Source organism: Xenopus laevis, chromosome 5L (assembly GCF_017654675.1).
Source record: "Xenopus laevis strain J_2021 chromosome 5L, Xenopus_laevis_v10.1, whole genome shotgun sequence".
Taxonomy (NCBI): domain Eukaryota; kingdom Metazoa; phylum Chordata; class Amphibia; order Anura; family Pipidae; genus Xenopus; species Xenopus laevis.
In genome coordinates, this window is record NC_054379.1 from 26,276,250 (window position 1) to 26,348,338 (window position 72,089).

The window sequence follows — 72,089 nt, forward strand, 5'->3', positions numbered from 1 at the left end:
TTATTTTCCTAATAAACTACTCGAGGGTATAGGTTATTTTGAACAGGCAGCTGAATGTACATTATCTACACATTTGTATTTCTCTGTCGTAATGAGAAGCTTCTCTTAACTCACAAAGCCCAATTATCATTCACAGACAAAAATATGAGGGGCCTAGCGCAAGCTCTTGTTGCCCCTATCAAGAAAAGCAGTGCATTGTTATTAGATTTAACTCTGTCTCTCTAAATAATTGCAGCTCTGGACATCCATGAAAAACCCAAAGACATAACCAAGGCCCCACAGTCCATTGCACATTGGGGCAAATTCACTAAGATTTGTAGTTGCGCCATCGTTCGCTTCACCGCACTTCGCCAGGCGTACTTTCGCTAGCACTACACAAAATTCACTATAATCCGAAGTTGCGCTCAGGGGAAGCGTAAGGCTGCGAAGTTGCGCTAGCGTTAATTCGCCAAACAAAGCGAAGTTACGCTAGCGATGGAGGTATATGAAGCATCACTACACAAGCCTGGGAAACCTTCAAAACAGCAAATAAAATTTTTATTTTGCCCTACACATGTGTCCACTGTATAGTTAAGGTGCCATGAGTTAGGAAATGTAGGGGGGAAGGAGGGTAGCCCCAAAAAAAATTTTGATCTTTTTCAGCCTATTACCCATAATATTACCCATAAAAATAGAAAAAATGCCAGTGTTTTTTGGGACTTTGAAAAATGTTTAACTTTTTTGGAAGCAATCCCTATTGCACTTCGCCTGGTCTGAGGTGGCGAAGGAAGGTAGCGTTCAGAAAAATGCACGCATCAGTGAATTTGCGTAGTTACGTCCATTGCGCAAATTCGCCAGGCATAAGGGTGCGAAGTAACACTAGCGAATTTACGCCAGCGTCCGTTAGAGAAAAGGCGAATTAACAAAAATGCGCTACGCTAGTGAATTAACGATATCGTCCTTTAGTGAATTTGCCCCATTGACTTTATGTCCCCAATATAAACCGAGCACAGTGGAGTCTGTCTTATATACTATCTCAGTTACTATTGTCTATTGTTGTCGACATTTTCCAATATTTAAGATGATCGGGGGTCCATTCCGATCAGTGGGTGACCCATTTCCATGTCCCAGCTCAACACCTACTGCTGATATATAAACAAGTAAATTATTTTGCATGTAAGTGTTACTGTCAATAGTTTAAATAATCCAATAAACTGTAGTTTGTGTTAAATAAATGTTTGCATTTCTAATGATCTCTTTGCAAGACCTTCAACCGAACTTTTCTTTTTGCAAACGCTTGCTGTGAGTCACTGGCAGATTTTATCTGGTATAACAATGCAACGCAACTGCATGGTTTAATATAATTATTAACATTATTTAACGCGCATTACAATATGGGTTCATGCAGTGGCATCCCTTTACCATAACCCCCTCCCAATGGCACCCACAGGTGAATGGATCAGCGAGCATGGTAGAAGGCAGGAGGGAGGGTGCCAGGGGAAATGTGGGTGCTTTCTGTCCATCCTCTTCCCCCAGCTGCCCCTGTGGTTAAAGGATCTGTTAAATAGGTAGTGACACAACTGGGTGTATGTTTGTAGAAATGACAGTGATGAAGGCAGTAGAACCCAAACTGGACATGTGAGTGGAGTCTGCTTTCTACGGTGTACTTTCTACATGGAAATCTGGAGCAGCACCTGGACAAGTGATGCATTGACATGGATGCAGGTGCAATCCAACCTGTGTGCATATTTGTTTATTTGAGTGCATGTGTATCTACTCGCCTTCTTGAGACGACATGGGAACAAATGCTTTCAAACATCTAAAGGAGTGTCGTTGTAAAATGTAGCTAAGAAATGCCAGCACAAACACTGGGACTGTGGTTAGCCCTGCCCTACTCTTTTTTGGAAGAGTTGTGAAAAGATTGGCTGGCAAATGCGTGTCTCGCTTGAAACGAGTCGTCCGTTGGAAGACTAAAGCAAACACGTATTATGGGAGTGTTTACTGATATCCCAGGTGTTCTAAAAGCCATGTAGAATGTGTTGGAGGCATAATCCCAGACTTCCTCGTTTAACATTTCGCCTTCCAGCTGCCATGCTTGGCCCACGTTTGTTTTTTTGTCAGACCTATTCAGCTATAAAGGAAATTCTGCCCACACAATGAACAGAACAGGATGAATCATCACTATTATGTGACTTGTTAAGATGTTACAAATCTTGGACGGCAACATATTCCCATTCATTTGCAAATGGAAAAGAATTTAGAGGGACGCTAATAGCACGGCCCTTACCAGAGGCTCCTGTGTTAAATGGATATCCAATGTCACCCGGGTAAGGAAATCTGGGCCACGGAGCAAAGAAGCACGTCTTCATTTCTATATTCGCTCCTTGTGACCTCAGTTAAGTCAGATCATCTCCCTATGACTTGGGTGGGGCGCACCAAAATTAGAATGTAAGCTCAGCGGCACCAGTAGACGCCAATCTTTCACCTATTGGAAGAAAATTAAGTAGACCTATCACACAAAAAGTAAGGGGGATATTATATGAATTAAAAATGAAAGCAAAAACAAGAAGTAGAAGACCCCAATCTGCAGATAAGTGCAAACCATTTAAAATGGTACTTGGGTCCAAACATGCAACTTGGGTCAGTGTCAGTTTGCCTGGCCAGCCTTTATGAACAACTCAAATGTAAAACAGAAGAAACCTGGAATTTCCAGCAGTTTGGACATAGTTGTAGTCGCAGGCTTCCACGAGCAGATTGTGTCCAAAGCCACTACTGACTTCCATCAAGCAAATTGGAAGCCTTGTGCTGCGGTAAAGCAAAGTGAAAGCATTGGCTAATTTGCGTACGGCGGGAAGTTACAGTTGAATGGACGTATATGTTGCATCAAATACATTACACTACACAAGCCCAGGGAAACCTTAAAGGGATACTGTCATTGGAAAACATGTTTTTTTCAAAACACATCAGTTAATAGTGCTGCTCCAGCAGAATTCTGCACTGAAATCCATTTCTCAAAAGAGCAAACAAATTTTTTCATATTCAATTTTGAAATTTGACACGGGGCTAGACATTTTGTCAATTTCCCAGCTGCCCCTGGTCATGTGACTTGTGCCTGCACTTTAGAAGAGAAATGCTTTCTGGCAGGCTGCTGTTTTTCAATGTAACTGAATGTGTCTCAGTGGGACATGGGTTTTTACTATTGAGTGTTGTTCTTAGATCTACCAGGCAGCTGTTATCTTGTGTTAGGGAGCTGTTATCTGGTTACCTTCCCATTGTTCTTTTGTTTGGCTGCTGGGGGGGGGAAAGGGAGGGGGGTGATATCACTCCAACTTGCAGTACAGCAGTAAAGAGTGATTGAAGTCATGTCAGATTTCAAAATTGAATATAAAAAAATCTGTTTGCTCTTTTGAGAAATGGATTTCAGTGCAGAATTCTGCTGGAGCAGCACTATTAACTGATTCATTTTGAAAAAATTTTTTTCCCCCCATGACAGTATCCCTTTAATAAAATAAAATAAAGTTGTTATATTGCCCTACACATGAGCCCAGTATATAATTTATGTGCCATATGTTAGGAAATGTAGGGGGGAAGCCGGTTACCACAAAAATATTTTACGCTCTTTTGCAGCCTATCACCCTGAAAAAGGAAAAGACGGCAGCATTTTTTGGGACTATTTTTTGAGGAAGTCCTATCTACTCTATTGCACTTGGCCTGGTCTGAGGTGGTGAAGGCAAGTTTGGCGCAAGTAAAATCTGCATCTTAGTGAATTTGAGTAGTTACGCCCATTTGCCAGAGCGCAAATACGCCGGGCGTTAGGGAGCGAAGTACCGATAGAGTCTATCTCCTTCGCTAGCGAACTTATGCCGGTGACTGTTAGTAAATCTGCGAAGTTCCGAAATAACATCACACTGGCGAATTTTCACCATCGTTAAACTCTTCGCCCTTTAGTAAATTTGCCTCATAAAGAGCTCGGGGTGCACCTGTACCTGGATCTGCACGCATCTGGGTTCAGCAGAAGCCTAAAAGGGGGGATTGGGGGGGATGTAGCCTAGAGGCCCCACATCTCATTAATCCATCACTGATTGTAATTACTAATGAGCAGGGCCCTCTATATATACATACACTATTTTCTTGAAGAGCAGCATTGAATATGTTAGGGCCATAATAATAATAAGGTATGGGGACTATGCTTGACAAAGGGGCGTGTCCCCGAAAACGTTGCACAACTGCATTAATAAAATTCTAGGGCTTGCCCTGCTCACACAATTCTTGTGTGCTGGTGATTTTATTCATACCTGTTATCCAGAATGCTCGGGACCTGGGGTTTTCCAGATAACGGGTATTATCGTATTTTGTATCTCCATACTAGAAAATTATTTAAACAATAGATAAACCCAATAGGCTGGTTTTGCCTCCAATAAGGATTAATTACATCTTCGTTTGGATCAAGAACAAGCTACTGTTTTATTATTACAGAGAAAAAGAAAATAATTTTTAAAAATTTGGATTATTTGGATAAAATGGAGTCTATGGGAGATGGCCTTCCGGTAATTCAGAGCTTTCCGGATAAAGGGTTTCTGGACAACTGATCCTGGACTAATAATAATTAAAATGATATGCTTTGTATAGCATCAGCACTGTATAGCGTATGTTTAATCATTCACATGAATCCATGTCCCAGCGGTGCTTCCAATGTAATTTTCCTTCCACAGGAATGCATACACACTCCAGTCGCTTTCATCAGGAGCCAATTAATTAACGGCGTATTTTTGGACGGAAAGATCGGAAAGTGGAGCAAAGGGGATGGGGACCCCATGCACACACACAAGGAGAACATTCAGACGCCGTCCAGATAGTGGTCACATTCAAACCCAAGACCAAGTGCTGTAAAGCACTACTGCAACCACTGCCTTAAAATAACTCAGCAGCACTCTGAATAGCAATGCAAAAATAGGCAAATATGTTCTGAAGTGCCCAAAAATAACATTTCAGGCATTTTTTGTCCTTTAGGAAGCTCTACATACAATTTCAAGCCTTACATACCCAGAGGAAGGGGAAGAGTCAAAGCACAATACCCGTTATTACCCATAGTGCACAGTGAAGCCAAAGAAAACCCCGGTATGTACTTAAGTTATTACCCCTGGAGTTGCCCCCCTTCCATTGCACTTGGAGTGCTTCCGAGGGAAGATTAAGCAGCACAAGAAGCACCTACCATGCTGCTTTTTTGGGAAACGGTTGGGTACACAAGGCAGTTTTTAAGGGGGGTCATAACTTAAGTACACGGGTCTCATTTAGTGATGGGCGGATAAATTCGTCAGGTGCGGATTCGCTGTGAATTTCCGCATTTCGCCTCGGACTAATACATTCGCAAAACTGCAGGGAAAATTTGCCTGCGTCAAAAATTTTTGGAATAGCACCGGAAAAAAGATCACACCAAAACCGCTGTGCGTCAATATTATTCGGACGCCCATTGACTTTAACGCCGGTATCAAAATTGAGGCAAGCGTCAGAATTGACATGTGCATCAAAATTGAAGTGGGCATCAAAATTCGCGCTGTGCGAATTTTTCGGCGAAACTGGACAAATTCGCCCATCACTAGTCTCATTCTCTTTTAAAGATGTCATACAATGGCCAATACATGAGGGGAGATACATAGCAGGGGCGCCTTTCTATTTTTTTGTCCCTTCTACATATCATAAATGTTTATTTACCCATTCTTTAGATATTATTACTTATTAATTATTATTATTTATTTATTATTCATATTTTCCTCTGACCTTTCTTAAAATACATGGGAAAAAAAACATCACTAGTCAATAGTCGGCTGATAGAGTAGCTATTTTAGACTCTGCTTGCAGCCCACTATTAAATCAATTGCTTTTTTTTCCTGTGTTTTCATGATTTCAGGGCAGCAGTGTGGCCGCTTTGGTGGCCTCTGTTTGCTGCATTTGCTCACTGTGAAATTTTACACAAGGGTTAGAAAAAGAAAGGTTTTATTAGTTGTTTGATGGATCCACTTTCAACATGGAAGGTAAAAATTGGCTGAGTGAAATTTAACAAGATTTGCTTTTCAGCTGAGCCAGTCCTTCCTCTGTTATATGGAATTCATTGAGATGTCTTGTAAGTGTCTTCAGCTCAGAGGCACCTTCTGCCCGTGGCCTCCCCAACATCAGAAGGAAGAATATTTTGTATGTTCAGTGTATACATCAGGGACGGCCAAGCTATAAAATATCAATATCAAAAAGGAGCATATTTACTAAAGTGTGAATTTTCTTCTCATTTAACCAAAATTTGCATCAATACCCCAAGCATATTTTCATTTTCATCGCATATTGTTAAATATTTTGCATAGTTAAGCCAGAGTATAGTCCCCATACATGGGAAAAAAGTGGGCAAATGAATGCCATAAAGCAGTAACATTTGTGCTGTATTAGCATGGAGGAATGGGTAATGAGATGCCAATGTATCTATTGTATCTTTATAATGATTGTTCACCTGTCAGGACCTTTTGGCAGAAAATACATTGCCAATCTTGTTCATTTTGTATATTTTTGAAATTTGGCAGTGGTGTAATTTCTCCTGGTGTAAAAACGTGGATGCCATCGTGCCAAAACTTGTCATACTAACATTGTAGGAAATTGCAGATATTGTGGCATTTTATTGTTTTTGTAAAAAATACATCAAATTAGATAATTTTGTGCTTTAGTTAATAGGCCCCTACAAACTAAACATTAGGGTTTTTATCAGGGTTGTGTTTATAGTGGGAAGTGGCTGGGGTGGGTTGGGGCTTGATCTATATATACAAACATTTTTTAAAATAATTTATCCCTGTCTCAGGAGCCTCCACCCCCCTTCCTCGAATCCCCTTTCAGCCCCCTGCCCCAGTTGCAACCCTCCTCCAGCCCACCGTACGTACCTTTTCTTTCTCCTGCCACATCGGTGGCCAAGTAGGGATGTAGGGAAAGTGATCCCAACTAAGATATAATTAATCCTTATTGGAAGCAAACCCTTAACTTATGTTACGGTGATCCACATTTTAGAAAAATGCCTTATCTGGAAACCCCCAGGCAGTGTCGGACTGGGATGCCAGGGGCCCACCAGAAAACCTAAGACCATGGGCCCACTTTACAAACTATTATTCCGCCCAACCTCTTTTTTTTCCTAGGTTTTTATATCTACTAACTATATTCTTCCATTATTATGTAGTATATTAGTATTTTTCCCATAAAGAAATAGGGAATGACCTTGAAATAGGCTAAATATTTAGAAGCAAGAGGCCCACTGAAACCTGGGCCCGCCGGGAGTTTTCCTGGTATCCCTGTGGGCCAGTCCGACACTGCCCCCAGGTCCCGAGCATTTGGGAAATTTGCAGTTTTCACTGATTTTACTACTCAGACGCTTCATGAATAGGACTCTAGAGCGTTCCCCGTCCCTTGGCAGGCGTTTAGGGGCAGCTGTTTGTGTTTCTTGCTTTTGTTTTTGTGTTTGTCTTTGTTGTTTTGAAGGCGTTTTGCAGCTCCTTCCTTCCTGCAATCAGTGTCAGAGTTGATAAATGCTCCTGGCTGAGAACAGACAGCGCTCACTAAAAGAGGGCCATTGGTTTGACCTCCCAGATCCCCCCCCCCCATTGCAACTGCCACCTCTCATAACAGATTGCTCTAACTCAGGTGGTTTATAAAAAGTATTTGTAGATGTGACTGATCGGTTTTAATGGATTTATCATTTGACTTATGGGGAGCAAGTAGTAGGGAACCTTGCCAATACCCTATCATCTGCTGTAGTCCTGACCCATGAATGTTTGCATATCTCTGTCTATATGATATGTTGGCCAGACTATTCATTGCAGCGGGCAAGTCTGCACGATATCTCCTCCATGCCTGATTTCTCATATAACTAAAACCTTATAGAATGCTCAGCTGAGACATGCCGCATGCATTTGTGTGATGTTTGGAGTATTGATTTCATAGACGGGCAGAAAATAGGCGCTAAGTTAATGTAATATGCAAACCTTGAAATCCAAACTGCCTGTCTTTTTTCTCCCCGCCGATCACGAAACAGACAGCTCTGATATCCCTCCTGACTCCATCTGCAGGCTTTTATTTCCATACAATGTCTCCCACAGGCTATCCAGAAAACCCGTTATCCATAATGCTCTGAATTATGGAAAGACCATCTCCCACAGACTTCATTTTCCTCAAATAATTAAAAAAAATTTCCTTTTTCTCTGTAATAATAAAACAGCAACTTGCGCCTCATCCCAGCAAAGATATAATCAATCCTTATTGGAAGCAAAACCAGCCTATTGGTATTATTTAATGTTTTTATTCTAGTAGACAAAGTATGGAGATCCAAACTACAGAAAGACCCTTCTGGAAACCCTAGTTCCCAAGAATTCCAGAGAACAGGTCCCACTTGTGACATCACTGTTGACCAACGATATTGTTTGCAGGACAATAAATATAATATAATATAATAAATAATAAATATAATATAAACACTAAAATAAGATTGTAAGGGTTATTTCTGAATGACGTTACATGTTCCAAAATGGACGTAAGATAAAGCACATTTTGATGTTGGATGCAAGTAATGAATTCTGTCAATTCACAACAATGACTAAATCCATACTGCAACTATAGATGCAGCCAAAAATGAGCCTTATGGTTGTTAATGAGTCCACCATAACTCTGCTGATTAATGGTCCACAACTCCGGGGATCCTGGAGCTACAGGCACCCGGGACCTGGTTCCTACAAGGGGTTCTATCAATATTCGCACTAGACTAGCACCCAGTGAATCAAATGAAAAAACTGTTTGAACACAAAACACCCACTCAAAATGCACCCAATTTGCATCAAAACAAAGTGGGACTGCTTTGTCCCTAAATACCTCTTATGTCTACTCATGTCAAGACCAAAAAATTGTGGCATGCCCCCCCCAAATAATTACAAATAACCTTCTGTATCACCCCATCATAGCCCTTTTAACATGATAGAATATTCTTACAAGAAGTGATCGGGAAGAAGTGGCATCATATCACTGGAAATAAGCGAAGAGAAGAATCTAGGTTTTCTTTTTAGCACCAGATTTTAAATTTGAGTCTGAGAGTTCCAATAAGACTTGCAGGGTATAGTATACCTTTAAGTAACAGACCATTAAGATGTCAGAATCTCCAAGACATGACAGTTTATGCAAATGGCCCCATTATACGACAGAACCCCAGACGATTTGAGCTAAGTATCATTTGAAATGTACACACAGTAATGCAACGATAGTATCCCTTTCCCACTACGTAGGAACATATGTGCCATTTCTGTCTTCCCCTGTAAGGAACGAGACTTTGTCAATATGCAAAATATAATTTTTTCTCCAAATATGCCCTGGGCCTTCCTTTCTCACGTCTGAGATGTTCTTGCTATTACTCGGCTTGCCTATAAGGGAAGCTGCTTGGGTTTTGCATTCGTTTGGGCCCAGGCACCATCTGTAAATCCTTTTTACAATCCCAGTGAGCAGGGGCCACATTCCCATTCTTATTCATATTTCCGTTTCTTTAAAGAACGCCCACAGAACCCTTAGTGAGATGATCCTTACAAGCCATGTGGCAGAAATTAGCAAAACCACAATGAACCTCCTGTATGCATGCTGTCCGGGGTGCATCCCTCTGACCCTTCACACCGCAGTTTCCTACTGTTTATTATTCTTATACGTTACATTTCAAATATGCTGTGACCTCCAGTCACTAGTCTGCCTATAGGAGCTGTATGTGTGTTTGGGCTGTCAGCTTCTATTTAGCTCTCATTTACATGGAATATCAACCTTCTTCCAAGAGCAGATGTAAGGCAAAACCTAAGCAATTCTGTTTACACCAGCCGTCCTTTGCCTCTTGCTAACACCGCCCATAGAAAAATCATGTGTGTATATGTCAACCGGCAAACAAATAAAAACATGAAAGGCTGAGCTATATACAAAGCCGATGATGGGACCCACTCCAAAGGCATAATGGATAGATGGTGAATGATGGCATAAACAGATTTTCTGCCCTAATCTGCTGTTACATTGACAAATTGGAGCACATCGCCACTTGTTATCTCCATTAGGGCAGCATTGTCGCTGAAATGGCAACATAATCTGGAACCCACTGTATGTTACATAAGAGCCAGAAATATACAGCACAATATAACCTTATAATACACAAAAGCCATGAATATCCTGTAAATTATATCCTTATAAATGGTGAGTTCTGATGTCAACAGTTATAAACGGTGAGTTCTGATGTCATTTCTGTCACATGACTCACTGAAACTTGTGTATTATAATAAATAAAGTACCTTCGGCCTCGTGTTTATATATGGTCATGAAACTCCTCTGTAACTTATAATATAATAATATCCTTATATTTTACAAGAGGGGGTATTTTATTCACTATATAATCTACAGTCTGGTCATTTCCCTATGGGACCAGACTGTAAATTATATCCTTATAAACAGTGCGATCTGACGTCAGAATGCAACGATTATAACAGGGGTCCCCGGCCGCCGAATTTGACGCAGCGCGTCCGAATTTGACACCGTCGCGTTCAAATTGAACACCGACGAGCCCGAATTGGACGCCGGCGCACCCGATTTGGACACCGACGACCAGAATTTGACGCTGACCCCCCTCCCAACATTTCACACATAATGTAGATTATAATGCATAATGTACCCCTACTGAAATTTATAAAGATATTAGAAGTCACCTCGGAGTTATGTGACCTGTATAAAATCACTCGGCCTTCGGCCTTGTGCGTTTATATGGTCATATAACTCCTCGGTGACATAATATCTATATAAATTACATTAGGGGTACATTATCCACTATATATTTGTCACTTGGTGATGTCAGAGAGTGACAATTATAAAGAAATATTTCACTGAGGCTTCTCTTTCCTTTTACACGCAGATTCCTACTTTGGATACATGAGCTAATGTCAGTTTCATGGATAGTCTAATCACCCAATAGCAGGGTGGTCAGTTTAAGCCCCGTTTACCAATCAGAAGCGTATTTTGTAGACCAGAGGCCAGACCTGCCCCACTGGCTTCTTTTTAAATATAAATAGACACAAACTACTTTAGGGCAGAGACAGACGCTCAGATTCGGGGAGATTTAATCGCCCGGGCGAATTTTCACTAGCCACTTCGCCCTTTAGCGAATCTGCCCCATAGTCTCCATTGTAAGCAAATAATTCTACTTTTTAAAAAATGATTTCCTTTTTCTCTGTTATAATAATACAGTACAGGTATGGGATCCATAATCCGCAAACCCGTTATCCGGATGGCTCCAAATTACAGAAAGGCTCCCATAGACTCCATTTTATCCAAACAATCCAAATTTTTTAAAAATGATTTCCTTTTTCTCTGTAATAATAAAACAGTAGCTTGTACTTGATCCCAACTAAGATATAATTAATCCTTATTGGAAGCAAAACCAGCCTATTGGGTTTATTTAATGTTTACATGATTTTTTTAGATCAAAATTACTGAAAGATCCGTTAACCAGAAAACCTCAGGTCCAGAGTATTTTGAATAACAGGTCCCGTATGTGCATATACTCAATAAACTCTTTTATGAGATTGGGCGAGATACAATTCGATGGAAAAAAGCTGATATATGATTTTCTCTAATTGAATAAAATCCGGCCCAATATGAGACTCTCCCTAAATACTGGAAATGGTGTTTATTCAGTTTTATCCTATTGTTTTGCAATAAAGCTTGGGCCAAATATTTAAAATGATCGCTGGTAACTCCTCTGCATGCACAGGCCATTATTGTTTTCTAAATGAAATCTCTATTTATTGGCTCTGTTGGATATTTTTTTTGTTACATTTATGTCATTCATCGGATTTTATCCTTTTTTCCATTGTTGTTTAGTTAATGCTTTGTTTGCGCTTACTAGAATTCATGTTTTATTTCCTTTCCATCTTGCACACAGTTTTGGACAAAGCATGTGTTTTTTTTTTTTACACTTTTGTGTGGATGTTTTCATAGAACTTCGTCCACAGAAAACTTGAGTGACTTCCACCATCCTTATAACTGACAGAAGGGGGTTTACTTTATCCAGTATAAATATACTGGACACAGCTTTTATAATGAAAAGGTTGACTTCTTTCTTTTTTATAAGCAGCTTTTCCACCTTAATACCTTGACTTGAGGAAAATAGAGCCTTGATTTATAGTAAAGTTAAATTCTCCCCATTATTCCCCGATATATTGTAAATTTCAGTTTCCCTTTATTCAACCCTCCTCCACCTGAAGCAAAGCCCTGCTCTCAAGAGCTGCGGCCCTGTTTTTGTGTGTTTAAGTGCCAGCTTTCTGTGCCAAGGATTTGGGGTTCAACTGCACCCTAAACATATATGGAGGGACAAGCAATTGTACATGTATTCTAAAGCTTAATTAAAGGGGTGGTTCATCAAGCAGGTGCAATCATGGGGCTGCTGCCGCGATTCAAACTTCAGCGTTGGATCGGGTCAAAGAGGGCCCTGCCTTTAAGTTAAGCTTTAGTATGTGTTAGAATGGCCAATTTTAACAAAACAAAAAAATAAATAAAATGCATACAAACAATGCAAATACAGGTATGGGACCTGGGGTTTTCTGGATAAAGGATCTTTCCATAATTCATACCTTAAGTCTACTAGAAAATCATGTAAACATTAAATAAACCCAATAGGCTGGTTTTGCTTCCAATAAGGATTAATTATATCTTAGTCTGGATTGAGTACAAGATACTGTTTTATTATTATAGAGAAAAAGGAAATAATGTTTAATCATTTTGGATTATTTGTATAAAATGGAGTTTATGGGGACAAGGCCTTTCCGTAATTCTGAGCTTTCTGGATAATAGGTTTCCTGATAATGGATCCCATACCTGTATATGATTATATGTAGATTTTGTACTGCAGGGTCTGAAAGCTCAAATTATACTACATACATATTAGCCACTAAATGAATCTGCCCAATAGCTGCTGAGGATCTAAATCCTCTAACCCTCTGTTTATGTTGTTCAGAGCGCGGGCTCCTGTGGCTGGGGGACCCAGCAGGTTGTACTGATGTTTAATGATCCATACAGTGATGCAAACAGGAGCAAGAGTCAGCATTTTGACCCCCTAATGTGACTTTTAAAGCCTTAACAAGCTGATAACACTACATGTGCTCCCTATACAGCAGCAGACTTGCTCAAGGGTGAAAGTTCCCCTTTAAAGGTTGCACCGAAAGGTTAACAGGATTATAAAACGTGTAATCGGAATGCTCCTTCCTCAGTGAACTCTTTTTCTCCTCTATTCCAGTTGCTCAAGTGAAGCCGTTGTGTCTTACCCGTTCTATGAATAGGGAGCAGCAGGCTGTTGGTTTACAACGAGAGATTACTGGCCAATGGGTGATTTTATACTGTAGCTGTAAACAAAAAGTCATTTCTAAGTTTGGTCTAGGATCTGTTATCCAGAAAGCTCTGAATTACAGAAAGGCCATCTCCCAGAGACTGTTATAATCAAAAAAATGTAAATGATTTGCTTTTTCTTTGTAATAATAAAACAGTAGCTTGTACTAGATCCCAACTAAGATATAATTAATCCTTATTGGAAGCAAAACCAGCCTATTGGGTTTATTTATTATTTACATGATTTTCTAATAGACTTAAAGGGATAATGTCATGGTTAATAGTGCTGCTCCAGCAGAATTCTGCACTGAAATCCAAAAGAGCAAACACATTTTTTTTTATATTCAATTTTGAAATCTGACCTGGGGCTAGACATATTGTCAGTTTCCCAGCTGCCCTCAGTCATGTGACTTGTGCTCTGATAAACTTTAGTCACTCTTTACTGCTGTACTGCAAGTTGGAGTTATATCACCCCCCTCCCTTTCCCCCCCAGCAGCCAAACAAAATAACAACGGGAAGGTTACCAGATAACAGCTCCCTAACACAAGATAACAGCTGCCTGGTAGATCTAAGAACAACACTCAATAGTAAAAGCCAAGTCCCACTGAGACTGATTCAGTTACATTAAGTATGAGAAATTACAGCCTGCCAGAAAGTAGTCCCATCCTAAAGTGCAGGCACAAGTCACATAACTAGGGCAGCTGGGAAACTGACAGTATGTCTTGCCCCATGTCAGATTTCAAAATTGAATATAGAAAAATCTGTTTGCTCTTTTGAGAATTGGATTTCAGTGCAGAAGTCTGCTGGAGCAGCACTATTAACTGATGCGTTTGGAAAAAAACATGTTTTCCGATAAAGTACAAATTACGGAAAGATCCATTATCCTGCAAACCCCAGGTCCCTAGCATTCTGGATAACAGGTCCCATACCTGTACAAATAAGATCAGTTTCATGGCTTGTGTGTTTCTGAATGTGTCCAGAACCAATTGTGCACATAACCCAGAAAGACTCAATGGGTGTCGGTATAACAATGGCAGCACAATGGTTTGGTTACTGCTCTGTGGAAAGAGTTATGATATGCTGCTGTTTACAGAATTGACATGCAATCATGGAATATATAGTGAATAAAGTACCCCCTCTTGTAAAATATAAGGATATTATAAGTTACCGAGGAGTTTCATGACCATATAAAAACACGAGGCCGAAGGCCGAGTGTTTTTATAAAGGTCATGGAACTCCGAGGTAACTTCTAATATCCTCATATTTTGCAACTGGGGGTACTTTATTTATTATAATACACACGTTTCAGTGAGTCATGTGACAGAAATGACATCAGAGCTCACCGTTTATAACTGATGACATCAGAACTCACCGTTTATAAGAATATAATTTACAAGATATTCATGGCTTTTGTGTATTATAAAGGGTTCCGCACTCAGAAACGGTGTCACAATACCTGCATCATCAATAACTCCCTGCAGAGTTCTTAACCAATAAGAAGAAACACTTTAGGGGGCAGATTTATCAAGGGTCGAATTTCGAAGTTAAAAATACTTCAAAATCCAACCATCGAATTGAAATACTTCGACTTCCAATATCGAAGTCGAAGTTTATTTCATCGAATTAGGGTATCCTGCGGTCGAAGTAAAATCAGGATTTCAGCGATCAATCTAATTATTTTACTTTGACTTCCAAAAACATAGAGAAATGCTCTAGAAGGTCCCCATAGGCTAACATAGCACTTCGGCAGGTTTAATTTGGCGAAGTATTGAAATCAAAGTTTTTTAAAGAGACAGTACTTAGATTATTGAATGGTCAAATATTTGAACTTTTTTACTTCGAATCGAAAAGTATCCAAAAAATTACTTTGAATTTTGAATTTTTTTACTTCGAAAATTCCCTCGAAATTCACTTCGACCCTTGATAAATCTGCCCCTAGGTCTTCATTTAGATAATTCAGGCTTATTGGATTGTCGGTGGGGCCCGATTGGGGCCCAGAATTGTTTTTCATGTTTGTATTGCATTCAGTAACTCAACTAGGTCCCCCATAGGCTAAAACAGCAGTTCGGCAGGTTTTAGATGGCGAATGGTCAAAGTTGAAGTTTTAAAGAGACAGTACATGATCGATTTCTATATTTGAATACTCAAATTTTATTAATTTTTTTTTGCAAACTATTGATACTGCGGTTCGGGGGGCAGGTCAACTGTCTCTATACACTCTCTGCTCTAAAACAGCCAAAATCCTGTTATAAGTGGCCCTCAGTGGCCTTTTAGCACCCCTGTTAAACTGCCATGTGCTACCAACTATGGCAGCAGCGCCCCTGGTTTCAGTTTGGACAAAAGAATCATGTTGCCAGAGCACAGTTTTGGGGAAAACATAGAAAGATGCTACGCAGGTAAAATTCAAAGAAATCCTGATGCAATGTAAGAAGCCGACGTCAAGACTTTATAATACTATATTAAAGAGGGGGTTCATCTTTAATCTAACTTTTATTATGTTATAGAATTGCCAACTTTTCAATTGGTTTTCATTATTTATTTTTTATAGTTTTATTTGCCTTTTTCTTCTGACACTTTCCATCTTTCAAATGGGCGTCACTGACCCCATCTAAAAAGCAAATGCTCTGTAAGGCTACACATGTATTGTTACTGCTAATTTGTATTTCTGATCTTTCTAGTAAGGTCATCTCCTATTCATATCCCAGTCTCTTATTCAAATTAATGCATGGTTGCTAGGGGAATTTGGACCCTAGTTACCAGACTGCTTAAAATGCAATTTGAAGAGCAGCTGAATAAAAAGCTAAATAACTTAAAAACCACAAATAATAACAAATGAAAACCAATTGCAAATTGTCTCAGAATATCACTCTCTACATCATACTAAAATTTAACTCAAAGGTGAACCCCTTTCAGGCTCCAAAATTCAACCTTTATGTTATCATTTAAAAAGTGGATGATCAGTGATGTGTGAAAATGCATGTTTCGTCAAGAAAATATGCAAAACTGCAAAATAATTAGCAAAATGGAGACATTTCGCTGAATGCAATGGACGTAACATTTTTTCCTGTGTTTTGTCTCAAGCCAAATGCAGTGTAATCAACAGACATTTTCTTCACATGGTTTTTGAGTACTTTTCCCCACCAAAACTTTTAAAACACTTGGGGGCTGATTCACTTAGGGTCGAATATCGAGGGTTAATTAACCCTCAATATTCGACTGGGAATTGAAATCCTTCGACTTCGAATATCGAAGTCGAAGGATTTAGCGAAGATAGTACGATCGAACGATCGAAGGATTATTCCTTCGATCGAACGATCAAAAAAAATTAGGCAAGCCTATGGGGACCTTCCCCAAGGGCTACTTCGGTAGCTTTTAGATGGCGAACTAGGGGGGGTCGAAGTTTTTTTTTAAAGAGACAGTACTTCGACTATCGAATGGTCGAATAGTCAAATGATTTTTACTACGAATCCTTCGATTCGAAGTCGTAGTCGTAGGTCGTAGTAGCCCATTCGATGGTCGAAGTAGCCCAAAAAAACTTCGAAATTCTACGTTTTTTTACTTCGAATCCTTCACTCGAATTTAGTGAATCGGCCCCTTGGTGAAATTCTCGTGTTGATTTGCATCAAGTTTTCATCGGTTGCAAAAAAGGCTGCACAAATATGCTCAACTCTATGGATGATTTCTCTTCCATGGATGTTCGAGGAGACCTTGTATACCCAACATATGAGACAAATGCCCAAGGTGTCCTGGTTTCGAGGTTATACTTTACATTTAGTAAGGAAATGTCCATAAGTTCACGTTTATTAGAAGTTGAGTATAAATATAGAGTCTAATTATATACTCCCTGTATGAATGTACTTAAGGCCCCCATGCATGGGCCGATAAAAGCTGCCGACAGACCAAGTCGGCAGTTTATTGGCTCATGTGTGGGGCCATCCGACGGGCTTCCCCGATCCATATCTGGCCGAAAGTCTGCCAGATCTTGATCGGGCAGGTTAAAAAATCCCGTCGGATCGCGACCGCATCTGTGCGTTTATGCAGTCCCGCGATCCGACAGCCAGTATCGGATGCATTATATCAGCCCGATATCGCCCACTTCAACATGGACATATTGGGGAGAGATCCGCTCGTTTCGCCAAAAGAGCGGATCTCTACGTCTATGGCCACCTTAACACTACTATTTTTGGGAGATTTTTATTACATTGTCAGTTGATCGCTGGATTCAGTTGGTAGGTAGCAGCTCCCTTTGACTTATTTACAAAGAATGGGTCTAAGTTTTACTTTAGTTAGACGAGATGGAGAAGCACCTAATTTATCACTAGACTATTTGGGGAATATTTACTAAAATGAGAACTGTCTCCTCGCCAAAGTTCAGCTGAATACATCTGGCGTATTTTCAAGGTGACCTTGTGTATTCACTTAAAGGGAAACATGTTTTTTTCAAAACGAATCAGTTAATAGTGCTACTCCAGCAGAATTCTGCACTGAAATACATTTCTCAAAAGAGCAAATGGATTTTTTTATATTCAATTTTGAAATCTGACATGGGGCTAGACATTTTGTCAATTTCCCAGCTACCCCTGGTCATGTGACTTGTGCCTGCACTTTAGGAGAGAAATGCTTTCTGGCAGGCTGCTGTTTTTCCTTCTCAATGTAACTGAATGTGTCTCAGTGGGACATGGGTTTTTACTATTGAGTGTTGTTCTTAGATGTTCCAGGCAGCTGTTATCTTTTGTTAGGGAAATGTTATCTGGTTACCTTCCCATTGTTCTTTTGTTTGGCTGCTGGGGGGAAAAAGGGAGGGGGTGATATCAGTCCAACTTGCAGTACAGCAGTAAAGAGTGATTGGAGTTTATCAGAGCACAAGTCACATAACTTGGGGCAGCTGGGAAATTGACAATATGTCTAGCCCCATGTCAGATTTCAAAATTGAATATAAAAAAATCTGTTTGCTCTTTTGAGAAATGGATTTCAATGCAGAATTCTGCTGGAACAGCACTATTAACTGATTAATTTTGAAAAAAATGTTTTTTCCCATGACAGTATCCCTTTAAAATTGTAATTACGCCATTGTGAGTGTAATGTACGGAAATTTTGTTGAAGAAAACACTCTCACCAGCATCATTTTCCCGTACAATTGTGATGGAAAAAAACATACTGGCAAATTAACAATAATAAAAATATGTTAGATATGAAGAGATCCGGGCCAGAAGGTACAGACAAGGCAAGGGTGCCTGCGATTAGATTAGAGCTGAACTGGAGAAGAACATATTTTAGTGTAAGAGGTAAGAAGTGAACCAGCATTCAGCAGAAGCTGCCATCAGGGCTAAGGGGGATTCGATCAGGGGGCAGCATGGGCCGTAGGTGGGTTATCCTGGCCCATTCCAACCCTGGCTTCATTGTATTAATCCAAGCAGTTGTCATTTCCTTGTTTGATAGTTGTGGGAAGTTGCAGGTTTTGTGGGATAAATTTGTGCTACTGCGGGCAACAAAAATGCTTCTCCACTGGCAATAATTGAAATTGCCTGTTGCAATACCTACCCGTTGCTTTGTTATTCTAAAGTTGCCTCACAAGGAAACTCCAAGCGACTTAGCAACATGTAGGCTTAAACAACCGTCAATTCCAGTGGAGAAGCGAATTCGGGACATTTGTTGTGCAAATCTATCGTGGGGCGACAAATATTCCTTTCGCCCATGGCCCAAACGAGCAGGAACAACTGCTACCCGAGGCTGGAACTCCTCTTTTTGCAACAATCCAGTGTACTGTTTGCACTGGGGATAGGGCAATAGAAACTGCCACTTTCTTGAGATTATCTATGAAAGTTTCCTTTTCTTTTTTTGAGATTTGCTCCGGTTTTGCGCCAGCATTTGGTGAAGGCACAAAAAAATTCAATGAAAAATGATGGCGACTGCAGCCATTTCTCCTGCGTGTGTATTACTGTATATATTTACATTTTGCAAAACCTCATTATTCTGTGACCCCCCAAAAAAATCCCCACTGCCTTTAAACCGATCTCTTTCACTGTATTGGCGCAGTGTCCGACCAGCAGAACGTGGATCACGATTCTTGAAGTATTTTCCTTCTCGCAACAAAACATTCCTACCCAAAGATGTTAAACAGATGTACTGTAACCGAATCAAAGAGCAGCGAATGATTTGCCTCCAACTACTGAAGCGACCGACGCGGCAAAACAAAGCTGTTCCACATACAGTGTCTTTGCTAATGGCTTCAGTCTGCTTCCAGGGATATTCATTATCTACTTCCCACTTCTCCGTAGCAATCAGCTGCATGGGGAAGGGCATCGCTTTACCACATATTTGTCAACCTACATTTTTGTTTTTAAAATAAATCCCCCCCCTTCCTTTCCCAAGTGCAAGCTGTGTATATAGCGCTCCATGCCTGGAGACCATGTAAATAAACTTCCCTGAAGTAGCACTTGTAAATGAGGAGCACGTGCGGGCACAATATGAGGCGGGGCTCTAATAGACAGGGGCGACACTTGGGCAGAAAGGGTAACTAATCAGCATTTCTACATAACAAATGCACTTATGTACATAAACATATTCACCTTAATATTACTATACTTTATACCTGGGCAGGAGGGGGGGATTGGGAACTTTAATGGTATTCCACAAAGTGGAAACAATTGCTCCCTATGGGTCAAGCCATACCAGCTCACGGTACAATTAGTAGGATCTTGGTGCCACCATAAGTCCAGGTCATTGCATGATGCAACTGTCAGATAAGCATGCAACCAAACTAACTGTGCCAGCTCTCATATTCCCAATAATATCACTCCTATGATGGTTTACCTCAGTCACTGTGGCGGAAGCCACTATGGATGCACCAAATCCAGGATTCGGTTTGGGAATCCGGCAAGGATTCTGCCTTTTTCAGCAACATTCAACTTTTCAGTACATGAACAAGGAAGCTGAAACTGTTCGTATGCTGGATGTAGGCAAATCTTTCATGGCCAGCCTAGCAGGACATTAACTGATGTGTGGCCCTGGACTTGTCACCTCAACTCCTGCTTCACCCACCCCCAAGCTCCACCCCGTCATGCTCCAATTCCCCCCGCCACCCCCAACTCCATTTCCTCTCCATGGCATTGGGCTCCTTGAGAACTTTGGGCCCCTGGTGACCGCGCAGATAGGCCTAATGGAATCAGTTATTGAATCTGAGCTCTCAAAGTCATTTAAGGTGAACCCCAAAAGCCTTTTAAGGTTGAGACAACAGAAAGTAGCAATTTGAATATGCAAATTAGGGTTCAGACTCGTGTCAATCAGTGTTCAGCTGGATCATGTGCGGAGGACTTGGTATTTGACTTAGATCTCGGTGCATCGCTCGTTGTTGACCTGTGTATGGGGCCAAAAGGAAAGCCTCCACACTGGTCCACGGCCAAATCTATTACAAATATATAGGGCTTGCACACTCAAAAAATAGTCATTGGGGCAAATTCACTAAGATGCGAAGTTGCGCCAGGCGCAACTTCGCCGCACTTTGCCAGGCGTAGTTTCGCCAGGGCTCCGCAAATTCACTAAAATCCGAAGTTGCGCACAGGGGTAGCGTAAGGTTGCCGAGTTGCGCTAGCGTTGATTCGCTATATAAAGCGAAGTTACGCTAGCGAAGGCTAATTTGCATACGGCGCGAAATTCAAATTTCAATGGAGGAACACGTATCTGCACTACAAATGCCTAGAAAACCTTCAAATCAGCAAATCAAAATTTTATTTTGCCCTACACATGTGCCCACTGTCTAGGTAAGTTGCCATGAGTCAGGAAATGTAGGGGGGAGGAAGGGGAGCCCCAAAATATTTTCGATCTTTTTCAGCCTATCAGCCATCATGTAGAAAACACGCCAGCGTTTTTTGGGACTTAGAAAAAAAATTGACTTTTTTTTAAACAATCCCTATCTACTCTATTGCGCTTCGCCAGGTCTGAGGTGGCGAAGGAAGTCTAGCGTAAAAGGTAGCGTTCAGTACACTGCGCAAGTTAGTGAATTTGCGTAGTTTCGTCGCTAGCGAAAGTTCGCCTGGCGTAAGGTTGCGAAGTAACACTAGCGAAACTACGTCAGCGTTCGTTAGTGAATTTGCGCAGTAGCGAAAATGCCAAACGCTAGCGAATTAACGCTAGCGTTCGGCGCTTCGCGGCTTAGTGAATTTGCCCCATTAACTTTTTCACACAATGGTATTATTAAAAACCTTTTTTATATGTAATATAAATGCAAACAAAACAGTACTTTGTACAGTCAGTGTAAATCAGACATTTAACATGTTTAAAGAAAAGTTTTTTGCATTTACATACCACCAAATTGTAATTCGAATACCACGCAGAACAAGTGAGCAGACACCCTTGTCAGAGAATGAAAATCACCCCGACGTTTCGGTGAAAAAGCCTGTATCAAGGGGAATTCCACGGCCAAGTCTACCTGGGCCTCCATGTGATCCATGCAACTCTTGGCTAAATGAGTATATGCAGCCAGCTCTAGTCATGTGACCCGCAGTAGGTGTCACTGCCCAAAGTATCTGTTACACATACATAGGTCTTGCCCCATGCGCTGCTGCTACTGCAGCAATGCACCATATAACAAGGGCCGCCATCAGGGGGGGACATGGGGGACAAGTGTCCCGGGCAAAAGGGGGGCCTGGCAGTGCTGCACTTTTGAAAGAGCCAGGCCCCCCTTGTGAGCTCCGAAGATTTGGGGCCATTTTTGAATGCCAAAAAGCCGAAATGCGGAAGTGCCTAAAAGCCGAAGGACCCGAAGCCACGAAAACAGCCGAAATTGAAGTCCTGAAGTGGCAAAAAGACCCGAAGTCACGAAAGGAGGCGAAGTTGAAGTCCTGAAGCCATGAGTTCAATTCTACCTGGCCACCAATGTATTATTTTAATATTCTATAGGCCCCTGCCACTGTTTTTTCAAAAAATATTTTTGGGGGCCCCAATTTTTTTTTTAACTTACCACCTGACCATCAATATATATATAACTTGTGTGTGGGGAGGGAGGTTACTTTTTCAGTACTGATGTCTGTGTGGTCTTTTAACTGTGATGTGGAGTGGGCAGTATCTGGGGTGGGGCTTGGGCGCCAGTGATTTTGTGATTTTTACAATTTTGTTGTACAGGGCTCCGTGATTTCTAATGGCAGCTCTGCATATACTATTACATATTTAGGCCTGTGACCTCCTGAGTGTGTATGTTGTACTATTACACTGAGTGTGTCTGTTGTACTATTACACTGAGTGTGTCTGTTGTATATTTACACTGTGTGTCTGTTGTACTATTACACTGAGTGTGTCTGTTGTACTATTACACTGAGTGTGTCTGTTGTACTATTACACTGAGTGTGTCTGTTGTACATTTACACTGAGTGTGTCTGTTGTATATTTACACTGTGTGTGTCTGTTGTATATTTACACTGTGTGTCTGTTGTACTATTACACTGAGTGTGTCTGTTGTACTATTCCAATGAGTGTCTGAGTGTGTCTGTTGTATATTTACACTGTGTGTCTGTTGTACTATTACACTGAGTGTGTCTGTTGTACTATTACACGGAGTGTGTCTGTTGTACTATTACACTGAGTGTCTGAGTGTGTCTGTTGTACTATTACACTGAGTGTGTCTGTTGTACTATTTTACTGAGTGTGTCTGTTGTACTATTACACTGAGTGTGTCTGTTGTACTTTTACACTGAGTGTGTCTGTTGTACTATTACACTGAGTGTGTCTGTTGTACTATTACACTGAGTGTCTGAGTGTGTCTGTTGTACTATTACACTGAGTGTGTCTGTTGTACTTTTACACTGAGTGTGTCTGTTGTACTATTACACTGAGTGTGTCTGTTGTATATTTACACTGTGTGTCTGAGTGTGTCTGTTGTACTATTACACTGAGTGTGTCTGTTGTACTATTACACTGAGTGTGTCTGTTGTACTTTTACACTGAGTGTGTCTGTTGTACTTTTACACTGAGTGTGTCTGTTGTACTATTACACTGAGTGTGTCTGTTGTACTATTACACTGAGTGTCTGAGTGTGTCTGTTGTACTTTTACACTGAGTGTGTCTGTTGTACTATTACACTGAGTGTGTCTGTTGTACTATTACACTGAGTGTCTGAGTGTGTCTGTTGTACTATTACACTGAGTGTGTCTGTTGTACTTTTACACTGAGTGTGTCTGTTGTACTATTACACTGAGTGTGTCTGTTGTACTTTTACACTGAGTGTGTCTGTTGTACTATTACACTGAGTGTCTGAGTGTGTCTGTTGTACTTTTACACTGAGTGTGTCTGTTGTACTATTACACTGAGTGTGTCTGTTGTACATTTACACTGAGTGTGTCTGTTGTACTATTACACTGAGTGTGTCTGTTGTATATTTACACTGTGTGTCTGAGTGTGTCTGTTGTACTATTGCAACATTAGTGCCACAGAGTGAGTGGATCTTGTACAATCCTATGCTGGGAAAGGCCATGTTGCAGTGAGCTCCAGTGAGCATCCAGATCAGAGGGTCCCCAAGGAGCACTGGCTCTGTCCCACTGGTTCCACGTCTGTGTTGTGCACGTAGTGCAGATATGTCAGTACCCAGGGTCTGTGTTGTACCCAGTGCCCATTCCCCATGTGATCCTGCACTGCTGTAAATGGCTCTGCAGAAACTTCATAGGACTCATAGGGGCAGCGTGTGACTAGTGAGAGAGGGGGTGGCTCATGCTAGCCATGGGATATGTGTCCCAGTTAAGTGGTGCCAGGTCTTGTGCAGTTAAAGGACCGGGTCTCCTGCAGTTGAAGGGCCAGGTCTTGTGCAGTTAAAGGGCCAGGTCTTGTGCAGTTAAAGGGCCAGGTCTAGTGCAGTTAAAGGGCCAGGTCTCGTGCAGTTAAAGGGCCAGGTCTCGTGCAGTTAAAGGGCCAGGTCTCGTGCAGTTAAAGGGCCAGGTCTCGTGCAGTTAAAGGGCCAGGTCTCCTGCAGTTAAAGGGCCAGGTCTCCTGCAGTTAAAGGGCCAGGTCTCGTGCAGTTGAAGAGACAGGTCTTGTGCAGTTAAAGGGCCAGGTCTCCTTCAGTTAAAGGGCCAGGTCTCGTGCAGTTGAAGAGACAGGTCTTGTGCAGTTAAAGGGCCAGGTCTCGTGCAGTTCTCAGGCCTGGGGATGGTGTGGCACTGGCATGTGCAGGGGAGACTGTTTGTAGACTGACCTGGCCGGGCTCACTGCACAGGGGAGAGAAGTTTGTAGGAGAGAATGGGGGGAGGGTTAATGACACTGAGAGGAGGAGGGGGAAGAGGCCGACAATAAGCAGCAGTGGCACGGGGGTGGGAGCGCTCACACTATAAGACCTGTCTGACACGCAGGGCGCTTATATGGGAAGTCAGAGCGGTGGATTTAGGACGCACAGGAGTAGTGGGTGCGCGGCTGCTCCTCTCGGATTTCTACTCTTGATCGTGGGGGGCGTGGAAGGAGCGAAGAATCGCAGCGGGAAATCCAGATCGGATCGCAGGGATGTTGATGATGCGGCTGCAGGGGGGAAGCTGAATGAACCCGGGGAGACATGTCCCTGTATTGAGCCCTCCTGTCCCCCCCCCCCGCAACATGGGCTCACCCGAGCAGCACCTGGACTGATCCCCACGTGACTCCCCGGACACATCTCAGTCGGACAGACAGACAGCCCGGAGCGCACGTGGAGCCCAGGACAATAACAACAAGCCCGGAGCCTCACTATTACTTCTACTCACAGGAACCCCCGCTCCGTTATTGGATCGTCCCATTGGGGCTCCAAGAGAACAAGTGGAAATATTCCAGTGCTGCTGCCCGAGCCCAATGAATTGTCCCTAGGGGGGAGAAGCGCTTCATTTCCCAGTGATCCCGGGGTTACTCGGGGTGTTCTATCTGCTTATACCCTAAGGAGCTGCGTGTGAGTGCGGATAGCGGACTCAGCTCCCTCTGTGCCCCGGGGCGCACGGACACCCCTCACCTCCCCCTTTCCTTGGAGTTTGGTTCCTTCCTGCCCCGCAGTGGCTCCGCGGTGCTGCTGCGGCGGTGGTGGTGGCGGTGGCTCCGCCCAGCCTGCTCCCCTAGACCCGGAAAACGGGGGTTCAACGAGCGTCCCCAGCGAGCGGGCGATTAAAGCTGGACGCATCAAGAGGATGTTGCGACTGGCAGCGGAGCTTCTGCTTCTCCTGGGACTGCTCCTCCTCACCCTGCACATCACTGTGCTCCGAGGCAGCCCCGATAGCTCCTCCAACTCCAGCCACAGCCTCATACAGGTCAGTCCATTCCACATACAGGTTAGTCCATTCCACATACAGGTTAGTCCATTCCACATACAGGTCAGTCCATTCCTCATACAGGTCAGTCCATTCCATTCCACATACAGGTCAGTCCATTCCTCATACAGGTCAGTCCATTCCTCATACAGGTCAGTCCATTCCACATACAGGTCAGTCCATTCCTCATACAGGTCAGTCCATTCCACATACAGGTCAGTCCATTCCACATACAGGTCAGTCCATTCCTCATACAGGTCAGTCCATTCCACATACAGGTCAGTCCATTCCACATACAGGTCAGTCCATTCCTCATACAGGTCAGTCCATTCCACATACAGGTCAGTCCATTCCTCATACAGGTCAGTCCATTCCACATACAGGTCAGTCCAGTCCATTCCACATACAGGTCAGTCCATTCCACATACAGGTCTGTCCATTCCATTCCTCATACAGGTCATTCCATTCCGACAAGTTATTCCATTCCACATATAAAGGTCAGTCCATTCCACATATAAAGGTCAGTCCATTCCTCATACAGGTCAGTCCATTCCATTCCTACAAGTTATTCCATTCCTCATACAGGTCAGTCCATTCCATTCATACTGCTGTTCATGTGCTGCTGCTTCCCCTGACTCTGCTTAGACTTCTCATCTGGCCATTTGTGCTGGGGCAGTGGAATCATTGCAGCTCTGCAGTAAATCCGCTGGAAATCCTGAAAACGTTATGTTATTATGTAAACTGCACATCCGTATAAGATCCAATTCTATAGATCCCTGACTATACCTGTACTGTTCCTTTAATTGGGCTGCAAGTGGAGAGCATAGCCCCCAGTTAAGTATTTGCAGATACTGTTTATCCTTCTATATATGCGCATGGCTTATTTATTGTGTGAGTAGTAGTGCCCACTGACTGGGATACCTTATATTGAAGCCCATCTGTTGTGCCCCGGCTGCTAAAGTTGTTGGAGCGTTGTGTCTGCCCCCATCAGATGTACCCCCCCCCCCCCCAGTGTCACGTTTTATGCCTTTGGTACAAGCAAGTCATTCTTTTTATGGTGCTTTTATAGCCCCCGAGCCAGCGCCAGACCCCAAGAATCTGAAATATAAATATTGTTGGCGGAATCACTATGAGTTCAAGGCACTTAACACTGGATGAAAAGGAGCACGACTTCAAGCCACCGTCTGTCACTCTAGGGGCTGCCGTTTTACCCTTTAAATTCTGTCACTCCAGGGGCTGCCACTTTCCCCTTTAAATTCTCTGTCACTCCAGGGGCTGCCGCTTTCCCCTTTAAAGTCTCTGTCACTCCAGGGGCTGCCGCTTTCCCCTTTAAATTCTCTGTCACTCTAGGAGCTTCCGCTTTACCCTTTAAATTCTCTGTCACTCTAGGAGCTTCCGCTTTACCCTTTAAATTCTCTGTCACTCCAGGGGCTGTCGCTTTCCCCTCTAAATTCTCTGTCACTCCAGGGGCTGTCGCTTTCCCCTTTAAATTCTGTCACTCCAGGGGCTGCCACTTTCCCCTTTAAATTCTCTGTTTCTCCAGGGGCTGCCGCTCTCCCCTTTAAATTCCCTGTCACTTCAGGCTTTCCCCTTTAATTTCTATCAGCGTGAAATGATGAGTTTGTAAACTGTTGGGCCGGGGCTGATAAGGAGAAGGATGTACTGTCTGCAAGTTATACACTAAATGGCAGTGTGTTGGGAGTTTCCTTAAATGAGGTGGATCTAGGGGTTTTTGTAGATAACACGTTGTCTAATTCTGGGCAGTGTCATTCTGTGGCTACTAAAGCAAATAAAGTTCTGTCTTGCATAAAAAAGGGCATTAACTCAAGGGATGAAAACATAATTTTTCCTCTTTAGGGCTATTCCACACGGGGAGATAGCGACGCGTTTGCGGTCGCGGCGACAAAGCACCGCGACAGTCGCCGCGACCGGCGCAGGCGACAGTTTTGTATGGGCGCCTATGTAAAAACGCCTGTGCTAACCACACGAGGCGATGCGCTTTTCAACAGTCGCCTGAAAATGCCTCGCCAGGCTTTTTCAGGCGACTGTTGAAAAGCGCATCGCCTCGTGTGGTTAGCACAGGCGTTTTTACATAGGCGCCCATACAAAACTGTCGCCTGCGGCGACTGTCGCGGCGCTTTGTCGCCGCGACCGCAAACGCGTCGCTATCTCCCCGTGTGGACTAGCCCTTATAGGTCCCTGGTGAGGACTCATCTGGAGTATGCAGTGCAGTTTTGGACTCCAGTCCTTAAGAGGGATATAAATGAGCTGGAGAGAGTGCAGAGACTAAGTGCAACTAAATTGGTTAGAGGGAGGGAAGACTTAAATTATGAGGGGAGACTGTCATGGTTGGGGTTGTTTTCTCTGGAAAAAAGGCGCTTGCGTGGGGACATGATTACACTTTACAAGTACATTAGAGGACATTATAGACAAATAGCAGGGGACCTTTTTACCCATAAAGTGGATCACCGTAGACTAGAAGAAAAGAACTTTCATTTGAAGCAAAGTAGGGGGTTCTTCACAGTCAGGACAGTGAGGTTGTGGAATGCACTGCCGGGTGATGTTGTGATGCTGATTTAGTTAGCCTTTAATGCCTTTAAGAATGGCTTGGATGATTTTTTGGACAGACATAATATCAAAGGCTATTGTGATACTAAGCTCTATAGTTAGTATGGGTATATAGAATTTATGTGAAAGTATGGAGGGGTGTGTGTATAGATGCTGGGTTTTCATTTGGAGGGGTTGAACTTGATGGACTTTGTCTTTTTTCAACCTGATTTAACTATGTCTGTTATGTGCCAAAATAGCTCCCTTACACGTCTGTAGTTGTCCTTAAGGAAGAGACCTTGCACCTGCCCTGAATCCTTCCAGAAGAATGGGGTCCCATGTGCTCCCCCCTGCAATATATGCCATTCAGCTAAATGACTTTCTAAAGTAGTTTCTTTTGGTGCATTTGAGTTTGTCATGAAAGACACAAATGCTTGCCCAGGTGCAGTAACCCATAGCAACCAAGCAGCGGGTAACATTTACTGGTCACCTTTTATTATCTATGGGGGAGATACTATCCTAACGTGCTGCACATGGTGCATCTGGGAGTGGAGCTGTCAGTGCTTTTTCAGATTCAGTCACTGATAGTAATGGGCTTCTCCCAGGAGCAAACCTTAAACTTATTTGGGGCTATGTAATAAAAATCGCAAAGAGCAAAACAATTAGCACAAATAAGAATAAAAAGTCTCATTCCGCAATGTAATACTTTTCCTTAAACTGTTATTACATTGCGAATTTCGCAAAAGCTATATTAAATTCGCACAAAGGCAAATTTGTTCGCACAGAGGCATAACTTTTCACATTGCAAATATTTTTTTTTTTTTACATTCCCCCCCCCCCATTGTGTCCAACAGGTATGGGGCCTATTCTCCAGAATGCTGGGGACCTGGGCATGAAGCAATGGCAGATGGGTAGGTTTGACGCCCTGCATGAAGCCATAGTAGTTAGAATGTAGTAACATATTGATATAAATTAGGGATGCACCAAATCCACTATTTTGGATTCGGCTGAACCTCCCAAATCCTTCGCAAAAGATTCGGCCGAATACCGAACTGAATCCTTATTTGCATATGCAAATTAGTGGTGGGAAGGGGAAAACCTTTTTGCATCCTTGTGTTGTGACAAAAAGTCACGTGATTTCCCTCCCTGCCCCTAATGCATATGCAAATTAGGATTCTGAATCCTGCTGAGAGAGACCGAATCTTTGATTCGGTGCATCCCTAATATATAGTGAATAAAGTACCCCCTCTTGTAAAATATAAGGATATTATAAGTTACCGAGGAGTTTCATGACCATATAAAAACACGAGGCCGAAGGCCGAGTGGTTTTTATACAGGTCATGGAACTCATATCCTCATATTTTACAACTGGGGGTACTTAATTAATTATAATACACAAATTTTAGTGAGTCATGTGACAGAAATTACATCACTACTCACCGTTTATAACTGATGACATCACTACTCACCGTTTATAAGGATATAATTTACAAGATATTCATGGCTTTTGTGTATTATAAATATATTAATACAAGGTAGTCTCTCTGTGCAGTGTAAAGCTAGCCACACAAGCAAAGATCCCTCTGACATATCAGTAACATTGAGACATGTTTGCTGTAAAGTTCATGCAATGCAGAATGCAGCTTTATACAAGTACGATATACTTTGATAAAAAGCTCTGCTGGAATTGAGCACTGTAATGGTTAAATTAAGCTCAGGAGAGGTGGTTAGGAGAAAAAAATTGGATCAGATGGCCACAGTTTCTATGGGAACCAGTAATGCTATCTCTTCGTTGGCTGTCCGGCTGGAGAGTGTGTTTAGTAAAATGAGCTGAGAAGAACTGAGCATGCTCATGGGCCAACAGCCAAAGCAAATTTCTGAGGGAGGGGGCAGAGTGGGTCAGAGGAGTAGAAGGATGTCCAGGTGATTAAGGTGATGCTGCAGCCTTACTGTTAACCTTTTAACAAACAGAGCGGCAGTTATCTAAAGATGAAAGGATCTTTGCCCAAATTACCTGCGTACATGCTCGGCCAAACTAGGCTGATTCAGGCTAGGCTTATTTAGGCCTAAGTCTAGGCTTATTTAGGACAGTAGAAACTCCCGCATTACTGGGCGCTGTGCTGGAAATCCATGCAGGGACACAGTACACCTGCGTTTCTTGCCTTATTGCTCGGCACTTCCTCAGAGTCTCTTAAGGAAGTGCAGAGCAATACGGCAAGAAACTCATAGAAGTCCAGTCATGGACTGTGTCCCTGCATGGATTTCCAGCACAGGGCCCAGTAATGCGGGAGTTTCTATGGTCTAAGAAGTATACTGGCTCGACGTAGCCGGGTGAGCTCTGATGCCGGTCCACATCACTTTCAGTTATTTACAATGATTTAGGCCTTAATACAAATATTCTATCAAAATGAGGACCAATCCCTGCCCTTTTGGAGAATCACAACAATGGCCCATGTGGTCCTTTCCAGGTGGGACTATTTAACCTACTAGATGTGTTCATGTGTACTGACTGATCACATGAATCAATTAACCCAAGTGAAGGTCCATAGCTCATCAAAAACTTAGACCAGGAATGTTTCAACTTTGGTCTTCTCCAACCACAAGGTTCTCCAACCACCTCATGCCCCATCCACCTCTTTTGAGTTGTTATGGAACACACATACAAACCGATTTCCGTGCAAGTAGTTCGTCCTGGTTTTGCACTTAAATTTTTACGGGGAATAGAAAACAAATGTAAGCCAACTACTTGAATGAATGAACCTCACCCTGTGCCAGTGACAATAACTGAATCAAGTTTTGTGCATTTTCATGATTCTCGCTGGAGTATGTGGTGGCACTTTTGAATTTAGTTTGGGGAGAATTCGGTTGGACTGCTCTGCCAGTAGCATATACTTGACTTTGTTCCTAACAAATTAGAAAGCGGAACAGCTGGGGAAGCAATTTAAAAAGGATGTCCCTTTCAAGATGAAGAGCGCCGAGCGTCATAGAGAAGCGAATACCTCTGTAGAAAAGATTATGGTTTTCCCCTGACGATTGGAGTGAACATCTGTGGGCTATTGAAGTGCATATTTTCGGAGGCCGGACTTGCCGTGTTGTGTGATATTTGATATAGCAATACCTGGCCTTCTTTCTGCACTCCATAATGAATATAGCAGCTCTGTTGATATTCCATTGAAGGTATTGCCATTCGTTTCATCACTGGTTTACGTACGTGCCGCAGGAATGCCGGCAATGCCTTATCTTTCAGAAAGGGAAAACACATGTAGGGATGGGGTTTTTGCTTTATCTCTGCTGATTGGCTTGGTTTAAGTTGGAATGTAATGGCAAGGTCAGACAGGGCTACTCAATAACTTAATGAATTGTTGTGCATCACTGACTATCCAGACCTTAGATATATTTTTTTTTAAATTATATTTATATCTATATATCTAAAACAGAATGAGCAGTCTCCAGAAGGGGCATCTCAAACACCCATTTCTGTAGACCCTGTATAGAGGGAATAATTATGGGCACCACTTTGGCCCTGTCTGATCTATTAGCAGTAATTGGCTGACGGGGTAATGTATTTAAAGGCACAGTTGGAACTTAAAGTATCCTATATAAGGCCCGGTCAAAAAAACATTAAAGCCAAAGGGGGTGAAAGGATTGCTGATTAAACCTACATGACGCAAGTTTAAAGGTTCAGATGGATATACTTCAACATTAACTATAATCTAAAGCAGAAACCTTATCTTCTTATGACTTTTCTTGCTTGGGTAACCTATATAGAATGCAAGAATGAAGATTTGTTCAAACGATCCCACCTGTGTAGCTCACTTTCCTACTTAGGCCACACCAGCCAGGCCAAACTTGTACTCATGCAGAAAATTGTAGAATAGGAAGGAGCATTACAATCCGCAGTCTTAGCCGCAAAATTCCTTTATTGTCACAACATGTTTCGGATCATCATGGATCCTTTTTCTCACTTGAAAAAGGATCCATGATGATCCGAAACATGTTGTGACAATAAAGGAATTTTGCGGCTAAGACTGCGGATTGTAATGCTCCTTCCTATTCTACAATTTTCTATATAGAATGCAATGATGTCTGGCAGGATAGACATTTCTACATACAGGTATGGGATCCATTATCCAGAAAGCTCCGAATTATGGAAAGGCCTTCTCCCATAGACTATATTTTATTGAAATAATCCAGATTAACTATAACTTCCTTTTTCTCTGTGCAGGTATGAGACCTGTTATCCAGAATGCTCGGGAACTGGGGTTTTCTGGGTAACTGATCTTTCCATAGTTTGGATCTTCAGTCTACTAGAAAATCATGTAAACATTAAATAAACCCAATAGGGTGGCTTTGCTTCCAATAAGAACTAATTATCTTAGTTGGGATCAAGTACAAGCTACTGATTTATTATTACAGAGAAAAAGGAAATCCTATTTAAAAATTTGGATCTATGGGAGGCAGCCTTTCTGTACATGTAATCATAAAACAGTACCTTGTACTTGATCCAAACTAAGATATGATGATTCGTTCGTTATTGAGGAACACATTGGCTTTACTCTTATGATTTACTATCTAAGATGACTGACTTCCCCTTCAAGGGCAAATAAAGACTGAAACAATTCATTGGCCGATGTCACAGGGCTGCTGATTAACCCCTTTGAATTACATACATGGCGACAAGTAACATAGAAAAGGTGATGAGGGCCCTGCCCAAAAGAGCTTACAGTCTAAAACATAGACTTTCTTTGTTGCAGAGTTTACTACTTATGTAAACTAAGGAAGCACTGAATCCAGGATTCAGTTCTGGATACAGCCAGGATTCAGTCAAATCTGAACTGAATCCTAATGTGCCAATGCAAATTAGGGACAGGAAGAGAAATAAAATATTTTTTTTCCTTCCCGTCCCTAATTTGCATATGCAAATTAGAGTTCGGTATTCGGCGAATCTTTCACGAAGGATCCCTAATGTAAACATCTATTTATTAGGTTAAACCCAAGCACAATGTTGTGTGGGCTGTGTGTCCTTTATCGGCTAAAGCCATTGTGCTGGTGTGTGAGCCGTGGTTCTTAAGCAGCTGTTTCACCGCGAGATGCCTGGAAGTGTTATAGATGTCTGCCCGCCCCCCTCGGGTTATTTTGCTCTGTATACTCTTGCAGATTTCGGCTGATACGACTTCCTGAGGTTTAAATAAAATTTTGGATTCTTCCAGCTGTTACAAATTATGACAATGTAATGCATTTTTTAACTTTGTGCCAATGTACCTTAAAGCAGGTGTTGGGCGACCATAAAAAAAATACAGAAGATCATAAAATGCTCATGGTAGATTTATTATTGTTGCGTTTGTTCTTTGTGGTAGAATGTTTTGTTGTAAAAAACTTTTTCTTTTTTTTTTTTCTCGCACTTCTTCATTCCCAATTTACAGATTTACAAGAAAAGATTAAAAGGGGTGCTTCACCTTTATGTTAACATATAGTATATTATTGAATGTCCCATTCCTAGCAACTTTGCAATTGGGCTTCATTATTTTGTATAGTTTTTTTTTATTTTTTTAAATTATATATGCCTTTGTCTTCTGCCTCTTTCAGGTTTTCAAATGGGGTCACTGACCCCAGCAATCAAAAAAATATTGCTCTTTGGGTCCACCAATTTATTGTTATTGCTACTTTTTTTATTATCTTCATATTCAGTCCCTCTTCTATCCATATTCCAGTCTCTCATTCTAACCACTACCTGGTTTCTGAAATACCAAACTGGAGAGCCGTTGAACAAAAAAAAAACCCATAAAAAATGAAGACCAACTACAAATTGTCTCAGAATGTCCATGTCTACAGCATACAAAAACCCTACCTCTCTTTCCATGAAACAAATGGATTTTAACTATGGTATGGATTTTTAATGGAATATATTATTTTCAAAGTTGAACAACACTAGTTCTAAATGTATCCCCCCCCCCTTGCCATTATTGCTTGAAATTATGAAGTACTGGAAGGGAGAGTAGGGCTAAATCATGCCTTGGCACAGGCCCATGGAGGCCTATATATAAATAATACCCTGCATAGAAGAACTAAAGTTCAGAATGTCCTCCATTTTGATATTGAAATATTGGGGAATCGAAAAATACACCGTAACCTATGTATGTAAGATATTGGAAAGATGACTTCATGCTGGTAAGCGGCATTCTCATTGGTGAGTTCTAGGGATGCACCGAATCCAGGATTCGGTTCGGGATTCGGCCTTTTTCAACAGGATTCGGACGAATCCTTCTGCCTGCCCGAACCGAATCTGAATCCCTAGTGGTGCATCCCTAGTGATTTTCTCTTGCATTGCTTGTTGGTTATTTTCTTTAGAGAACATGGGGGGGCTTTAATGGAGCAGGTATCAATAGCTGGGTTCTAAATCTGTATTTAGATTTTCGAAAGACCGGAGTTGGTAACTGATTCACGTTGCAGAAAATGTATTTTCCGCATACTGTGGTCTTCTTTACATTGGATTTGTAATTTAAAATCTATTTCTGTAATTTGCAGAATTGCATACATCCTGTACCTGTTGCAGGGGCAAATAATGTTAATAAGTTATTGTATGGTAAAGCCAAGCAAACTACCCACTGGTTTTGGAGTAGGGATGGAGGCAAAATTACTTAAAACATTTTATGATGTTGCCTCCCTGGAATCTTGTCCTGTTCATTTTACATTTTTTTTTGTGTGTGTGCTTGTCAACAAGAGGTTAGAGTTAAAAAAACAAAAAAACAAAACAAAACCCCTTCCTGGTCCCTATTCATATTTAAAAATGCAAATATAGAGATTAGTGATGTGCGGGCCAGCGCAGGATCCGCGGGTCGGGTGGGTTCCGGCTGGCTCAAAATCTTCAGGGGTCTGGGTTGAGCTCTTCTCCTGCCTTCCCCGCCCGTAATCTAGCACTGCCGGCTTCCCGCCCCTAGATTTATAGAATCTCGCCCTCGCCCCTTTCGTGATGTCCCTGCGGGCGCGGCTCTTTAAATAGAGCGGGAATGGCAGGCGCGGCCAGGGGCTGGTTGGGAGGGGGAGGGTTAGGATCGGCAACGGGTCAAGAATTTCTCAACCCACACGCCACTAATAGAGATGAAGTAAATATTCTTACCCTTGTGTTAAGTGCACAACTAGTGAAAGGGATGCCATTTTCCTCAAAAATAACAGAAGATGAGCCCCACTGGTCATGTGCAGTGGAATGTTCCCCCTAGTGGTGAAAAAGTAGTGGGATCTTGAGGTCTGGTCTGTTGTAAATCCATGTTTGTCATCTATATTTATATAGCCTTTCCCTAAAGAGGTGGTTAAACTTTAAGTTAACTTTTAGTATGTTATAGTGACCAATTATAAGCAACTTATGGATTGATCTTGGATTGCTGAAATTGCAAACTGGAGAACTGCTAAATAAAAAATTAAATAACTCAAACACAAATCTAAAATGAAAGGCAATTGCAAATTTTCTCTGAATATATCATATATATTAGTATATCATACTAAAAGTTAACTCAAATGTGAACAACCCCTTTAAGGCAGTGGACCAGAGCATTGCTGTAGTTAACTGGGTATTGACTTTTCTATGCATCATGTACAGAATTCATTCTTGACATATAGGGTCAGATTTATTATTATTTTGTTTTCCACTAAAAAGTTCAAGGTTTTAAAGAGTATTTTTGAGTCAACAATTGATTTTTCTGGTAAAAAAAAAAAGAAAAAAAAAAAATAGAATTTTTTGAGATTTATTATACCCCAACCCTGGAAATAGATCAAATTCAAAAATACACCATCTAAAACCTGTTCAGGTCATGTAGAAGCCAGTGGCAGAGGTCCCTTCAACCATTTGAAAATGTTAACAGCCTTCATGATGTTTGAGTTTTTTGGAGGGTTTTGCCTGAAAACATGATCGTGAGCGATTAGGTTTTTTTTTGCTGAAAACGCATTCAATTCAAGTTTTCATGTTTTTAACCCCAAACTCACTGATTTGAATTTTTATCAAGTTGTGAGTTCATTCGAGGTCTAAAAAAGCTCACATAACTTTAAAAGTCAACCTTTGATAAATAACCCCCATAGTGCGGCCTAAAGGCTTACCACCCTTTAAAGGCGGCCATACACGGGCCGATAAAATTTGCCGACAGACAGTCAGAGCCAGATCGAGATCGGATGTGACTAAAAATCCCACATCTGTTCGTTGATGCGGTCCCGCGATCCGACTGCCTGTTACCATTCGTTACGATCCGATCGTTGGGCCCTAGGGCCCACGATCGGATCAGTCCGATATTGGCCACCTCAAGGTGGGCATATCTGGGAGAGATCCGCTCGTTTGGCGACATTGCCAAACGAGTGGATCTCTCCGTGTATGGCCACCTTAAGACAGGGGTCCACAATATTTTTTTACCCGTGAGCCACATTCAAATGTAAAAAAGAGTTTGGGAGCAACAAAAACAAGAAAGAAGTTACTGGGGAATCAAATGGGGCTGTGATTGGCTGTTGGGAAGCCCCTATGTGGACTGACAGGATACTCTGTTTGTCAGTACATCTGGTTTTTATGCAACCAAAACTTGCCTCCAAGCTTGGAATTCAAAAATAAGCACCTGCTTTGAGGCCACTGGGAACAACATCCAAGGGTTTGGTGAGCAACATGTTACTCACAAGCCATTGGTTGGGGATCTCTGCTTTAATATATGGGGCTTCTGTTACAAAATCCAAGCAAAACAGCTTGGTAAATTGTCAATATGTCACCACTTCTCACAAGGCACGCAGCATGAATGTGTACCTTGCCGCTCCTTGTGTAGCTGTCATAATCCATTGTCATGGGCTAGAGCTGCCTGTGGAAATATAACTGCATGCTTCCCTATCCGCTATTTTGACATATGCTTAAAACCCATTCTGGCTCCTTTTATATCACATTCTCTGCAGCTTTTCGTTGCACCATTTCCGAGCAGCTTCCAATTAACCTTCGCCTCAACCTTCTGCTGTTTTTACATCTGGGCTTTCAACAAGGCAGGCTCCCTTTGATGAACTTCTCCCTGGTCGCCAGACCAGATAAAAATATACAAATGTACATATCTATGAAATGGAGCGTGCTGTTGCATACTTTTCCCCATACAATTGAGGTTTTAGAGTTGGACATTTAACGAGTAGATCCATGGACTTAGGACTTTTGGCACTCTGAAATCCTGTGAATGGGATTTCAATTAAATGCCTAATGTCCCAGTGCTCTTAAAGGTAAAATTCTAGGGTTGGAATGTTCTGAACTTCAGGGTTTTAACTGGAGTTCTATCTGCCTTCAACAGAATGGGCTCCTCACAAGACTGAGGATGTAAAAATTATTCTTGTATGCCTAGCACCAATTCACTTTACAATTACTAAATGGAAGGCAAGGCAAGATCTTGAAGAGCAATAAAGAATATTAGTTAGAACTTCCAAGAACGAGTCTGATGTGTAAAACAGACCCCCATGAATTGCTCTAAACAACCTCCTGAAAGGCTCTACTGCCACGTACAGTGTTTCTTTCACATCAAAGATCTGCTTGGGAAAGTTCTCGGTAGGAAATAATTACCTCAATGACAAAATAATTGAAGTATGTAAAAACAAAAGCTTGAAAAGCCAGTGAGTCTAGGCGAAAGGATCGGATGACATGTAGGGACCGTGCAGACCCTGGGTTTCCACCTATTCAGGAGAAAAAAAAAACACCCTTATGTTAATTTGCCTATTAATACTGACCTGAAACATGCAGTTGAGCCCCAAGGCTGTTCCTCAGCCAACAGGATTTTCTAGCTGCAGGATGAATATCCGAATAAACCCAGATTAGATATTGACTAGGGAGACCCCCATAGACTAGTGATCTGGTCAATGGTAAGTCAGCAGCAAAAATCGTCCCATACGTTGAGTAAGCTCAATTTTAAAGTTTGGGATTTCAAAATCTGTAACAGAATATCACTCAGAACATCATGTCGGTTTTCTTGTTTTGAGGAACTATAAAGAACATACACGGGTATCTTTCTGTAATTCGATCTTCATCTTCTACGAAAAAATCATTTATACGTTATATAAACCCAATAGGCTGGTTTTGCTTCCAATAAGGATTAATTATATCTTAGTTGGGATCAAGTACAAGCTACTGTTTTATTATAACGAAAAAGGAATTTTTAAAAAATTAGGATTATTTGGATAAAATGGAGTCTACGGGAGACCGCCTTTCCGTTATTTGGAGCTTTCTGAATAACAAGTTTCTGGATAACGAATCCCATACTTGTTTTTGCAAAATATTTGGCTTCTGCTCTGAAATGAAGAAATGATTATGTAGCCCCAAGACTGTCTTTTGACTGACTAGATTTTTTTTCCCTGTTGCTGCATTTTTCTTTTTTATTTCTATATGTGTTTCCTAGTTTATCATTGCAAATTAATTTGGCATCTACTTCTTGTTCCTTGAATGTGCGGTGCATAAGGGAATCTATCACGGAATAGGAAGGTGGACAGATAGTGTAACTCCAGCAGACAGCGGGTGCAGCCATCTTGGAATGTCTGGGGTACCCCTGTATTTCCCCCATTCTGTGGCTTCTGTATGTTCAAGGTATATATGCCACATCTAGGAACAAAGGTAACGCACACGTCTCTTAAAGCCCAAAGATCCATTTGCTCTTATCACATCGAGCCGTAAGCCTCTTTGCCTCATTCTGCATACTGAAATGCAAACTATTTGTATAGAATAAAGGTAACCTAAACACACAGAAGCAGCCAACTGTAACAAAAACCTACAAGGGGTGTTTCAAAAGCTGACCATGCACCAAGTTAGTTTTTATATATTTGTTAAATAGTAAAGGCTGACTAAAGGCCCATTCTAAACGGTGTCATGTGCCTCTCTTAAACAGGGTGACATTTACCCATAGTGATCAAATACGAGGTCAAACTGCAAAGTAGCCATCTAGCGAGGTGGTGTGCATAAAAATGCCCGCACACAGGCTGACTTATCCATTATCCGTTCGGCCCATGTTAAGGGTGACTAGGTTCTAGACTCGTTCATGTTGATGAGCCAAGAAGTCAAGTAATGGCAGAGAGCAGACGTAGCAAAGGCACATTTCCATTGAGTTAGCTGCAGTCTGTACAGAGAGAGAGAACAAGGTTCTGCACAATTAAGCAGAGAAATTGCTGGTAATGTGAGTGCCGGTAACATCAACACACACACATGTATATATACCTCTTGAGGTAGGCTGATCATCTGAAGAAGCACCTGGAAAATAACATTCTTAAGATTGCCTTTAAACCTTTTTCTGAAGTCCAAGATATTCCGTCTCTACCAGGTCTTCTATCCTTAAACTGGCCATAGACGTGCAGATTTACCTTCATAATGGTCAAACGATTATTCGGTGCCATCTCCCGACCTGCCACTAACCATCCAGATCAAATAACAATCGTACAAAAGTTATGTCCTACAAAAGCTGGTCTCCCACTGATATAGTCAGATCGACAATACATGCAGAGATATTATCTGTAGCCGACAGAAATTTTCTAACCTGATCGATCGTCTGAATGACCGATCGACATGGCACAAAAAATTTTTGTACGATCAAATCTTTGTCTATGGCCAGCTTTAGGCTTTGAAATTGATTTCCACAATGCCTGCTTCTATCTTTACTCTTTGTATTGGGCCCTGAATATTTAATATCCTGAAAGTTTTGTGTCTCTGTGCAGCCACTGTGACAATAATAGTATCCAGCAACACTTATTTGCTAAAAAAAATAAAAAAAGATCTTCACTCTACTCTCTGTTCAAGAAACTGCAAACGTGAGTTGCACAGTGGTTTCCCTGACTATATAGGTTTTGTGTACTTTTCTCTAAAACAGATTGAAATCTCCACAGATGTTGCAGCAATCTTGGACATCAATATGTTTCATTGTTTCACAAGCGATGACTTTGAAGACGTTTACAGATGACTAGGCATGACCCAGCTCTACTCTCTGATCTCGCTCCTGATAATCGCTTCATCATTCAGTATAACTTCAGTCAATCCAGGATGCCAAATACAACTCGCATACACACACACACGTGCAGTTTACAGTAATTCCACCGCTATGTGGGGCAGTGTGTGGCGTGTTCTAAATTTCTGTCCTATTTTGGTTATAGCCTTTGATCATTTACTTCTGTCATCTCTTCTGCATCTTTCTGGAACGCATGTGGTGGCGGAACTCTGCTGGAGCTTCAGTAATGACATATCTAATAGACGTGTGAAAAGAAGGTGCTATTAAGAGCGCAGAGTGATGAAAAACTCACTTGGAACCATTCAACTCTGGACATTTGATTTCTAATGGGTTGAGAAATACCTTCATATAGCAGGCACAAGGCTTACTGATCAGATATTTTTTGCTCTATTTATTTTCCTCTTCTATCCCCCTAAGTGACCATAGTGGATGTCCCAGGAGCCAATGCATCTGTGACTTGTCTCCTATCCAGTTTTTTCTATTCCAGGGGCCTCCATAAGGTGACAACTGCCAGCTCCGCTCTGCTGATTTTACATTTATGAGGCTCACTGTCGTACAGAACAGGTCTAGAATTTATTATCTGGAATCCTATTATCCAGAAAGCTCTGAATTCCATATAAAGTCCTATACAAACTTTTTTATATGGATGGATTTGCCTTTTCTCCTAGAATTAGTCCCTTGTTTGATAATAACTAAGCTTGCAAAAAATTTAAACTGATGGCCAACCAATTTTGGACTGCTCCTCTCAGGGGCCACCTGAGATCTTGACGTCAAGGGCCCACACGCACAACATTTAGATGTCTACCGTGCTGAAAGTAATAGGTCTTGTATATTGATCTATAGTGGAAATAAGAATGGGCTGGTAGAAATTGGGCTTGGCTGGTGCCCACTGTGTGTTCCTCCGGTACTCTGATATGCTGGTCCCACCCTGGAAATAAGTCCTACTGTGTTTTTTACTATTTAAGTGTTCCTTAGTAGCCTTAAGGCACAGTACTCCCACGTTCTGAAACCACCATCCCTTTCGCTTATGAAACATATATAATGATACCAACAAGTTAATTTATGGAAATATATGTAGCCTGTTGGTAATGAGGCTGTTACTGTCAAATTTAGACTGTTTATTTACAAAATAAACATGTGAACCGGCATGGGATCTTTGTCATAGCTTTTGACAGAAGCTGACGGCACAGAGGAAACAATTATACATGCTTAGTGGGAAAATAGCGTGCGCCGGATTCTGTTCAGCTTCTCCACTTCCCCAGGCAAGCCTATTCCCAATATCTGCACAACTCTTTTTAAGCTGTTAACAACCATACCATCCTTGGGGATATCAAATTTTTCATGTTTTTCAAACGGGGTGGTGGTGGGGAATCGTATTTCTCCCGGACTTGGGTCAGTGGTTCATACTCTTGTTATTGTTCGACTTGTTCGGGGGCTTTAGTGTGTGTAGATTGCTGCGGCTTTCGCCTACATAATTTGAACATCATACTTCCAGCCCTTTGCAAAGTTAAACAAATGAGGAAAGCATTTGCAGCTTGGCTCCGTGTACAAGTCTCCAGTGTCTAGGTTTTAGCATTTACACTCGGAGAATGCATCTGATTAAAAACATCCAATGTTTCAAGTATAAAACTCAGGATCATTAATGTGATGGTTTGTTGTGTTAGTAGAGACCTTTCAAGTCTACTTGCACTTAAGCTAGGGCCACATGATCACAGAATCATTACCCTGCTTGGGTTCAGGCAGACGTGGCGGATTTCGCCTTGAAAAGCAAAATCTCTAGTTTCGGCACCGAAATCCACTCTGTCTGCCTGCACCAAAGCATTGTAATGATTCCAGGTGCAGGCAGCTCAGCAGAAGAAGGGCAGCGGATTCTTGGTCTGCGTTTCTACTCAGGCCAAAATTTATATAGGGTGGCCCTAGCCTTACACTTTATTGGGAAAATGGCCTTAGGTTTTTATCTTAAAACCAGCAGACTGTTATTGTGTATTGTAGCATCAGAAAATTAATGTGTTTGTAAAACTTTTCCACATAACTAATTCTAGATAAACGATCAACAGTAGAGCTGGTTGTGTTGCACTACAGATGACGCTAGCTGTATCTAACATGGCCAAGCTATATTGCAGCCATGATGTGTGTGTATAACTTGGTACATGCACTGGTTGGATTAGAATTAAATAGGGGTGTACTGGTTAGATTATGGTGGCCATACACATTACAATTACGATTTTTCCTGCAACCCATTATTTTTCACTTCAAGTCTTAGCTGAAAAGTCAGATTCGCAGGTAGAAAAAATAGAATTCTATCTCTGTCTGATGAATCCGCAGTAACTGTTTTGCCGATGTTTGGGAGCCTTCAAAGGCACCTGATAAAAAAAAATAAAAAAAATTCCACCTTGACGATCGACGAGATAACAGATATCCAGGTCTTTTGGTATGATATTGGTCAATTTCATATGAAAAAAAGTATGTGTGTGGCCATCTTTAGAATAAAAAGGGGAATGCTAACATTCTGGCCACTCATCTCCCCCGTGTAGCCATAGACTGCTGGGAATTTAAATTATGATAATTAGAATGTTGAACACTCTGAACTATAGGGTGGGGACCCCACATGCAGCAATAATCACAGAGTACGGTTAAAAGTTGGATGACCATTTTGCACTACCTGTATGACCAACTTACAGAAAAAGTCCTCATGTCAAAAGGAATGCCTGGAACTTCTAGTAGTTACTTCCAATCTTAAACCATGGGAATCCAGTTGTTGATGGGAAATGTAGATTTTCTTCGGATCCACTGTATACTTCATACAGAATATTCATTTCTGGTTATCTGCATCGTTTAGTGTAGTGGGAACGCAGCACCCCTTAATGGTTTCATGATTTATTAGTCCTCATTTCTTGTAGTTGTGTTAATGTGTTCGACTCCAATTTCAGGCTTTTACACTTTCCTAATTTAATTTCCTTGTAACTCCGCAGAATGAACCCTCTTCTGATAGCTTTTCATTCAACCCGTCGGACAGGCAAGAGTATCTGGACGAGGCTACGCGGAGGGCTTTCCCTAAACATCGCCTCATGACAAGTGGCCATACATCACTGCAACGAGATGGGACGGGATCCTTTCTTCTGGATCTTCCCAATTTTCCTGACCTCTCCAAAGTTGATATTAATGGCCAAAATCCTAATATTCAGGTATATATATATTTTTTTAAAAAGCTATATAAAGAGCGAACTCTAACCAAAATATAAACATCCTTCTCTAGTGGCTTTCAATGTTCCAGTTCTCTAAAAAAGTATGTCCAGCACAAGCCATATTCATTGAACATATGTTGAACAAGGGGGGATACAGCATCCTCAAAAGCTACAGTCTTTCACTGCTAAATGGACTAAATTCAAGTGTGCCATGTTGGAGGACACGTTGAAGGTTCCATAGGTAATGTAGGGCCTTTGCACGTGATGTCTATGATAGTGAGAGGTTTTACGGATTGTTCATGATACAAACTTGCTAAATTGCCTTTATTGTAAATAACCAATTAAGCAATGGATCTTATACTTTATTGTGTATTGCTTTGATACATATGACACTTATTTTGGGAGCTGCTGAACATATGAGGGAGCTGTGCCTTACCATGAATTCTCTGGAATTTACAAGCAAATGCCAATTGTCTGGGATTCTTAGCGTCGTGTGTGGTTCCTGAGCAGTTGGTCCATTCCTTGTTCTGCCCACACAACTATCATGTCTCACTCTTACTGTACATCATTATGTCAATGACTTCCACCATTTTACCACCTCTGCCTATAAGCAAGCCAACTCCTTGCCTGTTTCCTCTGTATGATTAAGTCCATTCTCGCACATACTCCTAGTATTAATCTTCTTTGCTGGGGGGGGGGGGGGACCGGTCTCATAACAATGATTCCTTACCAGGAGATTTTCCGGGAATGGACCAGTCATGTTTCTGAAACATCTACTTAAGATTCTTTAAAGAGATCAAGAATTGCCAAATGCCTAATGTAAGCATTCTGACAATAAATAAGACATAGCTATGTGACCTAGAGTATTGTGTATAATTCTGGAATGTGCATCCCATGGACGTCTCCCAGATAGGAAGGCAGAGGAGTAGTGATAAAGCTTTTTGCCCTCCCTTAATGTGTCCTCATTCCAGGAATCCCACCCCCCAGACATAGAGCCCCCTTTATACACACAGACTACTTGTTTACTTTTATTTGGCCTGGAAGACCTTGGTGGAAGACCAATTATCACAGCTCTTTTGCGTCGTCTTACAGCACATAGCTCATCTTTTTGCCCTCAAAGGAGTGACTGTAAGGGGGAACTACGTAATTTATTTGTATTCGCAAAAGGCAAGCTTGGCAGTTCCTCTTATTTCTTATCTGATTATTGGTTGTCAAAATGACCAGCTGACAGGTTTGTGTAAATGCTGAGGGTGGAACAGCTGCTGTGGAGTTATTGAAGAACCCACCAAGAAACAGTGAGTCAGCTTAATGGGCTCCTGTAGTAACACCTAATGTACTGCCCACATTACTAAATAAATCCACTGGTGGTCCCTGTACTATCAGATTTTTTTTTTATAGGACATTGTGAGGGGGGGTAGTAAATAATTTTTGTTTTTGTTTTATTTATTTATTTATTTTTTTTTTTGGGCCCCACAAGAGACAACAACTTCTCTAGCAGTAGAAAAGACAGAGCTAGGATATTGGAATTTATCCCTATGTATTAGAACTACATTCATGCCTACTAGTCGTATTCTTGTCAGTTTTACAGGGAATTGAATAAGTCTTAAACAAACTATAAAATGCATAGTTCTGCATTTGCATTGGAAGGAGCTTTCAATCGTCCGTAAAGTTCCCCTAATAATATTTATTTAGCATTGCAGTAGCTAGGTGTAATGCAGAATATCATAAAACCTCTTTAGTACCATGAGTTTATTAATTAAATGATCTATGGCAGTGCTGCCCAAATGGCGGCCCGTGGGCCACATCGGTCTTACTGCTTACCTTGTTTAAAGGAAAACTATACCCCCAAAATGAACACTTAAGCAACAGTTCATATCATATTAAGTGGCATATTACAGAATCTTACCAAACTGGAATATATATTTAAGTAAATATTGTCCTTTTACATCTCTTGCCTTGAGCCACCATTTTGTGATGGTCTGTGTGCTGCCTCAGAGATCACCTGACCAGAAATACTACAACTCTAACTGTAACAGGAAGAAGTGTAGAAGCAAGACACAACTCTCTGTTAATTGGCTTATGTGACCTAACATGGATGGTTTGTTGGTATGTTTGTGAGTACAGTGAATCCTACGATCCCAGGGGGCGGCCCTTATTTTTTTAAAATGGCAATTTTCTATTTATGATTACCCAATGGCACATACTACAAGAAAAGTATATTATTATGAAAATGGTTTATTTACATGAAGCAGGATTTTACATATGACCTGTTTTATGCAATATCTTTTTATAGAGACCTACATTGTTTGGGGGTATAGTTTTCCTTTAAGCTTTAAAGTGTATCAGTACTGAGATTAACTGGCCGCCACATTGTTGACACCTCAAATTCAGACCGTAAAGCTCTGTATTAACACATATAATGCCACTGCAAACCATGTACTGTTCACACCTCAGACCCAGACTGAAAGTGCCCACATTGTTCACCTGTTCTCACCTCTAACAAACTTCTGGAGGGACACAGCTTTGCCATAAAGTGAGTGTGGTTAAAAAGAGGGAGTGGCAAGCACTGGCTTCCATTATCAGCCCTCCACCACGTAGGCTGGAAAAATTCTGGCCCTCAGTAGCACAGAAGTTGGACAGCGCTGATTAAGGTTGCCATCTGTCCTGTTTTGCCCCCGACAGCCCGGTATTTTGAAGGGCTGCTTGGGTCAAAACTTTCTGCCCGGTTTTCCAAATAAGGAAAGGATTCCTTTGATTGGCACGGAGATGGACTGATGGCTGCATCATAGCCCCGCCCCCACATCATGGCCACTCCCGTCTGTCATGGAACCGCCCCCTGATGTCACGGCCCACCCCCTGCCCGGTCTCCACTGTTTGGAAAGGTGGCAATCTGGAATTATCTGGAATGCTTGGGACCTGGGGTTTTCCAAATAAGGGACCTGGATCGCTATACCTTAAGTCTGCTAAATATCATTTAAACATTAAATAAACCCAATAGGATTGTTTTGCCACCAATATCGATTCATGCAACTTGCTTATCAAGTACAAGCTACTGTTTTATTATGACATAGAAATTGTGTTTAAAAATTAGAAATATTTCATTAAAATGGCCTTCCTGTAATCGGACACTTTCTGGATAAGGGATCAAATGGCGGTAGATACTCTTATCAACAATATTTAAAATCTGCGCTGTTTTACTAGAATAAGTATTGTTACCCTGTTTGTTTACATAGCTGCAGAATTGGCCAGCATGGATAGTTAGAGCCCTAAACATGAGGAGGTTGGGAGCCAAGAAATGTTTGCAGCAGGACTAAATGCTAGAGCTCCTAAAACAGATGTTAATAATTTCACTGTCTTGTTTTGAATGCAATTTCCTATCTTTTAAGTAATGCAAATGGTTACTTTGGTAATGCCTTTCATTTCTCTAATTGGGCCAATTTATAGAACTTGAAGAATAAAGGGGGGTTGGCTACGGAATCTGCATAGTGCACATTTTCAGAATTTGCTCAGATCTTCGTGATTTGCCCTTCTTTTGAGATAAACTTGTGTATAAAAATACAAATTGATTATCAGCAGGGGAGGGTTTTAATAAAAAAAAATATAGGAACGGGAATGCTAAATGTATCTATTGGCCTCCTGGATATATCAAGCAATTATATGTATCCTCCAGACGTTAAAATATACTGGTTTGGTGTTTTGGCCAAAACGCTTCCCAATGGAATGCTGAGGAACACACATGTTTAATGGCATAGCTGTAATTTAGCTGCAGCTTTGATAAATCGGCCTTAAAGCCTACCCAATATTTAAAAGAAACTATTGTTATTGATGCTAATAACATTTAATTACTATATTAATATAGTTGTGGTTATTCGAGACAATGCACCCCCTAGTGGAAATGAAATGATATTTTAAAAATTGCTCACTGTTCGTGACTCTCTATGACTCTCTCTCTCTCTCTCGCATTGTGCAAGTATGGGACCTGTTATCCAGAATGCTCAGGACCTGGGGTTTTCCTGATAATGGATGGTCACTAATGTCAGGCTGTAGTTGTATGGCTCTATATCAGTTGGGTCGATTGCACCAATGAAATCCAGTGCAAAAGGGGCAACAAATGATTTTTCCAAACCTTGTTCTGGCTTCTGATTTGGCATAAAAATGACCACAGAAATCTCTTGCCATGGAAGGGCACTATGAACTTGGAAATTCTACTCCTCATACAGTATCATAAATTGGGCTACATAAAATCTTTTTTTTGCACAGTTTATATTCTATGCCTTCAGCTAAGCCTTATATAGCCTTTATCTCTATGTTGTTGAGGTCCTGGCCATTCAGAAGGGATATCCAGAAATGTTTTTATAGATACTGTAGATTGATGTATCATAAGTACCTCTTATTGCAATAATGATTTTTATTGCAGTTTGAGTTTTTTTTTCCACTATTGAATAATAGTTTTAAAATGGAAAATTTTGAGATTTATTTAGGGGGAAAAAGCTTGAATGTTAACATTTGGCATTTGAAAGCTGCCAAGTGCATGTAGAAGTCAATGGTAGTTGTCCTAGACAAAATGATATATATATAATTTTGTTTTGTCTTTTTCAGTTTGAGTTTATAGATTTCTTTTTAAGAGTTGGTAGACCCTTTGAAAATGATGAATAGAACATGAATTTGTTTTGTTTGGATCTCCATATAAATAAAACACTTTGGAGTTTGAGAAGTTTTCTAGTTTATTAGCATTTCAAAAACAACTCTAAAATTCACAAATTCCAATTTTGATAAATATGCCTTCCTGGGCCCAGCATAAACGCTTTCAGTCATTTCTATACAGCAGGGGTTCCCTTTCAGATGGACCCTCATTTGCCACTTTTTAAATATGGCTATTTCCATCATTTGGATCTCCGTACTTTGTCTTCTAAAAAATGATTTAAACATTAATTAAACCCAATAAGATCTTTTTGCCTCCAATAAGAATTATCTTAGTTTGGGATCAGGTACAAGGTGCTGTTGTTTTAGTACAGAGGAAAGGGAAATCATTTTCAAACATTCTAATTGTTTGCTTATAATGGAGTCTAAAGTAGACAGCCTTCCCATAATTCAGAGCTTTCTAGATAACTGGTTTCCGGACAAAAGATTTCATACCTAGTTTGTGTTTACTCCCTTTCCTCCCCACAGCAGGGAGACTCGTTTTGGTCGCCGACCCCACTGCGAATGCTCTAAAACAGCAATTGTGAATATTTTTACATTTTTGTAACTGTAGCATTTTCAAAATTATTCATCAGGAAAATTCTTACATTGGAATTCATTTTTTTTTTATTTTCAATATTCACATTTTATTTCCTTAATATGCAACGTTCAATTTAAAAAAATCAAAAAAAATCAACAATCAATTAAAAAATGTATTGAATCGGGCCTCCCTGGTTAAGAACTCCTGATATACATCAAACACAAATATCTACAACATTCCATTCATTTGCTAGAGTTGAGCATGAGGGAGCCCCTAAATTAAATAATGTGAATTGTAATTTTGTATTTTCTTTTCCCCACCTCGCTATTAAAAGTATGTGTGTAGACGGCTACCCGTAACCCTAGAAATAAGAATCTCGTATTTCATTTGGAAATATTTCAGGTCACTATTGAAGTGGTTGATGGACCTGACTCGGAGCCGGAAAATGAAATGCAAAAGGAGAACATGCCCAGCTGGCCGGTTCCATCACCTGACTGGAGAAGCTGGTGGCAGAGGTCAGCAACTTTGCCCCGTATGAATTACGGGGACCAGGATTACAAATACGACAGCACTACTGAGGACAGCAACTTCTTAAACCCTCTGGGAGGAAGGAATAGACAAGTGCCCAGCCACCGAACATTTGATACAAAGGAACAGCCTGAGTATGGTAAGCTCACATGACTCGGGGGTATTTATATTTTTAAAGGAATGAGCTAAGGGGCTAGTAGCAGCGAGTGTCCATATGATTCAGCCGCTTGACTCGAGACGCTATAGAGTGTCGCCACTGGCTGTTTCTTATAGAGCCCTGGTGCAAGGGCCAAAGCATGGTAATGCAAAGAAAGTACAACTTAAATGGATACTGTCAGGGGAAAACATGTTTCTTTCAAAACGCATAAGTATCTAGTGCTGCTCCAGCAGAATTCTGCACTGAAATCCGTTTCTCAAAAGAGCAAATATAATTTTTTTTAATTTAATTTTGTAATCTGACATGGGGCTAGATATATTGTCAGTTTCCCAGCTGCCCCCAGTCATGTGTTCTGATAAACTTCAGTCACTCTTTACTGCAAATTGGAGTGAAATCACCCCCAGCAGCCTAACAAAAGAACAATGGGAAGGTAACCAGAAAACAGCTCCCTAACACAAGATATCAGATGCCTGGTAGATCTAAGAACAGCACTCAATAATAAAATCCAGGTCCCACTGCGACACATTCAGTTACATTTAGTAGGAGAAACAACAGCCTGCCAGAAAGCAGTTCTATCCTAAAGTGCTGGCTCTTCCTGAAAGCACATGACCAGGGGATTGGGATTCATTTTTTTATAATTTCTCAACTATTTGCCTTTTTATTCTGACTCTTTCCAGCTTTCAAATGAGGGTCACCGACCCCATCTAAACAACAAAAGCTCTATAAGGCGATTTATGTGTTGTTATTGCTACTTTATTACCCATTTTTCTGTTCAGGCCTCTCTTAATCATAATCCAGTTTCTTATTCAAATGAATGCATTGTTCTAGGGTAATTTGGACCCTAGCATTCAGATTGCTGAAATTGAAAACTGGAAAGCTGAAAACTAATTGCAAACTATCTCATAAAATTACTCTATACATGATATTAAAATTTAATCTAAAGGTAGCAGCCCCTTTTTTCAAAGCCGAGAAAGGTTCAGGATACACCACAGATAAACTCTGTAGTATACAATGGGATTCTTCAGAACTTTTCTGTTATCTACTGTGTATCCTGTGCTTGAATGGCTGCCCCCATGGCTACACAGCAGCTTGTTTATATAAACTATTGTAGAGTTTGTGACGTTTTGCCAGTGTAGCACAACAGTTAGTTTCTTAGGTGCCCCCAGCCATGTACATTGGATTCCTGCTAATGTGATTTATTCATGTTTTTCTCATAGACTATGTAGATGGTGAGGGAGATTGGAGCAGTTGGTCAGTGTGCAGTGTCACCTGTGGTAGCGGTAACCAAAAGCGCACCCGAACCTGTGGCTATGCCTGTACAGCGACAGAGTCAAGAACTTGTGATATGCCAAACTGTCCGGGTAAGAACTTCTTAAAGTAATGACTACATATTTATTAGGGACTTGTTTCATGGCATTCCTATGAAAGCGCCATTGTATTTTATGGTAGTCTGTCTTGTAATTCTGGCTGACATTGTGGGGCATTCAAGAAAGCCTGGGATAGTTGCTCTATAGTGATGTGCAGGCCGACCCAAAGCCCACAGGACCCGTGGGTCGGGCTGGCTTGGATTGACTGCCGCACAAAGTTTGTAGGCCGCAGCGGGTGCAGGCTGAACTTTAACCTGCGTCCACCCCGCGCTCCTAGTGCCCAACTTCCACCAGACGCGCTCCTTTTTAAATACTCTTGTGTCATACCCACTGCATTGTTCATTCAAAAAGCTATTGGTGTTTTCTCTGGGTTGTTCTGCATGGCAGAGGAAGCTGCAAGGTTCAACTTGCGACATTCAACTTACTGATACAGGTATGGGATCTGTTATCCGGAAACCAGTTATCCAGAAAGCTCCAAATTATGTCTCCCATAGACTCCATCTTATCAAAATAATTAAATTTTTGTACAAAAAATAATTTCCTTTTTCTCTGTAATAATAAAAATGTAACTTGTACTTGATCTAAACTAAGATAAAATGAATCCTTATTGGAAACAAAACCAGCCTATTGGGTTTATTTAATTCATTTTTTCAGTAAGGTATGGTGGGCCAAATTACGGAAAGATCCATTATGAGAAAAACCCCAGTCCTGAGCATTCTGGATAACCGGTCCTATACCTGTGTGTATATATAAAATAGTGTGTGTGCTGGTCAAAAAATTCAATGCATAAATAACAAAAAACTGAACTATAAGGACTTTATAGGTGAAAACATTTCAACGTTTCAACGCCATCACACAGGCCATCTTCAGGAAAGTTTCCAGAAGACGGTCAGAGTGATGGAGCCGAAACGTTGAAATAAAATACAATATTTATTTTTGACCTATAAAGTCCTTGGAGTGTGTTTTTTTTTTTTTTGAGATATATATATATATATATATATATATATATATATATATATATATATATATATATATATATATATATATATATATATATATATATATAAATTTTCTTGTATTCATCAGTAACAGCACTCACGCTATATTCTCTTTGTATGTTTGGTGCAGGTCCCAGTGAGGTTTTCTGGTCTTCCCTCGTTATTTAGTATGGACAGCACCGACGATTGTATGCAAAAAGGTTATTATAGTGAAAAAAGCATATGCATCACCATACGTGTACACATTGTTCACATGGCTTGAGAAAAAGCCTAAATCGGCTCGAAACGTCGATACAAAATGTGTACACGTATGGTGATGTATATGCTTTTTTTCACTATAATATAACCTTTTTGCATACAATCGTGAGTGCTGTCCATTCTTGTATAGTCTGTCTGTCTGTCTGTCTGTCTGTCTGTCTGTCTGTCTGTCTGTCTGTCTGTCTGTCTGTCTGTCTGTCTGTCTGTCTGTCTGTCTGTCTGTCTGTCTGTCTGTCTGTCTGTCTGTCTGTCTGTCTGTCTGTCTGTCTGTCTGTCTATCTTTACCAATTGGGATAAAGTATATTGGTTTAGTGAGAGATTTCTGGAAGCCTAGAGCTGTCACTTAGCTCATTTGCTGCGTTTTCCTTTTCTTGCTGGGGTTTCACACTGTTGACAGTAACAATCCAAAGCAAAAAGCCCATAACACTAACAAAATAAGAATATTCAGTAATATGAAAGAAAAAGGAAAAACATTGAATGGAGTTCCTATTTAGGGCCATGTCACATCAGGCATTTTCTCCTCCAGTGTATCTATGCTGGGGGAAAAACCACATCTGTTTCCTTCTTCCCCTTACATTGGTGTGTGTTGATCGCATCAGCCGATTGATTTTGTCTATATCTACTTCGCTTCTAAAACTCCTAATATCAGCCTCCTCGTTTCTATGGGAAGATTAGCTCTTGCCCCGCCCTTGCCATTCTAGAACCTCCCACACTCCAAAAAAGTGTACCAGTTAACCGGATTTTGGTTGGATAATAATGCTTTACAAAACCTAGTTGGTAACTTGTACAAGGTGACTAGACACGTCATGGTTTAGTTAAAGAGCTCCAGGAAGATACCTGTTTGTGTTTTTAAAGATGCTTGGTAATAAAGACTTTTTTTTATTCAAATACTACCCGTGGTTGTTAAGGCTCCCATCTATCTATCATCAACTTGTACAAGTTTATTTGCTGGCACCAACCAGCCTTATCTATTATTTTCCAGAATGCAGTAGATATTGTTTCGATCTCATTGCTTTTAGCAACTACTTTTGCATAATTTAGCACCTATGTCCATAACTTAGCCCCAGAGAGCGATGTGACGATCCACACAGGTGGGCGAATAGTAAACAAGTGCATATGAGTGCGGCTCTTCTCTCTTCAGCATCTGCCAGTGCCTCGTTGGGATTGCATGATAATCTGTCAAAATTGTCTTTCCAATAAATTTTCAGATGGTTGGGCAGTATGATACAAATTTGCTAAATTTCCCAACCAAATATGGCATCCTCAGAGGTGGCAATAGATTTAGTGTTTAGTAGAATTAAGTTAAAAGCCACTGGACATGTGGAAACCCATTTATCAAAGGACAAATTTTGAATTCATGTAAAAAAAAAAAATTTTAATTCGAATATACTCACAATTCGACGGGAGATAATTTAACACAAAATTTGAATGTCTTAATATTTGATTAGATGGTCCCGACCTTAAAATTTGAATAGTATGAATCAAGCTTTTTTTTCCCGGGAAAGGCTCAGGAAGGCTATTAACATCTCCAAATGGCTATACGGACCTCTGCTATTGACTTGTACATGGCAGAGGTTTTAGGTGGCGAATATTCAAATTAGGACAGTTTCCATGGTCGAGTTGTGATAAATCTCACATTTGAATTAGATTAGGGGGAGTAAAATTCAAATGTGTAAATTTTTAAACTCCTAAACTTTGAATTCTAATTCATTATTCGACCCTTGCTAAATCTTCCCCTTAGAGTTTTTCTTGACGGTTCCCTCGGATGAGTGTTGAAACATTTTCAAGAAAAACGTACTGAAATCCGAATTCATCTCATTTTTAGAATAAAACCTCAACCAAATTCCCATACCTCATTTTACCTTATTTATTATTAAAAAAAGCTTGATGTAATTGGATAAAATCAAGTGAAAACCCGAATCGTAAGATTTTTTTTCTGGCTTTTTCCTGAAAAGCCGAGTTTATTAGATTTTTGCCCGAAAAGCCCAAAATGGTCAGATTTTCAGGCTAATTCCAGTGCAGACCACAGAAACTTCAAAATATTGACTTAAAAACAACCTCAGTGTGTCTAAGATGGCAGATTTTTGGATTCGGGCTTTTTGCTGCACTGGACTTTAATAAATCTCGAAAAATTTGAGTTGGAAAAAAAAAAAATACCTTGTAAAATTTGAGTTTTGACCCAAAAAGCCAGAACAAAGTTTAGCAAATAACACCCTAAATGTCCAGTTGCCTTTGACTCAATTCTACTAGACACTGTATATCATGACCTGGATAAATAGTTGGTGACAACTGAGACTTTTCACAAATTGTCCCATACTTCATATGTCTGATCTCCAGTGTATTTATATAAATCTGGCAATGCAGAGGAAGATAGAAAAATATATTTTAATTAGGGATGCACCGAATCCAGGATTCGGCTGTTTTCAGCAGTAGTCGGATTCGGCCCTATCCTTCTGCCCTGCCGAACCGAATAATCGCAAATTAGGGGCAGGGAGGGAAATTGCGTGACTTTTTGTCACAAAACAAGAAAATAAAACGTTTGCCCTTCCTACCCATAATTTGCATATGCAAATTAGGATTTGGTTTATTATTCGGCCGAATCTTTCGAGAAGGATTCAGAGTTTGGCCGAATCCAAAATAGTGGATTCGGTGCATCCCTAATTTTAATATTCCCTAATAGGTGTTGGCCGCTACAGAACTTAGGTGCTTGTTCAGACCAACCCTACCCTATATATAATGTTGATTTTAGTTACCATCAAGTACACCATTTTGTCCTGTTAAATAAAAATAATATAAAATAAAAATAATTAAATGAAGACTTCTTAGGGCTATTTAGGATGTATCTGTGCTGTATTTTGGAGCTTTATGGAAGACTGGTCTCTAGATAATAGATCCCACAAGCAGCACCTATAAATGTATATGTTACCTAGACCTTATCAAGCCCTCAAGCCTGTTTGAGAGGGGTTTTAACTTGGAAAGCATAAGGCACTTAAAATACATTGTACTATTTTTTTTTATTTCTTACCCCTTAATCCGTTTTAAATTTATTTTGGCACTTTTGGGTGTTTGACTAGAAATAGTGTAGCATTTCATAGCCAATGAGGTGTTGGTAATTACATTTCTGTGTGGTCTCTATACTTTCACAAAGCTGCCATTTCCAGCACAATTCATTTACAGTAAGTATAAATTTTATGGTTCACAGGAAATCTGTTTAAGATTTTTATTTTTTTCAAATTTTTTTTTTTTTTTAAATTCTAATACACCCGTTGCTGTCTTTGGCGAATTATTGCACATGTAGCGGTGATGGCTGGGTACAGTTATGTAAAGCCATATATTAGAGCAATTAAATGTGTAATCTTTGTTCTGGTGCCGTCTTTCCTTAAACACTGGAGTAAATTCAATTAAAACGGGACAAAGCTTAGTAATTAATGCAGCAAGTGCCAGTCTTCTGGTTTTGTGGTTGAGACAATGCCATATCCTCCAAGAACAGTGTGCAAATAAGATTTGGTCCAGTCCCCCAACTCCAACAACAATAATATAGAAAAGAATAAAACAATGAAATGGGTTTATAAAAAGAACATTACGTGATGATTCCATTTAACACAACTGCCACATAACCAAGTCTCTCGGTTACCACCTGCTTTGATCTGCCCGCCACTTTCAAGTGGCACCTGCAGATCGTTGTGCAAATTGGTTTTGCATGTAACTTTCAATCTGTGTTGCCTCCTGTTCCAAATATCTTTATCAAAGGCTGTCGTATCTGCCATTTATTAGCGTGCTTCCTCCCCCCACACCCTCTCCGCAGGAATCGAAGACACATTCCGAACAGCAGCCACTGAAGTCAGCCTTCTGGCAGGGAATGAGGATTTCAATGCTACAAAGCTGTTTGGTGTTGGTGAGTGTCATTTACATAATTTGGATTATTGAGTTCAGCTCTGTAAATGTGCTCCAGATTCCTATAGAATTTTAAATGAACATTACGGATAAAGAGGCCATTGTGTGAAAGGCTTTTTTATAAGTACAAGTATAATCTGAAATATATTCCTGCTGGTGTAGAACAGAAGAGGGGTCATCTACAAAGAACATGGCGTGGTCATGACTGTCACACAGTTACACACTCCGTTTGCCTACTATTTGTTGATTAAAGGGATACTGCCATGGGAAAACATGTATTTATTTATTTTTTCCCCAAAAGCATCAGTTAATAGTGCTGCTCTGAACTGTAATCTATTTCTCTAAAGAGCAAATAGATTTTTTAATTTTGAAATCTGACATGGAGCTAGACATATTACCAGTTTTCCAGCTGCCCCAAGTCATGTGACTTGTGCTCTGATAAACTTCTGTCACTATTTACTGCTGTTTGAGTGATATCACCCCCCCCCCCCAGCAATCTATCAACATAACAATGGGAAGGTAACCAGATAGATAACGGCTGCCTAGTAGATCTAAGATCAGCACTCCATAGTAAAATCCAGGTCCCACTGAGACACATTCAGTTTCATTGAGTAGGAGAAACCACAGCCTGCCAGAAAGCAGTTCCATCCTAAAGTGCTGGCTCTTTCTGAAAGCACATGACCAGGCAAAATGACCTGAGATGGCGCCTACACACCAATATTATTTATATATATATATATATATATATATATATATATATATATATATATATATATATATATATATATATATATATATATATATATATATATATATATATAAAATACACTTGCTGGTTCTGGAATGAAATTTTATATTGTAATGTGAATTATTTGTAGTGTAAACAGTGTAATTTAGAAATAAAAACTACACCATAAAAATCATGACCGAATCCCTTTAAGGTTGTGGTTGACCTGGCCATTAGATAGTATGGGGGGCAGATATAGAGAGTATCCTTCCCCACCACAACACATTTTTTGTGCCACCTTGCCCTGTAGTTGGCCTGAGAAAAAAAAGCTATGTTGGTGCCATGTCTGGCCACGTCAGGCTTTCAGTTTGATCGTTGACCAGGAGCATGCATTATGAAGACCAGAATGTGATCCGCTCCAGTGCAATAAACTCCAGGAACTCTGCACACCAGATGTGATGTAGCCAGGCATAGCAGCTGTCAGCCCCATATTCTGCTCTGCTTTCTTAGGCCAGGTAGAAAGCAAGGGGTCAGCTTGTGGGAGAGCATTTAATGCAGTTGGAGAGGAGGAAGGGGCACTTTCCATAGATGTGCTGTGGGGAAGCAGGATTTGTTCTACTTTAAACATTAGAAGAAATAATGTACATGTATGGGACCTGTGATCCATAATGCTTGGGACCTAGGGTTTTCCAGATAATTGATCTTTCCATAATTTGGATCTTTGTACCTTGAGTCTGCTAGAAAATCATGTAAACATTAAATAAACCCAACAGGCTGGTTTCTTCCAGTAAGGATTACTTATATCTTAGTTTGGAACAAGTACAAGGTACTTTTATTATTACAGAGAAAAAGGAAATCATTTTTAATTTTTTCTGTAATGCTGAGCTTTCTGGATAATGAATCCCATACCTGTGCAGGAAATGCATGTGCACCAATTCTGGTACCACCTTGCAGATTTTACTAATCTTTGGAATATCTGGTCATTTGGCCTGTACTGTTAAGGTGGTCATAGATTTCCAGGAAAGATCATTCGTTTCAATGATCGTCCGATATACAGATGGAAACAATAGAATTTTACCTGTATCTGACGATTGAGCACTAACAATGGCCGATGTTCAAAGTTGCCCAATCAAAAATTGCCAGCCCGATCGACAAGCCGAACGATATCCAAGTCTTTCTGATCGGCTCATCTCCCACCGTACACGCATTAAATATCATACGAAAATTCGTACAATGTTATCGGTGCATCTATGGCATTCAAGATTGGCGCTACTTGAAAATGCTGCCTCATTGTCTCAGGTTGGCCAGAGTTTCTGTTTTTCTTGTTATCATATCAAAGTTGAGTAGTTCATCAGGCATATACAAGGGGCCTGCCTAAAGCTGGCCATAGACGCAAAGATCTGATCGTACGAATCGAGGATTCGTACGATATTCGGACCGTGTGTGTGGAGAGTCCCCAAATTTTTCGTCCGGTGGAGATCGGTCGTTTGGTCGATCGGACAGGTTAGAAAATTTCTGTCGGCTGCCGATAATATCTCTGCGTGTATTGCCGATCGTACGATTTTCAGTGGGAGACTGTCACTAGCTTTGGTTGGACATAGATATCGTACGATTGCTGTCAGGGGCAGAACATTGCTGATCTGTTCTTTAACTAATCTGACTGGTAAGACTTTGATCTGAATGGTTAGTGGCGGGTCGGGAGATGGCAAAGTCCGATCGTACAATGATTCGTACGATCGGTTCTTTGCATCTATGGCCAGCTTTAGAACCAATGCCTAAATTGGGTGGCCTGAAAGTCCAGCTGAAAAACATTAACAGACTTGTTACTAGCAGTTTTAGTATTTCAGTTAGTTGAGGCAATGCAAGCTGTGCTTGGGTCTTTTCTTACACCAGTCCTACTTGATAACCTGTTTTTTGGTGTTTATTTTAGATACTGACAGCTGTGAGCGATGGATGAACTGCAAAAGTGAATTCCTCAAAAAGTATATGCACAAAGTGGCTAATGACCTTCCCAGCTGCCCTTGCTCCTACCCAACTGAAGTGGCTTATAGCACCGCTGAAATATACGATCGGATCAAACGCAAAGACTTTCGATGGAAAGATGCTAGTGGTCCAAAGGAGAAGCTAGAGATATACAAACCAACAGCAAGATACTGCATACGTTCCATGCTCTCTCTGGAGAGTACCACTCTAGCTGCCCAGCACTGCTGCTTCGATGACAGCATGCAACTAATTACAAGGGGAAAGGGAGCAGGCACCCCAAATTTGATCAGTGTAGAGTTTTCAGCAGAACTTCATTATAAAGTGGATATTTTACCTTGGATTATGTGCAAAGGGGACTGGAGTCGATACAATGAAGTTCGACCACCAAATAATGGGCAAAAATGTACTGAAAACCCTTCAGAAGATGATTATTTGAAACAGTTTCAGGAAGCCAGAGAATTCTAGAGTTGGGCCAATAGGGACTGATAAAATCTGTCGAATTAGATGCTTGTGGCAACGTCTGCTGGTAATGGGTTAATGACGTCGGTTGAATACTGCTCGCTGTGTATTTGCAGTAGAAGTGACCTTAAATGACATGTCACTGCTGGGTTCTCTACAGTTTCTTGCAACAAACTCCGTGTTCATACCTTTTATGTATCAATACAAACGATATGCATTATTAAGTGTATGTCACCTATAGAAACCATAAATGACATGCGTTCAAGCAAAGCACCTCATATCTATATCAAGGTTGCCCCATTGTGAACCCAGGAAAGATCCTCCATGGGCTCCGTAAAACTCCCTGTCTTCATTACAATCCAATCAGCCAATACATTTCTATAAATAATTGGCCAACTGCATAAAAAGTGTGATATTAACAGCTCTGGCTCTTGGGAGACCCTATGTTCGGTAGTTCTGGTCTTACTGAAGCAAATTGGAAAGATTTAAGGCTTAACCCCACCATATGGATTTGGCGTTTTGTTACGTGGTGTTTGAAAAGGACTATGTCAACGGGAAACTCAGGATTTCAGGGTAGCTCTTGGCTTGTGACTTTTTCAGGGACTATTCAATATTGAGAAATGTGGCACTTTCTTTAAAAGGAGATACAGACATAGGTTTGTCTTCTTGTTTTACATGGATATAGTACATATGGCTCACATTATTTTATTTTTGTAGGCATGAACCAAACTCAAGTTTAAAAAAAAAAAAAAAAAGAAGCTATTATCGGGTTCATCTTTTATTGCTGTTTACAAATACTGCAATATTTTTGTAAAGTATTTATTAAGTTGTAGTTCTATATCATGCGCTGGGCATGGAACTGTTTTATTGTGTTTTTAAAAGCATTTTTTTTGTTTCTATTGGAATATGGTCAGAAATGTGGGATATTGCCAACCGATCTGAAGCTGAAAGTGTTTTACCTAGAGGTCTGGAGATGGTAAATATAAATAAAACATCAGAACAATAGCTGCTTCATATACATATATTTATATCTTTGTGGTGTCCTTTATTTCATGCGCTTTTCCCAGGCAAGTTATCAACTTATAGAAGGAGAAAGAAAAAGAACTGACCCTTAAAGTTGCACTTTTTACTAATGAAATTAAAAAACAGAAAATCCAGTAAAAAACATTAAAATGAGGGAAGGAACAAGGAGATGCAAAGACTTAAGGGTATGGGGTAGGTAAATTATGTCTGTGAGCATTGGAATGGATCTCGGACGCGCCTAGGTCCCCATAGGCTAACATTGGTGCTCTGTCGGTTTTAGGTGGCGAAGTACTGTAGGTAGTCGAAATTTTTTTTTTGTTTTTTTTTTTAAAGAGACTATCGAATGGTCAAATAATCGAACGATTTTTAGTTCGAATCGTTCGATTAGAAGGTCGAAGTAGCCAATCCGATGGTCGAAGTAGCCAAAAAAAACCTTCGAAATTCAAAGTATTTTTCATTCTAATCCTTCACTCGAGCTAAGTAAATGTGCCCCTAGGAGTCAGATGGAGTGCTGATTCATGTGGCTTTTGCTATTGGAGGAAGGCTCTCAGCAATTGGCTACACTGCTAAGTATACCAGTGAAGTTGGCATCTGTTATGTCCATGGTCCGTGCTAGTTCTAGGCCAATATTGGACATAAGTGCTTTCTTGACCAAATCTCTTACCGGTAAGTTTTTCTTCTAACACTGTAGGACATTGCAACATAGATTTTCAGTCTCTAGTCTAGCACTGGCCTCAAGGATTTTAATGCAGGGAATTAGAAAAAAAAAAAACTTCAAATTGCAAAAATGAACTTATTGCATAAACGTATTTTTCAGATTATATATATTTATAGATTGTGCACAGGAAAGCTGGGAAGTTTTATTAAAAGGAGATTTGCCCAGGGCCCAACACTTAAACATTTAGGGGTTCGAATGTTAAAGGTTTTTTTTATACCTCGAATTGACTCACAACTCCAATGTTTTCTTATTTATGAGAAAACGCAACTGGAAAAAATTATTTTGCGAGTTCGAGTTGCAAAACCTGAAAACTCAAATTAATTGAGTTTTCCGTGAATTTGTTTGAATTATTCAAGTTTTCAGCATAACACTCCAAAAAAAATAAAATAAAAAAAAACCTCTTAACATCACGCAGGCTGTTAACATCTTCAGATGGTTAAAGGGACCTCTTCCACTGACTCCTAAATGACCTGAACAGGTTTTAGATGGTGTAGTTTCGGATTCAAGCTATTTCCATGGTCGGAGTATTATAAATCCCGGAGGATTTTTTGATTTTTTTTTTTTTAATATGAAAATGTGAGTTTTGACCAAAAAATAACCTTGAACACTCGTTTTTTTTCATGGAAAACACAACTCAAACCTTAATAAATAACCCCCTTAATCTACTATAACTTTTGAGATATGCATCCCTCAGAAATTGCAGGCCTCTCATTTTAAATAAGGAAAAGCTTTTTAAATAATTTTACTTTTTTTTTTTTTAACTTCTCATTGAACACGTGTTCCTAAGGGTTTACCCTAATAAAATTCTGGTAACTTTAGAGGATGCCTATTTTTTTTCCTATAGAGGTTGGTTGTGAGTTTCTGCTTCCTTGTTTTCCAGCAATCAGACCAAAATGAGACCATCTTCCCTGATAATTATTCTCCCTGGTATGGGAGAATAAGTTTTATCATTATAGGCTGTGAATCCTATCCAATTGACCGACCAGGCGTGGCAAGTTCCCTCATCATTTAATCAATAATTAAGTAGGTAATGGGTCTAGAATTGACTCCCAAGTGTGGAATTTGGAAGCTGGAGATGTGTACTCCCAATATGAGACCCAAGGTCTGTCAATGTAAATAAAGCAGGTTGCTGTGAGAAAACAAAACAATCCCATCAAAGAGATAGAAACATTAGAGTAACCAAAATAACAATTTAGCCCTAAAAAGAAGGAATGCATTTGTAAGCTCAACAATACCAATAGGTCTGGACCACCCCTGAAGCCAACTATATTGGATGATTGCAGTATTTTTTTTTTCCATTGTGAAGAAAAACCACGTTGCAACTTCCAGCTAAGTAAAAACACTCTGTAGGAAGTATGTGTATCATTGTCAAACTCTACAATCAAGAGTAGACCTCATGAAAGTAAATATAGAGGTCTTACCACAAAGTGTAAACTTCAATAATAGGAAGATCAGATTAGAGTTTGCCAGAAAATATCACAATGTACCAGAATGATGGAAAAAGAAGATTATGGAGAAGGTAAGAAAGAGCTTGTGATCCACACCACATGAAATCTAAAACATTGTGGAGGTGGTGTTACAGCATGGGCGCATATGGCTGCCAATGGAACTAGGTCACTAGTGTGCAATGATAGGACTGGAGCAGCAGGATGAATTCTGAAATGTATAGGCCTATACTATCTGCTCAGTCTGTAAAATGCTTTAAAACAAATTGTAAGGCACTTCACATATAGATAGACCCAAAACATACCATGACACCAACCTAAAGGTGGCCATACATTATAAGATGCGCTCGTTTGGCAAGGTTGACAAATGAGAGGATCTTAACCTAATATGCCCACCAAAGGCAGGGCAATATCGTTTTAACCCATTAGTTTGGCCCTAGTGCCAAACGATCGGAATACAATGAAGGAAATGGGTACTGACAGAACAAGGACCACCTCAACTTGCCAATGCGTTCCTTGATCTCCAAAAAAAAATCAAACCTGCCTGATCGCTATCTGCTGGAAAGCTTCCGAATCTGTCTAAAGGACCAATATCAGCAGCTTTAATCTGCCCGTGTATGGCCACCTTTAGAGTGGATTGGGTTCTGTGCTACCATTTAATTTCCATACAAGAGTACAATCTGTCATTGACTGTTTATCTGTCTAGACCTCTGGGTGACATCAGGATTTGTTGCCCCTTCCTGATAAAAATAAAGAGTTGATATTAAAATATCCATTTCTAATTCTTCAATATAATGAGAGGATTTTTTTTTTGTCTCTGATTGCAGGGGAAAATTCGGATCATGTCTTTTCTTTCACTGCTGCTCAACAATGAATATATCTGCCACTAAAGTTCCAAGAAAACCCCATCTGTTAGATCTATCCCTACCTGTATAATAGAATGAGAAGGTTGCAGCACTGGCTGTTCCTCACCCTCGTCAGATCCACTTCTGTAAGTTGACTCTCCAGATAGGGTGTTTGCTCTAGTGGTGCTCTACCATCAAACAAACTTCATCAACGAAGGAAAAAAGCAGCATCTTCCAAAAGTCTTCCAATTTATTTAATCTTCCAAAAACATAGTCCTAGCTGTAACTTTTGTCTGTCTGGGTCACAGGGAACCTATTGATACAGAGATGGATTTGCTTCTGTATAAATTACAGAAATGGCAATCTCTGCCATCAGGAGGCAGGTATTTCTAAAATAATATTACTTTTCTATGCTTGAGAAAACTAACATTCATATTATTTATTTTGGCAAACTTTCTGTTTTAAATTAAAAAAATTATTGATTTCAAGCTTCAAGTTGCTCGGCCAGTCATTCTCATTTCCATTTATATAAGTCACACCGACATAAGAGAATATGGAGAATGAAAACAGAGCTGTTACACAACCAATGTACCTTGTCCAACAGACCCGACTTTGAAGGACACAACGCATGTATGTACTGAAACCAGTAATCCGAGTCAAACTATCCCAGTGATCTCTACAAATCTTCAGTGCATTTGGCCAATCTCCAGCAAAGTCCTCTGGGACGAGACTCGGCAATCTCTTCAGTGGAAGCTGAAGAATCCTACACAAACATTTTAAGGATTTAAATTGTGGACCTGCTACACATTCTAAAACTGCGTGGCTTATATTGATACCTCTTACAGGATTAGCTTTCTTTTGTAGAGGTCTAGTTGAAGAGAAGGGAGTTGAAAGTGGATTGTTCCAGGAGATTACCTTTAAATGCTCCACTCGTAACACACGGCAGGTAGCTAAATTCTTAGTTAAACTCTTGGATTATGTGGGTTTGGGATTGGACTTTTCTCACTGGAACACTATTTTAATTGAATACACTCCCTATAGAAGGAGAATATAACCCCCTAGAGGTTTCTCTCTTTACTATAGTATTTCTGCATGTACTTTTCTACAAAGTCTATTTAAAGAAATAGTTAAGTATGGAGTAATGAAACTAATCAACACTATAATATTGTTTATAGGCATTTGCAATGAATAGTAGCAGAATAAAGTCATCTACAATGAACAGACCTAAATAGGAGAAGGCACACAAGTGTTTGTTAACTCAGATGCCTGTGTTTTCCCACTTATATTTTGTCACTATAAGTCCACCCAGGGTCGATTTAAGGTACCAGTGGGCCAGGGCAAAGATCTTATTAATGGGTCCCCATAGCTACTCCGAGAAATTTGTAATAGGACTGCCTCATGCCGGAGAACTGCAAAATAAATTGAAAAGAAATTGCCTGTGCTTACAGAAGTAGACATGAGGTCCAGGTCACCAACGATGGACCTACTGCAGTTATAAACCACAAATGTTAGAAGTTGTTAGTGATTTAGAAGACCCAGCAGGATATGGCATTCCATGGAAACATGTTTTAGGGTAAACAGGTGGACAAAATATCAAATGGTGAACAGAAAGTTTCCCAGAGATCAGAGATGCCATCTCCACAGAAAGTGGCCCATAGAAATGATTTACAGTAGATTTCATATATAATAACTACAATCCCCAGCCTCTCCCATATGCCAAGAGCTCCAAGCAACCAACCAGACGGCTATTCATTATTCTACCTGCACCAACCTAGCAAAAGTTATTCATTCACTGGCTATTATGGGGTGAGGCAAGTATCGGTTCATGTTACTCCTCGGGCTGCTCATCGTTTTAAACCATTAATTTGAATTTTGTATTAAAGCAGGAAATATAACAAATCTGTAATAAATTATGAGTGGGGTGGAAATAAACTGCACGTTTATCTTGACCTACAAATGCTCCATATCAGTGTACTTAGGGGATATGTGGAATTTTTATTTGGTCTTTTTTTTTTTTTTTTAAGCGTGTGCCTAATACAATAACCATGTGTGAGTGTTGGAACATTAAAGTGTGGCTTTTTGTAAAAAAAGATCCAAAATGTTTTTAGGGAATGTCATTAAAAAAAGATGCACAGAGCACGGCATCTGTAACCCCTTTTCTGGCCATAATATAGATCCACATTTTTGTCAAGGTGGTGGATAGAATGCCAGAAGCATAGAATCATCATTCAAATGAATGGGAAACGTGCATTGACTAGCAGCAGGCGGTTCTTAAAGGGATTCTGTCATGATTTTTTATGGTGTAGTTTTTATTTCTAAATTACACGGTTTACACTACAAATAATTCACATTACAATATAAAATGTAATTCCTGAACCAGCAAGTGTATTTTTTTAGTTGTAATATTGGTGTGTAGGTGCATCTCAGGTCATTTTGCCTTGTCATGTGCTTTCAGAAAGAGCCAGCACTTTAGGATGCAACTGCTTTCTGGCAGGCTGTTGTTTCTCCTACTCAATGTAACTGAATGTGTCGCACTGGGACCTGGATATTACTATTGAGTACTGTTCTTATATCTACCAGGCAGCTGTTATCGTGTGTTAGGGAGCTGTTATCTGGTTACCTTCCCATTGTTCTGTTGTTAGGCTGCTGGGGGGGAGGGGGTGATATCACTCCAACTTGCAGTACAGCAGTAAAGAGTGACCGAGGTTTATAAGAGCACAAGTCAAATGACTGGGGGCAGCTGGAAAACTGACAATATGTCTAGCCCCATGTCAGATTTCAAAATTAAATATTATAAAATCTGTTTGCTCTTTTGAGAAACAGATTTAATTGCAGAATTCTGCTGGTGCAGCACTATTAACTGATGCGTTTTAAAAAAAAAAAACGGATTTTCCTGTGACAGTATCCCTTTAAGGGGCTACACACATAATTCTACCTATAAAGGTTAATTTCACAAGAATGATAAGCAGAGTCATTACATAACTGAGGTGGGTCCCTTGCAAATAAATCGCTGTCTCTTTTTGGATGACAGATCCTCCTTGATCAAATTATCCTTTTTATTTTAGCGTCTACCACAACTTGCAAGGTTTGACATCACTTCCGGCATATGAGCAGCATTAATAATGCCATTAGTTCCTTAGTTGTTTACAAACTATCAGAATCCTGTAATTACCTGCCCCCTTGGCATAGCCAGTTCCTGTTGGTCAGGAGGTCCATGCGGTGGAATAAACCAAATACAGGGATGCAGGAGGGACTTCACTGGTCCAGAGCAGGAGTCCTCCCAAAGATATACATGGGTGTATGTTAAATTAATCTGTTGGTTAAACTCAACCCTTGAAGTTGGATCCCATCACTCTAAAGATAAGGGTAAAGCTTGCTGGAAAAAAACTCTGAACTTGAGGAGAACGGAAGGGTCTTTTTTGTGTTATAATATAAACCATTGCCTGCCATACAAACCCTACTTTTCTTTCATTTCTATTGGTGGTTTTTGAATTATTGGCCTTTTTGTTGTCCCTCTCTCGCTATTGCAAATTTAAATGCAGGGGGAAAATTTTGTTGCTGGGGCAGTGACCCACAGATTGATTTATTTTATTATGGTCTCCTATGTTACTATGGATCATCCATGACTACATGTACCATGGACACAATGTAGCAGCAGATGTCTCCCAGCCAAGACTTTAGTTCCCACAATGCCTTGCATGTTCCATGATTAAAGGGGTTGTTCACTTTTATATTAACTTTTAGTAGGGAGTAATAGTCTGAGACAATTTGCAATTTTTTTTACATTTTTTATGATTTTTTTTTTCTTTCTTCATTATTTAGCCTTTTATTCAGCAGCTCTCTGGGTTGCAATTTCAGCAATCTGGTTGCTAGGGTCCAAATTACAATCTTGCACTGATTTAAATAAGAGACTGGGTTATGAATAGCAGAGGGCCTGATAAGTAATAAAAAGTAGCAATACAATTTGTGACCTTACAGAACATTTATTTTTTTCCAGTGACCCCCCCAATTGACATCTGGAAAGAGACAAGAGAGCAAGGCATATAAGCCAAAAACTATAAAATATAAATAATGCAGACCAATTGCAAAGTTGCTTAGAATTGGACATCCTATAACATACTAAAAGTTACAAACAATTTTAATAAAACCTAAGTCACTAGGCATAACATTTGTTTTATTCATTTACATTTTTTAAGCATAACTATGTTTCAGGTGGGGAGATACGGCACCCTAGTGCCCTATACAACTGTGAAAGACATCTAGAGCAGTCTCTTCCTAACTGCAGGGCAGCCCCACCTGGGAGGGGTTTGGAGCAGAGGAAGGGGCTTGGAGCAAAGGCAGGGGCTCAACCTGAAGGGCAGTTATGGTGACAATTGGGTAGAAGGACCATTTGCTTTCCTAGATACACCTGAAAGCATAGCTCAAAGGTCAGTTAGGGTGAGATTTAGGGTGAGTATGTAGTTGCCACCCTAAGGGGCCGATTCATCAAGGGTCGAATATCGAGGGTTAATTAACCCTCGATATTCGACTAGGAACTAAAATCCTTCGACTTCGAATATCGAAGTCGAAGGATTTAGCGCAAATGCTACGATCGAACGATCGAAGGATTATTCCTTCGATCGAACGATTAAATCCTTCGAATCGAACGATTCGAAGGATTTAAATCCAACGATCGAAGGAATATCCTTCGATCAAAAAAACATAGGCAAGCCTATGGGGACCTTCCCCATAGGCTAACATTGACTTCGGTAGCTTTTAGCTGCCGAAGTAGGGGGTCGAAGTTTTTTTTAAAGAGGCAGTACTTCGACTATCAAATGGTCGAATAGTCGAACGATTTTTACTTCGAATCCTTCGATTCGAAGTCGTAGTCGAAGGTCGAAGTAGCCCATTCGATGGTCGAAGTAGCCCAAAAAACACTTCGAAATTCGAAGTTTTTTTACTTCGAATCCTTCACTCGAGCTTGATGAATCGGCCCCTTAATATTCTTGAAATTATGACTAAATTACTAATATACCAACGATTCTTACATCTATAGACGCTTCCCGTGTTAAGGGGAGCCCTTGATCAAAGTCTAGACCTTCCAGTGGGTCCTGGCCAAAAGTTTGACCTTCAAGAGGAGCTTTAACTGTGAATTTAGTTTAGCTCCTAATGGATTAATGATTGAAAATTTTACCATGTCATTGTCTTTCTTTCATTTCAACATTCCATTGCTTTGCTGTAGTTATATATTATGGAAATGTGTTTTTGCCTTCTTGATTACTAATCAGCTGGCACTGAACTTACGTAACATTTCTTCATCCCCCGCCATGTTTTTTCAAATACCTCTGCCTTTTGGAAATCCTTCATTCACTTATGTCTGCCATTTCTGAGTTACTGGTTGTGCACAGAGCAGCACGTTGTGTAACGTTTGCGAAATGAAAGATGTTGGGCACACGCTCAGTGCTCACAATCTCTTCCTTCTTTGTTTACAGAATCACCTGCAGGAAATTTAAAAAAGGAATGTGTGGAGGTCGTTTTTGGACCTGCTACAGAAGCAGCTTCCTTTGAAGACTCTGAGCTGCAGTGTTGGCAATTGTATCTGGAAAGTCACCATTAAATAATTGCCATCCAAAATTTTTATAGAAGTGTTCAACTCTTGAACTACGTCCATCTTTGGAGAAAAGCAAAGCTGTTTTAGAAGTCAGAGGACAAACGTATCCCATAAAGGTGCACTTTGATTCCTGCATTTGAAGGAAAAGGTTGTTTGTCAGCAATGAGCAAAAGTTTTAAAGTAAATATATTACTAAAAAGTGTCTCCTAAATCTAATAATATTATATACTATACCTAGCCATTGCCTGGCCTAAATCGTCTAGCTTCCTTGGAAACCTGTGCCAGGGTGCCCATCTTCAACCCACCTCCCAGACCCTTCCTTAGAATTCAGCCCCATCATTATCTAGTAGTGCTAAGGCTAAAGTGAGTTGACTAGTGTATCATGATCCAGGGGCAGCTCCTCACAGGTTACCAGGGGATGCAAAAACCACCCAGTAACTTTTAACAGCCAAATTTCTGGTTATCATACCATAAATTTTGATCTTCTAGTGCAGAGAGCTCAATTGCACTCTGCACTAACAACAAGGACCCCCCAAAAAAGGTAGAGCAGAGGAAGGGGCGGCAGCACAGAAGCTGACTCAGGACAGCGGGGACTGAGGACCGACCCTGACGTGTTCTCAATAGATGAAACCCTTCATAGATTTCCAATCACTTTACAATAGTTCAAATCATCAAAATAGTATCATAATTGAAGTCTACCAGCTCAGACTCAGCAATTTTAATTAAAATATGAAGGCATTTTAGAGGAAGCAAAATATCATAATATTCAAAATAAATGCAGCACAAATATTCACACCTTTTATTCATTACTCAAGCAAAGCTGGACATGGCCACAGGAACAGCATCAGAGCAAACACATAGTTTGCAACTTTGCCTATTTTCTTCTTATTCAACATCTCATTCCGAAACCAAGGGCATTAATAAGAAGTTAGTCCTTCAATTCTTTTTATGACAGTCTCTTCTCTTCTGGGCAGGTTTTCCACTAGAATTTTTTTTTGGTGGGAATTGCTTCCATTCGCATACAAGGGCATTAGTGAGGTTGGGCACTGATGTTGGCTATCTGGAATCCACAAGGGCCAAAATAAATAAAGTAAAAATAATATTTATCCAAATTATTGCTCAAAGTATGAAACCCGCACTGTCAAAAATGTAATTGAAAGCTGTAGCATTAAGGTTTGCTTTTCAGTAGAACCAAGGGTCCTAGCCCAAACCATGGAAAACACCCCATGCCATTATTCCTCCTCCATGAACTTTCCATTGACATTATGCATTCTGGCACATAGTGTTCTCTTGAAAGGGCGAAAAATTCTCAAAGTGCATTGAAGTCAATGGGCATCAAAAAAATTTTGACACGCGACAATTTTTATGTGCGTGACAATTTTTACATGTGCAAGTTTTTTGTCTAAATGCATTAAAGTCAATGGGCATCAATATAATTTTCACTCACGTCAATTTTTATGTGCTGCAAATTTTTCCATGGCGGAGTTTGCAGCAGATTCACCAAAAATTTTTTGCAGGTGGCGAAATGTGCGGAAATTCGTCGTACATCCATGCCTGGTGAATAAATTCGCCCATCACTACTCAGTGTTTCAACTGAGGATGACCTGTCATTTGTCTGGAAGTAGTGTTCTTTAAATGAATATTACCACTGCCTAATTAGAAAACAAGAAATTCAATTTTCCTTTACACACCTCCTCACAAAAAATATCTAAAATACAGTATTCTTCACCTCTAATAGTAAGCAGAACATTGTTCAGATAGCTTTCCAGTACCTTAGGTTCTAACAGGGGAATGTAATAAAAGTTGCAAAGAGCAAAACAATTCGCACCAATAAGACTAAAAATCCACATCTCGCAATGTAATATTGTTCCTTAAACTGTTATTGCATTGCGAATTTTAATTGCGCATTGCGAATTCTAATTGCGCACTCATAAGAAGTGCTTGAAGGTGTCGTAATCTTTTGGAGCAAACATAACGACTTTTTCACTAAGAAGTTTTATTACATTGACTGCGCATTGGCGCAAATTATAAAATTCGCAAACGGTCTTTCACTGTCGGAAGTGGTCGCTAAACAGTTTCTGGGCTCGCAAAAGCTATATTAAATTTGCACAAAGCAAAATTTGTTCGCGCAAAGGCATAACTTTTCGCATTGCGAATAGTTTTTCCGTTAGCGATTTTTATTACATTCCCCCGTAAATGTTTAAAAAGATAAAAGCTACAAATAGCACCAAATGCTTTTCCTAATAGGAGTTATATCTTTATTTCTTTTTCTTAACTCCCAAATATATATGGTACAATTCTTAGCAAAGGCTAAAGAGAGAAGTTTTGAATTATAAAACTAATCTTATGCCAGTCAATTAATGCAAATTCAATCCCCTCCCTAGCAGACCATGAAAATGAATGAAGAGCAAGTCTGTTTCAGGCTCACAGAAGCCAAAAGAAACCTTGAAAGGAACCAAGAAAGTCCTGCTTCATACAACTACGACGATGTTTTTCCCCCAAAAAAATAAATATTGCCTTTGGCAGTACCAACATCAAATGCCTCATGAGTTATTCTGGCGTTTCGACGCACTAAAAAAAGAGAATAATTATCTTATGTTTAAGTGCATTTGGTGCTGCCCAGTTTAGCACCTACAGATAAATGGGCTGCTCAGAATTGCCATATGACAAACATATATTATGTTTAACTAAATGTTCATAAAACTTTAATGGACTGGAAAAACTCAATTTACCTTTCCATGAATTGCACAGCTCTTAGGAAGGTAAGCGGGCCTAAAAATATTAAGTGAGCGAAAGAGGGATGTTGTATCTACATATCATTTAGCATTTAAATGGACATTTCCATTTTAGACATAATTGTGTTGAGTCCCAAGTAAGATTCAATATTGCTTGATGGATATCAATAATAAGAGCACGTAAATTCAGGAGCTTAAAAGCAGCTGTCTAAAATATGTGAAGAAAATTTTAGATATTAGCAGGATTTTAAGAGATTGTACTGGCCATACAATGATGAATGCCTGGCCAAGTTTTATTAAAAAGTAGCTTCAACAAAAAGTAGCCTTAGAAAATTATCAACGCATCCTACAAATTGTCGCCTTAGAAAATCATCAACGCATCCTACAAAGTGTCGCCTTTGCTCTTCATGTGTAGATGTTGAAGCTACTTTTTAATGTGACTGTTTTCATAATGTTCTAGTCATGTTCTCCATTAGCCTTCAACATTTTTCTCACCTCACTCATGCTGTGTGACTGAGAAAGGTAAAGGGTACCACCAAGGTGCCAGGAAACTCTATGTAAAGTCCAAAGGATGAGAGAAGGAGAAGTGTTGACATAGTTTTACCTGGAAACATGTAATGCATGTAAATAATGGCAATTTTGCAGTTAGTTCTGTTTTTAGTTCTCCTCTTAGAGTTTTGATTGTAAATGCTGTTTTGCTGTTGGAAATCCCAATTTGTAGATTTGTACCATACGTGAGTTCTTTGCAGCAGAGAAAACATTGCTAGTTTTATGACTTCCAAATAAATTTCTAGTAA

The 72,089-nt window shown here is 40.4% G+C and overlaps 1 protein-coding gene across 3 annotated transcripts; it reads left to right on the forward strand.

Moving 5' to 3' along the window:
• The first annotated feature begins 24,670 nt into the window (after positions 1-24,670).
• ism1.L (isthmin 1, angiogenesis inhibitor L homeolog) lies at positions 24,671-59,964 on the forward strand. Of its 3 annotated transcripts, none has more exons than XM_018261732.1 (6): positions 24,671-25,655; positions 43,132-43,344; positions 48,968-49,232; positions 50,468-50,611; positions 55,679-55,768; positions 58,425-59,964. In XM_018261732.1, exons 1-6 carry the CDS (start codon positions 25,515-25,517, stop codon positions 58,940-58,942), a joined length of 1,371 nt encoding a protein of 456 aa, XP_018117221.1. In that variant the 5' UTR covers positions 24,671-25,514; the 3' UTR covers positions 58,943-59,964.
• Positions 59,965-72,089: the final 12,125 nt, after the last annotated feature.

Excerpts from the sequence above, each read along its gene's own strand:
- ism1.L (XM_018261732.1), top strand. The coding sequence starts at position 25,515 with ATGTTGCGACTGGCAGCGGAGCTTCTGCTTCTCCTGGGACTGCTCCTC. Across the intron at positions 43,345-48,967 it reads GCCAAAATCCTAATATTCAG|GTCACTATTGAAGTGGTTGA; the intron begins GTATATATATAT and ends GAAATATTTCAG. Across the intron at positions 50,612-55,678 it reads TGATATGCCAAACTGTCCGG|GAATCGAAGACACATTCCGA; the intron begins GTAAGAACTTCT and ends CCCTCTCCGCAG.